The sequence below is a fragment of the Balearica regulorum genome, chromosome 18, assembly GCF_011004875.1.
Source record: "Balearica regulorum gibbericeps isolate bBalReg1 chromosome 18, bBalReg1.pri, whole genome shotgun sequence".
NCBI lineage: Eukaryota > Metazoa > Chordata > Aves > Gruiformes > Gruidae > Balearica > Balearica regulorum.
The window spans coordinates 10,752,714-10,823,720 of NC_046201.1; the positions used below are offsets into that span (position 1 = coordinate 10,752,714).

At 52.7% G+C, this 71,007-nt stretch overlaps 1 protein-coding gene across 1 annotated transcript; it reads right to left on the bottom strand.

Moving 5' to 3' along the window:
* Positions 1 to 298: 298 nt before the first annotated feature.
* Positions 299 to 35,839, bottom strand: LOC142604388 (heparan sulfate glucosamine 3-O-sulfotransferase 3A1-like). Its single transcript, XM_075770611.1, has 2 exons — positions 34,990 to 35,839; positions 299 to 1,208 (listed from the first exon to the last, which is right to left on the bottom strand). Exons 1-2 carry the CDS (start codon positions 35,562 to 35,564, stop codon positions 590 to 592), a joined length of 1,194 nt encoding a protein of 397 aa, XP_075626726.1. The 5' UTR covers positions 35,565 to 35,839; the 3' UTR covers positions 299 to 589.
* Positions 35,840 to 71,007: the final 35,168 nt, after the last annotated feature.

Sequence of the window (71,007 nt, forward strand, 5' to 3'; positions counted from 1 at the left end):
GCTTGATTTAGGGGGGGCAAAAGTCAAACAAAAAATTGGATATATGAAAAAAATTTCACCAAAGATTTCATGCCATAAAACAACTCCCTAAGGTAAGGGTTGGAAAGCCAAATTAGATATCAAGCTCCCTTTGTTTCATTGTCAAAAGTGATGACATCTGGTCTAAAATGGCCTTTCCAAGCCAAAATCCGGCTGACCTTCCAGTAAGGCTCTGAGTTCCCCCAAGCACCCCTGTCATTTCTGGAGGTGGACCTGAGGACATCCAAAAACCTTGCACTTGGTTTTTGTTTGGTTTTTTTTTTACAGAGACAGTGCTAAACCTTGGGCCCACTGAAGGAAGCAGCCAAGCTGCACTTGATGTCGATAGGACCAGGCTGCTGTTCACAGCCTCCTTTTCTGGACAGACACATCACCTTATCTCTGAGAGAAGAAAGAAAACAAAGCAATGCCAAAAGAAAAAAAAAATCAGAACAAATCATGTTTCAGCACAACTATTTTTTTTTTTCTGTATTTTCCCCCTCTCTACTGATACGTAAAAAAAATATATATTATATTATATTTTCCTTTTCTTAAATTATCTTTTTCAGCCTCAGTCCCAGCCGAAGTCCTGCCCCGTCATCTGGTAGAACTTCATGTTGAAGGGCCGGTAGAAGTCCCGCAGTCTCTGCACCACCTCCTGGTCTATGTCGGGGTGGGTCCTGCCTTTTGTCTTCCCCAGGCAGTGGGGTTTGCTGCTGCCTTCCGCCTTCTTCAGGCACGGGAACCCCTTGGTTTTGTTGAAGTAGAAGTGTTTGTCGGTGATGATCCTCTTGAGGCCCAGAAAGTCCTGGACCCTGCCCAGCTCCCCCGCGGGGTCGCTGATCAGCCTCTCCCCGCTGACGAAGAGGATCTGCCCGATGGGGAAGTAGAGGAGCCAGTTCTCCAGGTGCTTGGCGTAGATGCCAATCTGGATGGCGCTCCACGAGGTGTCGATCAGGCCCGTAGTCCTGTTTTTGAAGGTCAGGCTCTCAAAGGTGGGGATATCGGGCTTCTTGGAGAGCGTCTGGGTGTAGTCCGAGATGGCTCTGGTCACCGGGTCCCGCACCACCACGATGAGCTTTGTGCCCTTGGACATGGAGGAGATGCGGGCTGGGGCCTCCTTGGTGACAAAGTAGCTGGGGGTCTTCTCCATGGTGATCTGCCCCTCCAGGGTCCTGGGCATGAGGTCCCTGAGAGAAGGGGAGAGAGGGACACGTTAGTGCCGACTGGCCCTGGCAGGGCGGGGGAGCGGAGCGCAGGCAGAGCTCCGGGGAGGTCCTGGGTACCAGGGGCAGGATGCTCCTGAGCCGCACGCCTCCAGCCCAGCTTGCTTTCCCGTTCCTCCTTGTGCGGACTGTCAGGAGGCCCGTAACGCTCTGGTTCAGCAAAGCACCTGAACACACTCCTGATCTCCCCCTTCCTTTGGCTGCCTGTTTCTCCAGAATTACCCCAAAATCCATTTTGCCTATTCACGGCCTCTAAGGGGCTTCCTGAGGGGGGGATCCCACCTCCCTTCTTGCAACGGGACTGTAAACACAGCACAGCTCTACAGCCCTAATGCCCCAGCCCTTTAAATTCCTCCCTGCCCACACTGGGGTTTCCTGCAGATTGACTTAAATTCCTTGGAATAACAGTGAATTTCTGGAGTAACAACACTCCCTTCCTGCAGGGCATGAGGGATTTTCAAGGGCCGGGATGTAAGACTCTATCTTTTGGTATTTTCAAGGTGGCAGCAAGCTGATGTCACATAAAAATGTGCAGTATCAGCCCCCGCCCCCCCCCAACCTCAGCAATTTCCTTCTTCCATCCAAAGAAATCCTACACGCAGGCTGCTTCGGGACGCTCTCCCAGCCAGGAGCGGGAAGGGGCTTTGGGGGCTCGGGCCAGGGTCCATCCTGCTCCATGGTCCCCTTGAGAGTTCAAAGCCCTCCTGGGCCAGGCCTTGGGTATGATTTGCTAAAGGACAGCAGGACATGGCTGCAGGATAACCTCAGCTCCTCCGTGTTCAAGAAGACAAGCCAGGAAGGTGCAGGAGCCGTACGAGTGGCCGTTTCTCTGCTCCTCTCGGGTGCTCCCAGCTCCCGTCCTTGCTCCCCCTTGCCCAGCACGCCGCATCCCATCCCCTCACATTCGCATCACCCCCGGACCGGAGCCAGCATCTGCAAAACACCAGCGATTCCCACCACCGCCACCACTGGGTTACACAAACCCAGCCCTTCTCCCAGGCTCTCGGCAGAGTTTCCCCCTCCGCAGCTTGGTCTCCTTCCGACGGTCCGGTCCTTCCCGGGGGCAACGGGAGATGGATGGGAGGTGGCTGCGGTGCCGGCGAGGTTCACTGCCGTGCACCAGCAGTTCTCATGGCAACTGTGGCCCCGGGTCCCGAGGAACAGGGACCCGCATCCCCCCACGCCCCGACCCCTCGTCTTTGACCTCGCTGCGGTTGCGACACCCGTGTGCCGTGATGAACTGCTCCCCGCCTGCTTTATTGTGACCGTCTTGCAGCAGCAACATCTGGTTTGCAAACCTGTGCAATATGCCAGCAAAATTAAACTCATCTATCAAAAAAGCAACAATGAAAAGCCAACAACAGCTAAAAACACCAATAACAACCAAACCCCAGGCTGAGTCGTTATGTTACAAATGAGGCAGCGAGGACTGACCCGTCCTAAAGCGATTTTTTTTTTTTTTTTTTTTCTATTTGCAAGCACATTACATAGAGGCTGAGCAAAGTCACGGTCCTAGAGAAGCCAAATCTTTGCTGGTCTCTGCCGAGGGTTTCTGTTTGGGGGGGGTAACTGTAAATTTGGGACATTCAGGCTGGAGAAGAAACAAGCTGAGGGGTAGGAGACAGCTCTCATGCATCCTGAAGGACGTGCAGACATAAAGGCAACCGCTGGTGACACTAAGGATGGAGACGGGTTGAAAACCAGCTCGAGCACGGCCTTTGCCGAGCAGACACATAATTCTACGGTGGGACTGGCCATCACCTGATGCTGCAAAGGCCCAAAGTGTAAATGGTTCACAAACAGACTGGCCAAATTCACGGTGGATTAAATGAGCTGGTGGCAATGAAATGTGAGAGTCCCGGAGCCGCTTCAGCCCCCATCGCCCTCAGCTGGGAGGAGATAACGGGACAAGGAGCCCGACAAACCACCAGCCTTCGACACTCGTCTGCGTCCGCTGCCCGATACCAGCCACCATCTGGCAGAAGGTACGGGGCTGGGCGGCTCGGCAGACGGTTTTTTGCTCAGGGCAGTTTCATGAATCACCTTCCCCCCGCCCCGTCTGCACCAAGTCCCCATTTCTCAGGTGCCGTGCTGTTGCCCTCTGCTTTGGAAACCCTGCACTGACAGAGTCACCTGGAAGCACCTGAGCCCCCAAAAGGGGGAAGGAACCAGGCTGTACCCCCCCTTCCCCGCTGCCGGCTCGGTGCCCCCCGGTCCCTGCCGCTGTAACGCCGCCTCCTGCAACTGCAAGTTGCTGTTGAGCAAGAGCAGGAGCTGCTGAACCGGCAGCGGGGCGAGGGCAGCGGGAAGGCGTGCTGACTTCTGTTTGTCTTTTGATAAGTGTTGAAATCTCCGCTGTGTCTTCCCAAGGAGGAGATTAACCCCTTTCGTGGCGAGGCTGCAACACAAAAGCTTTCTTCAGCGCCCAGGAATGAGCACGCACCTCGGCTGCCAGGGCCGGCGGGCAGGGACACGCCAGGAGCCACGGGGAATGTGCTACCACAGCTTTTGGGAGATTAATTAATTACAAAGGGCATCTTTCATGGACGTAAACAGTTGCCTGGAGGCCTCCCTGGACTAATGACATCTGGGTTTTATTGCAAAAGAGCCACTTGAAAAGACGAGAACCACAAAAATGTTTTTGGCAAAAGCAGCCACCAGCGTGCCCTGCCAGAATAAATGGATTCTGTTATTTTAATTTTAGTAGAGCTTGGGGCTTTATTTAATTACTTAATAGGGGAGGAAGACTTTCCTCCAAGGGAGCATTTCGGCTATGCATGCATATCCATATCTGGCCTTTTCCAGGTCCGTACTTTCTTCCCCGCAGTGATGTCCCAGACGGCCAAAGCCCCCGGAAGCGGCTCCCGGGGCTGCTGCTCGCGGGGGGGCTGTGGCCCCTTCCCCACCCCAGTGGGTTTCGCAGGACTTCCCTTCGGTAATGCAACCGTTTGGATTCATCTTCCCCAGGAGCTGCTGCAGCAAACCCTCCGGCACCCGGGCAGGCTGGCAGAGCTGCGGCTGCCTCGGAGGGCCGGGCTGGGGGTGATGCTGTGCAAGGGCTGAGCACCAGGCGGTCACAGGTCCCAGCAACGCATGCGGTGCTGCTCTGGGATTTCCTGGTGCAGCCTGGTGTGCCAGTCCTTGGCATCGGCACTTCAGTGCTGGGGGTCGCATTAGGACATCCCCGTAACAGGCTCCCAACCCCCAGACGCTCCTGGTGTGGGAACTGATCTTTAGTGTCAGGGTTATCGGGCTTTTGTATCTCTTTATGGACTGTACAGTGGTGCCCTTAAAAAAATCTTGACGTTAAGCTTCCCAGAGCAAGCAGGGTGTTGGCTCGACCCTGGAGGACAGTTCACATATTGATGCCACCTGATCTCGAGTCCCTGTTCTTAGCAAGAGCGCAATTCTGGGGAAGAAAGCATCGCTTTATGTCAAGAAACCAGACTAACATACCAGGCTCCCTCCTTACAGGACTGAGCACCCAAGGGTCGTGTTTCTGGAAATCCAACTTGGAGGAACAGATGCAATAATAGATGGTGGTGGTGGCTGCCATCAGCCCACGCTGGGTACCCACCTCAGCTCCATCAGGGGCCGGGAAATGGGTTAAATTAGCAGCTGGTTTGCCTCAGCTGACCCGTGCTGCTCTCCCACCAACTCAAAGCAGCAAGAGAAGCTGGTGGTTAGTGACAAAACAAGCGTTGGCTGCTCCAGAAATGAGGTTTTGGGACGTGACAGCCGGTTTCATGCAGGAGGAGCAGTCCCATGCTGCTGTTTGCCACAGAAGTGGGAGCAGCTTTTGGTTATTGGATCCAGACAACTCGAGGTGAGTTTGCCGTTTGAAGTCCATTGCCGCTTTGCTCCTGGCTGGACCAAGCCACATCCCGCTCGGGACCTCCTGGGCTCCTTTGCGGCGTGCAAGGCAGAAGCAGCCGTGGATGGACTTGCTGCAAGGCTTTCCCACATAAATCTAATCCAGATCTCTCCCGCAGGGAGGCTGACATCGGCAGATAAGGGCAGCTCTTCACCAGGCCTCACGCCATCGCAACCCAGAGCGATAAATAAAGCCGCTGTGATTACAGCTATCATCAGCCCCACGTGCTCTCTGGCCTCTAGTAAAACCTGCCCCAATCACGTGCTAAGGGCAGGACTCGTCTCCTCTTAACCCCAGAAGCCGAGTGCCTTCTCCCTGGCTGTCCTACTAAGACTTTTTGTTTTAATAACCAGCCTGCCAGAGCGCAGCCATCCAGGCTGCCTGGGCTGAAATGATCATCCAGAGCAAGGTGTGCCAGCCTGACGCCATAGAGAGGACCGATGCTGTCATCCCCCCACCCCGTGCTGCCCTGCACCCAGGCAGCGCCTCAGCTGCGGGGTCTTGCACACCCTTCTCCAGCTGAGTGCATGGCCAGGTCTACCTCGAGCTCGTCTGCAGCAGCAAAGGGAGTTTGTGCACTGCCTGGAACGGCAACTGCAATATAGCTGAGGAGGAGGAGGAGGAGGAGGAGGAGGAGGAGCAGGAGGAGGAGGATGCCCAGAACGGGTTTGGCCCAGCACAGGGGTTTGCAAGTGCTGGAGCAAGGAATGACCCAGGGTGAATGAGCAGCGAAGGAGAAAGATCAGTCCCTGCTCGCCAAACGCCGACATCCTGATCGCAGGAGAGCCGGGCAGTCATGGCTTCGCCCAGCGCCCGAGGGTGGAGCAGAGCGGGTCTGCAGGCACAGCGAAGGTACAGCCTGAAGGGTGCAAACCCACCCCCTGCCGAGTCCTGAGCTGCAGAAAAACCCGTGGCCAGCACTTCTGTGTGGCAGTGGCAGCACGGAGACGTTGCTCGTGTCCCTCCAGCACGCTGCTGGGCTGACTTGGTGCTCTCCCCACCCGACTGCAGCAGCAGAGAGGCAGCGAAGGAGGAGATGCCGCCGCAGAGCCCCCTCCTCCTCCTCCTCTGCGCCGACGTTCACCCTCATCTTTGGCCACGTTCCCGCTGACCTGGCCGCAGCAAGGGCACGCAGGCCGGGAACTATCTGCTGGGTAGAAGATAGGAACGACGCAGAGACGTGAAGCTGGAGTTTCACACAGCCTGTGCACACGGAGCTGGGCTTTCCCCGAGCTGCTGGTGGCTTTGGCTGTCGGGACCTTGCCATCACGCTGCCTGCAAGCCGCAGCGGGGATATGAGACACAGCGGAAGGGCGTTGCTTACCCCTGCGCTGCACCCCAAGAGACCCTCCCCAGACAGCCTGGGCTGGGGGCACCTCGCTCCAGCCCCCAGGTGCTTTTTCCATCTTTGCCATTAGCCCGAGCTGCTGGTCCAAGCGGTGGGATACATGTAAAGAAACGGTGGGGAAGGAAAACCCCCGGGCAGAAATTAGAGCATCCGAGGACCCTGCCCGTTTCCATGGCTCGAGATGAGTTGCCTATGAATGTGATAATTATAAAGAATAATAACAATAATAAACCATAATAATAACTAATAGATAATAATAATTCAAAGAAGAAACCTGCCCTCTGTTACTTTTTGCGCTGCTCAGTTTGGTTTTGCTCCAGATTCAATAGCCAGGGTCTGGCTGGGGTTCGGGACGCCCCAGCCCGCAGCAGCGCTGGGAAAGGAAAGGAAAAAATTGTGGTGGCGAGTGTTGTTTATAAGGAAGTGCCACCGAAGAGGTCATCGCAGGAAAAACCGTATCAGAGAAATGCTGCTCTTGCTGAAAGAGCCCAACAGCTCCGCAGTCAGCTGCAGGACCCTGAATCCCACGGAAGAGCCTTTCCGGCAAGGAAGGGCCATATCTGCTCCCAGAGACGTAAGACGGGGTCACGGGGTGGGGGATCAGACGCTCTCCCACCAGCAAACACCCATCCCAAATCCTGCCTTTGCACCACAAAGCGACCAAAAAATACATTCCTTTCATCTCTGGGAGCCAGCAGTGGCTCGAGGGAAACCCCCTCCATCACCACCCAAAAATCCGAGCAGCACCTGAGACGGGTGCTGGCAGGCTCGTGCCCTTCGGTCCCACTCGATGGCGGTTTCTGCCTCTTACTCGTGTGCTGCCTTCCATATGGGGCGCGATGGCGGATGCTATGGCAGGGCTAGGGGAGCAGAGAGGGAAAATTAACCATCTGAGGGGGCTCATTTCTCCTCACGCTTCTCTGCAGAAATGCTGCCAGAATTTCTGTCTCCAGGATGGGGCGGGAGTGTGGCTGTAACACGGCTGGCAATCCCAGGAGCCTCCTCCAGCCTGAAGCTAACGAACAGGAAGGATGGGGAAACTGAGGCACGGCGAGCACTGTGACTCGATGCGGCCTCACACCCCCGCAGCGGTGCGCATTGCTCCCTGTGCTACTGCAGCCATCAGCAAGTTGTCTTCTGCTCCCACCCCCCATTTCTCCTTTTCTTTCAAATCATTTTAAGTAGTGACTGCAAAGGAAAATTGTAAAAAAAAGCAAAAACCTGCTACCACAAGCGCTCGCCTTGCCCCCGCCCGAGCCGGCGCTCCCAGCGGTGCCGTTCCAGCGTGCACAGGAGGTGAGTGGAAAGAAAAATGCTCTGGCAGGAGCGATAACCTGATGGAACTGGTAGCGGGTATGTCTACGTAAATTAAAAACCCCGCTGCCTATAGAGATGAACGTGTCCCTCCTAGGAGGCCGGTGCCTCAGCCCCGCTGCCCTGGCAGCTCCAGCAAGGCTCTAAATTGGCTTTGATGAGCCGTGAGGGCACGTCGGGGTTAGACGTCAGGTGAAATCAATACGGGGAAAGATGCATCTCAGGAAACTGATAAAAATCAAAAAAAAAAACAACCCCCAAACCCTCCAAGGAAAGCTGTGGGACCGAGGAAGCTGAAAGGAGAGTGGCAAAGGATCAGCGAGGTCGGGGAGGGAAAAAGAAAATGGCCCGTCGCGTTGCTGGGTGTAAAATCAAGTCCAGCTGACATTAATATCGAAAGGAGACCCGTGCCGTGGGTTTAAGGGAGGATGGATTGGGCTGAGGCTGGAGCAAAAGGAGAGGCGGGAGTGGCCCCGGGAGGGGACAATGAGATGGCGGGTCTCTGCCATCCCCACCCATCGGGCTGCTGAGGCACCTTCTCTGGGTAAAGAGAACCCGCGGGGAGATGTAGGTGTTATTGGGGGACCTACAACACAACCGTCATCTCCCAGCACCTGCACCCTCGCGAACCAACTGCGGTACAGTCAGGAGCCCGGGGTTTTCTTCTGGCTCTGCTCCCCTGTCCCCACTGAACCACTGCGAACCGTGCAGGATGAGTGCATCTCCTCTGCTGGGAGAATCCCGGTTCCATTCCCTTGGCCGTGGTCGGAAAGACGTCCGGCAGGACTGCTTCATTTCTACGAGTGGTAAATGGTCCCTGGGTTATTTGGTCCCCCGCGATGTGCTGAGCACCCTCCTGGCACCCTGGCACGTTCCCCGTGCCCAGCTCAGCAAGGTCCCTCCCAGGACAGAGGGCTCTTAGCCCCGACACTCCAGAGGGGTTTACAATCAAAGCGTACACGAAAACGGGGCCTCGTTGCATTGAGCTGCGCTGGGATGAAAGGGCCGTTCCCAGAGCACACGGGGTGCACCGTCACTTTTAGCAAATACCCCAAAAACCAGACCTGGTGGCAGGCAGCCGGTGCTGAGCGTGGGCACCTTCACCTGCGCTGGAGCCCGGGCTGCAGGGACGGTGACTGCTGGGTGCTGTGGGCACAGCCCTGGCCGCAGGCATCCCTGCAGGGGATAAACATGGCACACCGTTAATATGCCACCTTCCTGAATAAAGCGCTCTCGCAGAGGCAGAGCTTCTCCTCCCCCCAAATCTGACTGCTCCATGTTAGCGGCGTCAGGAGCTCCCGAGCTCGTCCGTACGGCGGATGCCAGCGTTTATTTGAGCAAGTCTCAGTATTTATGTATCTCATTACATCTGCAGCCGCTAGCATCTGTTTCCACGCTGTATCTGTCAAGCAGCATCTTATCAGCAGCGCTGCCTTCCCGGCCCTCCCTTCTCTCCCTCCAGTTCAGCTCCCGCTGAAGTCCAGGACATGGCCGACAGCCCGACACGGGACGCAGCCAGCACCGGTGGTGCCAACCTCTGCTTGAGCTGTAGCCCGCAGAGCCACGGGGACCCCGGACACCTGCCCTGTCCCCATCCAAACCCACAGCAGCACCCAAAGCCAGGCGTCCCAGCCCCAAACCCAGCCCGGGCGGCAGGCAGGGTCTGTCCGGGGAGGGGGGGTGCAACAGAGGGAAGAGGCAAGTGGCCGTGCCCATCCGGGCACCCACGCTGTGCCCATCGCATGGGCATCCTGGCAAAGGCATCTGTCAGTCCAACCAACTCTCAGGGGCTGCACGGGGTCCCCGGGGGGTCCTCGGCCGTTTGCCCCCCCGCCGCATGCCAAGTGCCACAGGCAGCTCTGCTCCCTGCCACCGGCGGGTTTAACCGCTTCAGCGTTCAAGAAAAACCACTCCAGCGATCTCACAGCCGCCAGAACGGTGACTTGGACACTGAGCTGTCAGCGCCGTGTCCACGGGAGTAACAGCCGGCGTCACCCTGCCCCGAGCCCACCGCCGGGAAGCCTTCTCCTTCCCGAGGAGCTGGGAAACCCACCCAGGACACCGCACGGGCCGTTGCGGTACCTCCGCAGGTGGATACTCTCTTTCCAGCTCTCGGGGCCGTGACCTTGCTCAGGAAGAGCAGGAACAATCCCTGGGCAAGGGCAGGGCGGCTGCGGCCCCGCGGAGCCAGGGTCAAGGTAACCCGGCAGGAAGCAGCTACGTCCTCCAGATAAGGGGTTCATTCTGCCCCCCGACGAGCGGGCACACACGTAACTTCACGTCAGGCTCCCCGGCCCCGGAGCGATGGGGCTGCGGGGTGTCGCAGGGGCAGGGGGGCATTTCCACGCAAAGAGGGGCTGCACAGGGCGCTTTGCTCGACAGCACCGTCCCCCCGCTGTGCTTTCAGTGCTCAGCTCCTGCCTCGTTGCCCCCCCCCAGATGGGAGATCGCACTGCTCAGAGCTAATTACAACATGCAAGCCTTCTGCCTAATTGCTCTGATTAATTATTGACGGGCAGAGCTGCTGCTTTGAGGGTGGCAGGTAAGCAGGGAGCCCTATGCTCAGGCAGGTGCCCGGTGGCCTCCTGGCTCCTAGCGAAGGCCGTGCCAACGGGAAGAGGTGACGCCGCTGTCCTGGCGTCCCACGAGCGGTCGGGGAGAAGGAATCATGCCGAGAGGCTCCCGAAAATCCGCTGTGCTGGGAAGCACATCTGGGCATCTCCCAGAGACTGCCGGTGTCTAAGTGGTATCGACAAGCAGAAACCCTCTGATGCCATTAGCCGTGCGAGCCATTGATTTTCTTTGCTGGAACAAGAAACTCATCGGAGCTGAGGCAATCACGGTGGCACTGCCGCTTCCTTCGGCCTGACCAGCTGGGGTTTGGAAAAGGGCCGTTTTGTAGTTGTTTTCTTTCCAATGGCTAAAAAGCCAAGTCATCGCGGCGCATTTCTGCAGCCGTCTGGGAGGGTGCTGGGTCCTGCCCGGTGGCGTTGCTGGTAAATCCCAGCCGTCCGCCTACCAGAAGCAGATGAAGAGCTCTAGAGCCCTTGGCCATAGACCACATCTCCATCCTTTGTACGGGAATGGAGACACCACCAGACACCACCTAAGGGAGCCTTCTCTGCTGGGCTTGGGGATGGCTTCATCAGCACCCCCGCTGCTGAGGGCCCCTGCAGTGGGTCGCTTTTGGCCTGGCCAGGAGCCTGCTCTTGATCCCAGCCTTAGAGCTCCTCCCAAGGAGCTCCCAGCGGTGTTAGTGAGTGCGCAGGTTTGGGGTCTGCCATGCACCGGGGAGCACAAACCCTGCCCTTCTCCATCAGACGTGGACCCAGCACTCATCGCCTCCAGCAGCGGCCACAGGAATTCTCTGTTCCCCCATCCTTTCACATCTCAGAGGTCTCTCCAGCACCACGAGAGCTTCACCCCAGCAGCGATGAGGGCTCCAAGCGCAGGGCACGAGCTGTTTGCCAAAGCCCTGCAGCACCAGCTAATTCCAACGAGGGAGCAAATCAGACCCACAGTGATTTAATCATATTTCCAACGTAGCTCCCAAATGAAAAGTGATTCCTCATTTCCCGGATGGATTTGCTCGGGTAAATTCAGGCTTCTGGTGGCTGGTTCTGTTGGCTTTTTGGTGCTGGTTTTTATTGCAACTGTGGTGCCTCTTAATGAAAACGGACACGAGTTCTGCTCTCTTCTAGAGCTGCCTCTATTCTGCAACCTGCTGATTCCCCTCTGTGCCGTATTAGGCCAAGGGAAGATTCTCCAGCTGCGATGATGGGCACCATCCTTTTGCAGCCTTGCACCCTGCCTTTCCCCCTTGCAACCACACAAAGTGCCAATCAGGAGCCCCCAGTCCCCCTCCCACCGTGCACGGGAGTAAAAGTCGCTGCCGGAGGCGGGCGGCAGAGGACAGTCAGGCTGGAAATGAATCCTATGAACTCTCCCAAAGCAGCAGGTTTGCCGAAAAGCGCGTGCCTGTTTGCCCACTGCACGGTTGCACGGTGGGGAAGGAGCTCACAACCTCTTCCCATCACATGGAGGGATGCGGAAGAGTCAGGGACCAGCACAGCCTTCAGCCTGGGCCTCACCCTCCTCAACTGTGACGTTAAAATACCCAGTTTTGGGACCTGCATTGCAATTCTGAATGTGCACTGCGGTTTTTTTTGTTCGCATTTAAAGCTCTGCCTGCACAGGCTGATCTTTATCCCCGGCCAGTACGTGAACAGAGCAGGAGATGGCACGTGCTCTGAAAAGCTTACGGAGTAAAGAGAAAAGATTGAGGGACAACTAAAAAAGGGGCATAAATGACCCAGCACCTGATATAATCAAACCTCAAGCCCGTTCTTCTTCCCTAAGGGCACCCCTGAAGCGTTACATGCGTACATCCCCCCAGACATCCTCCCGGGCGGCCTTGCAGGGACCAGAGCTGCACCTGGACCTGCGGGGAGCCTCGTCGGGGTCCCAGGGCAGAGGGGGTCGTACTGGGGAGAGCACGGAAAAACCTCCGCCCCCAAACCAATAACCATCTCACGTCTCTCTCACTCGAGGATCTTCAAGACCGCACGTTTCAGCCCTGACTAAGCAAATCATCTTAAAGAGGAAGGTTAAAGAACTGTTTATTATTGGAAATGTCTCCCTCTCTAGGACTCATTTTTTGATAAATTAGCTTCAGCTTCATTACTTCATGATATATTTCCCTTGACATTTAATTATACTTACCCCAAACACATTAAGCCAATCAGTCTGAACAGCTTCTTATTAATATGCAAATTTCTCCTTTGAAAAGCCATGAATCTGTGAAAAATCTCTTTAGGCTTCAATTAGGCCCATTTGGGAAGTTGGGAACCCCCTGAAACACCCTCCTGGTCTGAGGCTGGAGGGTAGGGGGGGGTCCAGACCCACAGCACACCCCAGTGCTGGGTTTTGGGATGGGAGAAGGGGATGCTGCCATCCACTAAAGCACCTTCATAGGCCTGGAGCCGTAAAGATGGGAGGTTGAATCCTGCAAACCAACGTGGTGTTGGCAGCTTATCTCCATCCCAGCTCTTCTCCGTGGGAGCTGATGTTTCTCCTCTCCACCAGCCCTGGTGATATGGTGATCCTCCGCTGCGGACCACAAAGCCTTCTCGCTGCAGGGGAGCGTCACGTGGGAGCTGCAGAAGATGCGGTGAAATCTCAGCCCAGTTTTTAGCAAAACAAACAGGAATCCGGTTCCCCCAGCGCCATGGGCAAAAGGGATGTGATTTGCATTAGGCAAATAAATTGAACCACACAATTAACCATCTGCCCTGGAACAGCTTTAGGTTTTGCTTTAAAGCATCACTTCCAGCCTCCCTCTGCACTCGTATCCGTCTGAACACCGCAGGGTTTTCCAGTCGGAAACCAATGGGGAATAAATTCATTGAATCATTCCTATAAGTAACTGGAGAGAAATATCAGCCTAGGTGCTACAGCCCCGGTGGCCTTTGGCCTCCCGGACCCGTTTCCCATGGATTACACCAACGGGCGAACCCCAAAACTGCCTCAAACCCTTCCAGAGGCTCCAGTTCCCACCGAAAGCCTTTACTTGGTAAGAAGAGAAGATTTCCTGGGAACTGCTGAGTGCCACAGCATCTTCTCGAGAAAAAGTTACCCATTTCATCTTATTTCAAAAGATGTTGTAGTTCTAAAAAAAAATACGATTCGGTATAATTTTTTTTATTCCCTACAGTTAGACATTAAGATCGGAAATACATCGCAATCAGTGTACTATATAAATAGTCCAATTTTGGAAAACAGCTCTCATGAGCAATAAAGAAACCCAATTTACTATGCACTATAATAAAAATATCTCTTTTAGTACATAAATCAAACCAAAGTGAACAGATAAAAAAAAAATAAACTCAACCCTCCTGGTTTTTGCCCGAGAGTGCAGGCAGCCGGCCCTGGGGAAGGGCTCGCCTGCCCTATATAAATATATGCAAGAGCAAATCTGTTAAAAACTGTAGCCACCACTTTGTTTTCTAAAGGTCCCAGTTTATCCTTCGGCAGAAGAAGGAGGGCTGGGGAGAGGTCGGCGAGAAACACAATCCTTTCCTGTATAAACAGTATAGCCTGCGCTGATTTTAAGTGCATCATATGGCATATATTTTATGTGTGTATAGAGAGAGAGCGAAAGAGAGATTTTTCAAGCCAGCTAGAGACATAAAGTGATCTTATATCATCTAAAACCAACAATCTTACTGGGACTTCTGGCAGTTTTCCTCGCAGTCGTCCCTGCCACCCCCCCCGCCCCTTCCCCCACGGGCTGCCGGTGTGCGCTGCCGTCTGCCCCCATTATTTTTCACAAAGGCATATAAATCACTGGGGAAACTCTTATTATCTTATTTTCCCTCTGCTTCCCTCTTGTCTGTTTTGAGAAAAATTAATGCATTTGTCTCCAGAAAAATGTGCAGTCTCTATAATTCAGTTTTAAAACAAGCACAACTAGCAAATGGATAGACCTCGGTTAGGAGACTCATTTTTCATGCGAGTAATTGAACCCTTCCCTTCGATTTTTCCTTTGGGTGTTAAAGACAACTGATGCCTTCCTGGAATTTGCTGAGGTCTAAGAAAGGTGGAAAGACAGACGGACAGAAAGAAAAAGCAAAAGAGAGAAAGAAAGAGACAGAGAGAAGGGAAAAGAAAGAAGAAAAAGATGAAAAGAAAAAGGAAAGAAGATAGAGAAAGAAAAAAGGGAAGGAAGGAGAAGGAAAGGAAGAAGAAGAAATGGAGAAAGGGAGGAAAGAAGAAGGGAAGAAGGGAAGTCTGAAGCATAGCTCAAAGCATTGGCTGCCTCTGTAGAGGGAATTTTGGGGAGCCCCCAGCAGAGCATCCCAGCTGGGATTTTTCCAAAAGCCGGCGGTGCTTTGCTCTGGAAGGCTCCTCTGGGGCTGGTGAGGAAAGCCATCCCCACCACGCGCTCCGACAGCCTCTGCCTTAACCTGGCCCTGCGTCCCCCACTCAGCCGCCTGCAAACCTGGGGAGCAGCAGCCCCGTCGTGTCCTGCCAGCACCCCAAGCCCCGCCACGGCGCGGGGGGAAGCACTCTGCGTGGTTAACGCCAGCGGCTTCGTCCTGATGCCTCCTTCTGCACCCGAAACTCAGGGGATCTCCGGTGCTCCCCTCCCGCTGCTGATGGCACCCACCCCTAAACTGGACCGCGAATCAACACCGTTCTCCGGACAAAGTCCCTCAGACAGCAGCGTGTTTTTCTAAACCACAAAAATCACAACCAGGTTTAAAATAATCCCCGTCCCTTGTGCTGCGGGGCTCCTGTGCGGAGCAAGACCCTCCCCCTAGGAGCACTACGTGCGGGAGGAGATCCTGCACAAAACGATGCAGCGCAGCCCCCAGACCCGATCTCCTATCAGCTCCGAGGCCCAATTCACCACTCACGCAGAAGAAGTCAAGAGTAATTCCAGAAAAGCCACAATCAAGTGAGCGCTCAGGCCAGCAAAGTCTATTGTTCCTTTGTCTCGCACTATATTATCTCTGTCCCCCGGGAGCTACATTATTGCCTGCAATATATAATGTGATTTGCTTGTTTTCCATGTCTGCCTCATTTTTCTTGGGCACAAACACACGCGCACCTTCAGCCACTGAGACGCACAGCAATGCATGTGTTCTTCCCATGGAAGACGAGGAGAAGGATGGGAAAGGAGCTAGGATGGGAACCGGAGCAGGAGAGAGGGGCGGTGGGTGAGAAGCTGCAGGTAGTGTGGAGGGGAATGAAACGTTGCCTGGAAATTGGAAGTACACAGAAAACCACTGAATGGCCGTGATTTGGAGAAAAAAAAGGTGTTCCTCCATCCTCCTTCCCTCTGGAGGAGGAGAAATCCCACCAGATTTCAGAGACCAAAAATCAGGACCTAGTGAGTGTGGGAACTAAAGTATCTAAATTAAAGCAGCTGGAGCCGGACGTAGGGCAATAATATTGGAAATGGGCAGCGGATGCAGGAGCTGAGACCCACTGGGGCCACTCGGCCACCGCGGGAGTTTTGCACACCCCTGCGGCCCTGCAGGTTCATGGACCGACGGCCGGGGTTTGTCGGGAGCGAGGAGAAGGGCTTTCCCCTTTCCCTGCAGAGATAAAAGGATCCATCCTCCAAGATATTGGTTTGGAGTCCGCGACAATTCAACAGAGATTATTAGGTTTTGGAACATACTGCGACATGCCCTATACTGCCGGAGATGCTTTGTGTATATTTGTGTGTGTGTGCGTGTGTGCGCACGCACGTCAACGGAGAGCTTCATGAAAGAGCCAGACACCTCAAAGACCCCCCCTCTGCTTTTGAGAACAGAGGCTGTTTCTTAAATTATGCTGAGAAGTGACTTCTTTATATATCACTACACATTTCCTCCTGCTGCAAGGTCAAAAAAATCCCCTATCTGTATTATAAAAAAGAGAGCCTGACCTCAGGCTATGATCTAAAATATATGGAGTCACACGAGTTTACCCTCGCAGTCATTCTTCAGCCCTCCCATGCCAATTCTTTGTCCTTTTGCTAAATGAAACTGTAATGGCTGGGAAAGGGCTCCCTACTTTCATTCCTGGAGCAACGCAGTCAAGTGCAAAGAGGGCAAAAGTCTCCAGAAAATAGAAAGCTTAAAAAGATTCCTTCTAGCCTAATTTGCAAGTTTTGGGCAAGGCAGGGGTTAGCTGAAAAAAACTGTGGTGAGCAATCGCGCCCCGGGCTCCTCCAGCCCCGCCGTCTGTTAAGGGATTTCAGCCGCAGCTCACGAGGTCGGGCATGAAGAGCTCCTTTCTGTGCTCAGCTATTCCACCTCCTCCCGGGGAACGCATCGCCGTCTAACGCGGTACCAAACCGAGCCATCTGACGTCTCTCAGGAAGTTTTAGTCGATAGCAGATCTAAATTTCACGAGTCAGTCGTACAGCAAGTGGAGGAAGGAGAAGACCCCGCGTCCAGCTCGGGTCCGGCTGGTCCGTAGGTGCGTACCACGCTCCACGTCGCTGCGCAGGGGGGGACGCGAGGCTGTTGCTTAGGCATTAGTGTGACATGGAGGTTTCTAAGAGTGAATCCAGCTCGTTAATCTAAAACAAACAAACAAACAAAAAAAAAAAACCCCAAAAAACGAAAGAGAAGTGCTCACCAGAATATGAGTGGATGAAAAAAACCCCCAAACAATTAGTGACTTCAGCTTAATGAGTCAACTTGAGTCATCTGGATCCAGGCCAATAAACCCTCATCTTCCTCACTCAGCACCGAACGGGCATGGGCTGGGGGTTTCAGATCAGCTCCTGAAGATGACCCCCAGCCTCTCGTTCCGCTTAGCAAGCCCAACCCTCCTTCCCCCATCTTCTCTCAGCATCCACGAAGAGGAGACAACCCAGCCTGGGCGTGCTGCCTCTTTCATCACGCTCCCCTGGGAAAACATAGGAAAATGCAGGGAAAAGAGGCTCGGCCCCTGCTGACACTCAGCAGCAGCAGCAGGGATTTCAAACCCACGCCGACACCACGGCCCAGCATGGCACCACAACCGGTGCATCGCCCCGTGGTCGGGGCACGGGGTCCCACCTCACGGGGCAGCAGCACCGCCGGGCCCCTCCGTCTTCCATCCCGACATGGAGAGCCACGGGCGGCTCTGAAAAGTGATTCTATGTGCTGGGAGCCCAGGTCTCCCCAGGAAGCAGCGAGACGTCTGCTCTGAAGTCACTCTGGAAAGCCCAGACAGGACCCCTGGAGATGAAGATTTTGAAGTGTGATCAAAGAGACTGGTGGAGATAGCAAGGAGGATTAATGCTTTTGCAAAAGCACAGAGAAAGCGTCTTAGTTATTCCAGTGGGGCTTTTTTCAAAGGCGCCTAAGGGAGTTAGGCACTTAAATCTCACTTGGATCCTTTATTTAGTTTGCAAATTCTGCGCTGGAGTAGCGCAGAAGTGTGACCCCTGAAGCATTACTTTCCGAGCGTGTCTGCTTGAGTGAAAGGCTGAATTGATTCTGGCTGTGCTGGTGGCCTCCTGCAGCTGCTCCTCCTCCCTGCCGGAGGGAGCCAGCTTGCTGGTGCAAACAGTTGAAGGTACAATGTACTTCAAGAAATAAATAAGGGACCGACGACACAGTGAAGCCTCGTGGGCTGTGTGCTCAAGGGAAATCGCTGATTCCTTCCATAGGGGTTAACGCTGGACATAACGTGCTGGAGGACGCTACTCACGGCAGATCTGGACTGCAAGAGGGAGCTCCAGCTGGGTCAGCACCGTCCCTAGTCCTCTCCGATGGGTTTCACCACAAACTCTAAGAAAGCTGCAGGAATCACTTATTTCATGCATTTGCTTATTTTTCACTGTTCATGTCTCCCTGTACTTTTTTTTCCTCCATCACCAGCCTTTTACAGTTAAAAAATGTAGAAAGAAGACCCAGGGGGTTTTGTTCCCCAGATGGTTGCATGTTCGCGGTGTCTTAATCAGTCCCACCCCACTGCTAATGCTATCGTGGAGGGTTACGGCTCCGGGAAAGCAATATGAGGAAGCCGGAAAAAAAGGCACAAACAATAAACAAAGAACCTGTTCCCATGCAAACGTTCCTCACGACAATAATAATAATAATAATACCACCACCACCACCACCAAAGAGAAGGGCAGATGAGAAACGCACGCCATGGTCTGGCCGTGGTGCACGCTTGCCAAGCCTTCCCTCCAGGTCCCCTGGCTTTCGTTTTGTCTCCCCCTTCACCGCAAACTGGACAGGGACCCCCATCCGCTGAGCCCCCAGCACAACGCCAACGGGTTTGGTATTGTTGGGAAACACGGCACACATGGGACGTGCTATTGTCCCTAATTTGATTAATGAAGCCATCACGCTAACGGGGCATTCCGCACACCCCCAGCACCTTGTTACTAACCCACGCCAGGAACTTCCCATCGGAGCATTAATTCCCCGGTACTTGCCTTTCCCAACCTTGTCAGGTAATTGTTTATGAAAAGATGAATGTATACAATAATACTGGGTGAAGGGAGCTGATGTATGTGGTGTTAATGAATGAAATAATCAGTTTGGTAATAACCGGCATGTGTATTTGTCAAAAGGGAACCAGCAGGACATTAGCATTCTGCAGCCACTGAACCTTTATCTCCTGGGCTTGTGTTTGACAACCGCCCCCAGATAGTCCATGAATAAAATACAGAGTAGTACCCAGACATAATTAAACTGCCACAGTGGATGTACCTAAATGAACTTGATATCTTAATGACACTAGATAGCACGCGAATAATGAAGGCGGCATGAAAGGGATGTGCATAATGAACACAGACATCCCGGCTGTCACTGCGGAGCTGCCCGTAGGGACCGTCCTCGCCAACGGCGGCTCCCGGACCTCCTCGTTAACACGCGGGGCATCGCCTGCGCTCCCACGCCGCGCCGAGGGGACCCGTGCCGTTGAGGCGTTGAGGACGGAGCGTTGCCCCTGTGGCGGCAAGGGCTGGCGTCCTGCAGCGCCGGCCGGGCTGTGGTCACGGAGGACAGGGCTGTCACACCTGCCTGCTGGCACAACTCACCCGCCCTCCTCCTGAAATCCCTCCTTTGCCCCATCTTCCTGCACCTAATCCTCACCGGTTCTGCTGCAGCTGCTCCTCCAGACACCTCTGGCATGCTGCTGTGCAGCGCAGACGTGATTTTAGGAGCACTTAATATGATTAAATTACCAGACATGTTCCTTTTTTATTTTTTTTTCAGCATGGAGGTTGTTTTCCAGGGGAGAAGCCACCCCTTGGGGACAGGCTGCTGAGAGGAGCCTGGCCGCTCGACAGGTAACGTGTCCTGAAATAACTCAGCAGCATGTGCGGAGACACACCACCTCCTCATCCCCATCATCCACGGACGTCAAGCCAGATGCGTCCTCCCCCAGCACCCATGGGTGCTACCCTCCCTCCGGAGGATGCTGGGTGCCCCTGACAGCCATCCCAGCTGTCCCTACAGAGCTGCTCCGGCGTCAGCGGGCGGCTGCTCCCGAAAGGCACCAGGTCTCAGGCTTCCCCTGCGGGGAGGCACCGCGCTGGGTTCACACGCCACACCGCTCGGAAGGTAATTGCCGCTTTTTGCTCTAATGGCTCCAATTTTAGCAGCAAATGAGCGATGTACAGTAAGTATCAGTCTTATTAAAGAAATAATAATGGGAAATTAGAGCACGCACTACAGGGAAGGAACACTCCCCCGGTTACGCAGGATACAGCTGTGCTGGCATTTGACAGTGGCAGAGTCCCTGCCTGCTGCTGATATAACTCCAATATATTTGAATACAATAAGTTCAGCGCGTAGGAAAGCAACCGGCTCAGTACAGCTCGGCTTGCTCCGTACTGACCGAATCGGCTGGCGGCTCAGAAATTGCTGCGAAGCCAGCATAGGAAACGTGAACTGGAATGGCTCCTATCTCCCTCTAAAAGGAGATAAGGAAAAAACGCTTAATGAAAATAAAAACGTACAGGAGGTTTGGGGGAAAAACGTCTTAAAAACCAGCAGACAACACAGCCTGGACCACCGCAGGGAGAGCCAACGCAGAGAGCGAAAGCAAGTCACGGCACAGGGTGAAGCACTGAGATGGGTTAAAACCCACAGAATCCTAGAATTATTTAGGCTGGAAAAGACCTTTGAGACCATCGAGTCCCACAGCGCCTGCTTGGGCCAGAAGAAGGGGAAGGTGGCACTGGTGTGGCCCAGCCTGCCCGGGTGTCCCAGGGAGGTGACGGGAGGGACCCGGCCGCATCTCGCCACCACGGTGTCCTCAGCAACGGCAGTCACCATTAGGAAGGTGCCAGAGAGAAGCAGCCAGAGCTCTGGGTCCCAACCGGGTGAAACCTTCAGCTTACTGCGCTCCGAATCGCTGGCCCTGACTGCCGGTTATTTAACTGTTGCTTTCCTTCCCCGGAAAGACATCCCTGTGGTGCACCCTCATTAGCCAGTAATGGTGATTTCATTAGATTAAATAACTCCGATGATCCCCAGAGACCAGCAGCACTTAAACCATAGAGCCTCGGAGTTGGAATTACTGTTATTTAACATTGATTAGATTACAAAGCAAATCCAATTTTTCCCCTAAACATATGACGGCTGCGATTTGCCTAGCGGGAGATGTTAAGGACGGCATTCCCGGAAATCTGTGCTGATGGGGGAAACCATGCCTGAGTCAGCAATGCCGGGGTGACCCACGGGCTCGTGCCTGAAGGTCCTTCTGCGGAGAGTGTGAACGGGGCGCCGGGGGTCTCCCCATCATCCCTGCCCTCGCTTTGCTCCAAAGCCGGGGGGTCAGGTGGACCTGTATCTGCCCTGCCGGCTGACTGTCCCCTCCAGCAGGAATATCACCAGGAAATAATTGGGCCTCTTTGACCCATGGCCCTGCCGCGGCTGAGGCCGTTAATCACCCGTTAAAGCTCCCTCCCGATTCTTTTTGCCCCGGGAGCCCCCCGGCCCGCAGCTCCCAGCCAGGGATGTGCCCTTGGCTGCGGCTCTGCCCACCTGGGGGTCCTGCAGGGAGGGTGGGCGAGCAGGCACCGGGTCTCCCCCTTCTCATCCCCAGGATCTCCTTGGAATCTGTTTTATGGCTCTGGGGACCGGAGGGCTTGGAATGGGCTGGGAGAGGTTTGTCAGGGCAGGAGCGGGACCATCTCAGGGCTCCACTCCTAATTACTGGGGTGCGGTAAGTGCCCCCTGCCCGAGGACAGAGGAGACTTGGAATGGCTTTCAGTGCATGGTGCAGGTTCCTTCCAAGCCCTTCCCTAGGCTCTGCCGTGCACGTAATGCCTGGCTTAGGAGATCAGCCAGGACGGAGCTTCCTTGGAATGCCTTTGCTGATGCATCTTTGGGAAGCCAAAGGGTCAACCAACTCCTAAATGCTTTCCCCACACTGGGCAGAGCCACCTGCGGATCCAGAGATGCTGGGCAACCCCAGCAGCCGCAGGCAGGCAAGAGCACAGCCCCCTCAGACAGACAGACGACTCCCACGAGAGCAGGCTCAGCTGCTGGTACAAAACTCACTGGTCTGATAAATCCGGGGATTTGTAAGGAAAAGGGAAGGCTCCAGGAAGATCTGGCTCCCGGCAACCAAGGTGACCATGAGAGTGACCATGACCAGAGGCCAGACCCACCAGGGCACCTGCCCTGGGCTGCCATGGGGTATTCAGCAGAAGCTCCCAGGGACGGAGGGGAGGAGAAGGATGCACGCCCCATCCATGCGGAAACACCCAGGGGGCTCCGGTCTGGGTGTCCTCCACCCCACTCATCCCTGGATGATGGGTGATGGCCAGGAAAGCCCAGGAGCGGCCAGGGCTGAGCATGGCTCTGCAGGTCACCCAGGCTTGGGCTCCTTCATCTAGGTGTGGGCTTACACCAGCTTTTACAATGCTGATGGATTTGGCCAATGAAACCAAGCGCTGCTTTCAGGGCTTTCATAAAATGCAGAGTCCCTCATAATTTGAAGCCAGATTTACTCCAGAGGAAACACACCCGAATTCCATCCTCGCCTCTGCGATCACCACCCCGATGCCTTTCCCACCTCCCTTCCCAGGGCTATAATGTGACCCAGCCCAGGCAGCTTCCGACTGAGAGCGGGGCTGGGGCGTTGCTGGGGTGCCAGCGGAGAGAGCAGCAGAACCACATGCTAGGAAGATGTTTAAATTGTCCAAAATAAATAATAATCTAAAAATCCAGTGCTGCAACAGCATATTTCTCATGTACCAAAGACTCCAGAGCTACACCGGGAAACCAGCCGTTTTACATCTGGCCTAGGAAGGCTGGTGGGTCCCGACGGATGAATCACGCCCATGGCTTCTCCTCCTGGCTGCTGCAGGAAACTGCCTGCGCCGCTGATACCCGGGGAGGTGAGCTGCTGCCCCACTGCACCGCCGGGCAGAGGCAGGCGATGATGGGGAAGCACTAATGTCTTTCCCCCCCGCCTCTGTTTTGGGGCAGACTGGAGGGGAGGGCACTGAATGCTGGATTTTACTGTCGTAAAGCCCCTTGAATAACCGGGCTGCAGGGATGAGTGCGTCAGAAACGGGGACACATCCAGGCGTCAGCTGCGACCCGGCAGTTCGCTGTCACTTGGCCAAAAAACTCAACTGCAATTAGGAAGCAGCAAGCAGACGAAGTCTGTAAAACTCTGAGCTGCAACTCCCTTGAAACCCACAGCTCAGGGCTTGGCTCACCGACCCTGCCTCATCGTGCCACGGAGGCAGCGGGTCCCCACGATGTGACAGAGGGCTGCGACCCCCCGCGCAGGCAGGGCAGAGCTCAACCTGTCCCAGTGCCAAACAAAGTGGCTCCGGTGCCTCGGCGGGCTTTGCTGCCGGGGCTGACCCCGACCCGCGGCGCTGGAGCCGGTCAAACTCAATTACATGCTGTGCTCTGCAAGTGGGTCAGGCCGTGAAGCCCTTCCCCCTGTCTCGGCCCCCTCAGAAGCTCCCGGGCTAACTGCTTGTGTGTCCTACTAAATTCTTTCTTTCTGAGGCTTTTCCAGTGAATTTACTGCTGCTGGAAGCGAGGGGGGCAGAGCCAGGAGCGGGCAGGCAGAGCCGCATCACGACTCGTCGCAAACCCAGCTCCGAGAGCTGAGCTCTTCTGTCCTGAGCCCGGGTCCTGTGCTGGGCTGAGTGGGGAAATCACACCCCGAGCACGCAGAAACAACATTTAAACCTGATGTGACTCCGCATCTGACCCTCTGTGCATCCTCTGTATCTCCCTGTGGTCAGAGCAAACATAACCGGAGAGGTCCGGGCTGGAGGGACAGATCCTGATGCTCACCGACTGCAGGAAAGCCACGTCCCAGCCGCCCTAGGAGTACCTTCAGCAATGACCTTAGTATTTCCTTAAGAGCTGAGCAGCATAACCCCATTTCACAGATGGGGAAAACTGAGGCATGGGACAGAACAGGCCCTTGCTCAGCACCACCAGCCAGGCTAGGTGCGTCCCAAAGCCTCCTCGCTGCTCTGGACATGACACAGGAGATATGCGGCACACAGCGTCTGCGCCACGGCAATGCCCACACCACCCTGGGAGCTCAGCTCTCCTGTCACTGCAGGTGCACAACAAATCCCGTCTCCTGCCCTAAGGAGGGTCCAGCCTGAGCCAGCCCCCGCTACGGCTGGGAACAGCGAGGTGGGAAGCAGCCAACTTAGCTCAAACGAGGAGCAGCAGCAGCCAGACAAGAAACTCTTTGCTGTTTGGTGCGAAGCATTTAATGTCTGGGCTTTCGTACCTTCACCTCTTTGCTACAAAATGGAGAGATTGTTCCTGGCAAGTTGGCATTGCTGGTCTCCTTGGAGAGACGAGTGTTGGTAGAAAGTTCCCCTTCCAGCAGCCCCAGCACGCAGCTCTGCGCTCCCACCTCCGCTCCAGCCTGCCTGTGCCTGCTCCCCAGGATGACATTTCCTCCTCTGCCACGCAACCTCCTTCCGCAGGAAGCAGGACCGGGCGTGCAGTGTCCCTGCCGCACCTCTCCTGGGGACATATCGCCTTCCAGCCATCCAAACCCAGGGACAGGCTGGTTTTTTTATGCTCGCTCAGAAACCTCCACCAGCCCTTTAAACCCAGGCAGGTTCGCACAGGGCAGAAGAGCGGGGCTCACACTCTCCATCCACGCAGCAAAACCCTTCGGCAGATGGCAGAAATGAAGAACTGGGGCAGTTGGACCTTAAACCTCTCCAGATGTTTGCAAAGCAAACCCCAGTCCCGGCGGGGCTCCAGCAGCTCAGCGCAATGGGGCCGGGTCGCTGCCAGCCCCTGCCTGCTGCCGGGTCGCTGCCAGCCCCTGCCTGCTGCCGCTGCACGGAGAGAGCGGCCTCGGGTACCTCAGAAGCACATAAATCTGAACAGATGCTTCAGGAAGTTCAGCCTCCAGTGCTTACCCAGCTCTCACCAGCCTGTAAGCGGTAAGAGACCCAAGATGCTAATAATTCCTGTGCCCGCAGCGGGAGCAAACCCCTGGGGCCGCAGCCAAGGCTCGGGGACTCCCGCAGCTGGACTTTGCTTCTGGTGCCTCATGCTTAACACCTCCTGATGCATCTTTCTTTACTAAACACTTCTGGAGCCCTTTTTGAGTCTTTTAGCCAAAAACCTCCTGTGGCAGCCAGTTCCACAAATTAATCTCACACTGTTTGAAAAAAAAAAAAAAAAAAATCCCTATTTCTGCTTCTTTCCAACCTGTTGCTGACACTGTAGATGGAGAAGCAAGAGGGACGGCCACCGCCTTCTCAGCCACCCCGCGCAGGGCCGAGGGTCCCAGCCACATCCCGACCTGCCCCCAGTGCCACTGAGATAACTTCGCCCCGTGCGTCCGCTCCCGGCAGCACCCGCAGCCCGGCTGCCTGAGCTCGTGGGAGACCCCGGCGAGAAAGCAAAATCCTGCGCAAGGCAGGGGCTGGGCAGCACCTGTCACACCGTGCTGGGGCTCCCTCCACACGGTCGCTATGGAATCTTTCTCTCAGCAGCTCCTGGAGCCAGGCTGTGCGGAGAGGCTTTAGCAGAGCTCAGGAGCATCCTTCCTGGGAGGGAAGCTCAACAGCTCACGGCCGTTGGGTAACACAGCGCAGCACTGCGGGGGAGGAGGACATGTAAGATGGACAATGAGCACCCAAGGAGATAAAGATGCAACTGAGTGGACTCGTGGACGCAGCCAACCCCATGACAGCAGGGGAGCTGGAGGAGCGATGGCCCCCAGCCCAGGACCGGGTGGAAAGGATTTTCCCAGCGCGCGGTAAAGCCGTGTCATCTCTAACGCGTCAGTGGAGCGAGAAACGCAGTAAACCCCCCGAGCTGAGGCTGCAGGGAGAGCTGGCTGCTGCCCCCAGTGCAGCCGGGCTGGGGAAGAGCGAGCGCCAGGCACCGGTGCATCTATGTGCACATGTGTCTGTGCTCAGCATCTTCCTCCTCCTCTTCCTCCTCGTGGCCATGCCCTGCTGGGGAAGCTGGTTGGGACAGGGCACACGGGGCAGCCAGGCGTCGGTGGAACCAACGTGCACAAGCTGGTCTCACCAAACCCTGCGCAGGAGGCGGCTGAACCAGCTCCCGACCCCGAACCCCGCTCCTCTCCCCAGCTCCGCGTGCCGCTGCCTGTGCTCTGCTTCCTGCAAGCAGAGAGATTCGGTTCCTGGTTTTACCTTCGTTAGAGATGAAGGAGCTAACGACTATTGTCACACAGGTATGAGGCCGACAAACACCAGGCAAACATTTATAGGCAAATATTCATATTCACACAGCACAGTTCAGCAGCGCAAGGACATTGTACAACAATGCAGGAACGTTGCACAACATTCGCTTTATCCCTTGCCACGACATGCAGCTTTTGCACAGAGAAAAACCCCAAATCATCTTGTGGGCCAGGAGAAAGACGCTTCCCAGCCATCAGAAGCCAACCACCCCAAGCCCCGTGGGTCTGTGCCAGCAGCACGGTGCCCAGCAGGTCTGTGGAGGGGGAACAAAGATGACTGGAGCCAGCTGAAACTGCAGAGTTAATTTGTAGGGGCAGAGACTAGAATTACCTGAGCTGGAAGTTAGCCCGGACGCGGGGATTAGCACCCTCAACCCTTGTAAGAGGAGTCAGGGGAACTTTTTGTGACCTTCAGCACAAGGAACAGGTTGAGGAACAGAGCAGCACCGGGGTGGGGGAATGCGGCTGATGCCGAGGGAAGCTCAGCACGCGCTGAAGACCCATCGCCGATGCCTGTACCAGACAGCCTCCCTTCCCGCCGTGGCTGGAGATGATCAACAGCGGCACGGAGCTAGATGCCAAGAGGTCCCATGTGTTAAACCTTGCTCTGCCAGAGGCTCTGGGTGCTTTTCTGCCCGTTTCCCCACCGGGAGAGCGCAGCGTTCTCTGTTCCACCGAGGCTGCTGATGGCCACGGCACTGACCCAGCGACCAGCTGCCCGAGCCGGGGGGTACAGCCGTGCCAACACCTAACAGCACGGGTTTGGAAAGCGAGAAGCACCATGGCCAAGGCCACTGACCCAGCGTTGGTGTCTCAGAGGAGCGAGATCTCCCCCGCTTCTGGCTTTGGCACATCACCCAGCCTCCTCCTGCCCTCACCAGTTCTACCCGCGCAAGTCACAGCGCGTTAACGGCACAGCATTAATTGCACCCAGGGTAACCCACTGCTCCCCCCGGCCAGGCCTGGGGACCCCCACGGGCCCAGGTCCAGCAGGAGCAGGGGAAAGCCATGCCTTGCTGCGCCGGGTGACCTGGGGTCCTCCCAAACACCTTTTTATTGAGGCTTATGCAAAACTTGGCAAGGCACAACCTGGAGGCCAGCAATGTTTGGGACCAAAGGGATTTAAGGAGCAAATTTCGAGCCAGGGGAAGGACTCTGGAGCCAACAAAGTCCAGACACAAAATGGGGAAAGCGGCATCTCCAGCTGGCATGCTACGAGGGTTCGGAGCACGTCAGCACTGTGGGGTCGCTGATCCTGGAGCGTGGTTTTGGGGGTCTCAGCTGAGCCAGGCCACCTCCTCTGCTCTCTGCCCGCCGCTTCTGGGCCGTTGCATCTCCTGCCTTTCACTCGCTAACCCTGTGCCAGAGCGGTCAGGACACAGAGCTTCCCCCAGGTGGGAAATCCAGATGTTTCCTCACTTGTTCTACTCTGAGCTGGAACGTGCCAACGCTTGGGAAGTTCTCCCCCAAAAGGGCTTCCCAAACAGTCAGACAATTCAAAAGTGTTTAAATAACGACAAAAGATGCTGGTATATGGTACTGAACGTTACAATGCAATACCATGACAGCAGAAATTAAATGTTAATGACAAAACGCAACACTTGAGAGCCCAAAGATGCACACATGAGCATACACACCCCCAGAAACCATCAGATAAACACGGAAGTCAAAACAATTGAATTTGATATTTTCCCATAAAAGGCTTCCCCAGAGAGCACGGGCTGCGGGAGGGAGCCCTTCTCCAATGGGCGATGTCAGAATTAATCAGCCTGGCTTTTTGCAATTTTCAGCAAAAAAAAAGATCCCGCTAGAGAGAAATAGAAGTAAAGAAATAAATAGCCAGCTTCCCATCCCGACATCGCGCTTGAACCTGAACATCTCTCACCAGAGGAAGGTGTGGGAAGGGCGGTTGTGCTCAGACCTATCTGACTGTTCACATCCCAGTTTCCAGCCACCGGCTGCACTCGGGAACTGGAGCTGAGCGGTGCGGCTGGGGCAGCGGAGGCTGCTCCATCTCCCGCTCACAGCCGGGAGCTAGGCAGGATCCTGCTGACGGTGCTGTGCTGGCATCCACGACCTGCACAGCTTTGTGCAAGGAAGGTGTCCGGACGCCTGGAGCTGCCCGGGTGGGATTTTCTTATGCGACGCTTGGGCACGGCTGCTCCACAGTGGGGAAAGCAACCACACGAGGTTTCCAAAGGGAAGTTTCTCCTCTATCTCCCACCAGAGACGTACCCGGCAGCAGCCTCGAGCCTGGGGGAGTTTGAGCAGGGATCTTTATATCTCTGCAACAGATGGTGTTGCAACAGTAAGAGCACATTATGAATCTCCTCACTTCCAGGAAGCAAGAAGGATGGTCTCGCCATGCACGAAGGGAACCGTCAATTTCTTTTGCCGAAAGATTTCCTCCTGCAGAATCACATCATTCCATGAAAGAGCCACCAAGAATAATTCACTTCCTCGAGCATCTCTGTTTTCTCACTGCGGGCACCGTCCTGCTCACGTTCCCCCCGGGGAGTCGCGAGGGCTCAGGAGGACGCAGTTTGGAGGTTAACACGTTTAACTCCAAACCACCAAAAACTGCATTTCCCAGGACGTGGGTTATGCAGGAGACAGGCAGAGACACCGGCCACTGCCACGGTCCCTGGGATGGTCCCTGTCCTACGGACCTTGCATGAACTGACCCACACGGGGCTTTGTAACGGGGTAAGACCTAATCCACTTCCCTGTGATAATACCTGCACATAATGAGAATTTGTAAAGATTTATGGCTACAACAACTGTCCCCGATTCCCCTCACCAGCCTCTGCCATTTCCCTGCGAAAGCAGTTTGGGTTACCTTGATATTCTCGAGGGAAAGAGCATCATTAGCAGCTCAGGAGTTTCAATGCCTCCGTCAGGGAAGGGGCTCACGGGGGGGTTATTCTCAGGTTTTCTGATCACTTGTCGTTTGCTCTGAACTCTTTGGAAAGGCACCAGCTCCCTTCCCCCTCCCCAGACCTAACTGCTCTTTATTACAGACTTCAAAAGGTCGGGATGAAATCCTAGCTCAGCCGCGGTGAGCAGACATACTGGTGGTGCTGGTGAGGCCAGAGCACGGCCCCGGACCCCAGACCCAACGTAATTACTCCCAGAATCACCCCCCCGAAGGCAGCAGAGCCGATGGTGGGAGGACAGGCTAGGCGCATAGGTGGGGATTTGCAAGGTCCGACCTTAAAGGAGGACTAGTGGTTTAAGCAGGGTGAATCTCCTGCTTCTCTAAAGACTGTCACAACTTTTGCCATAAATGGGCTCTCGCCCCAGCCAGCTGGAGCTTTGCGCTGCTTTTCACAAGACCCGGCTCTATGAATTTAACTGACAAAATCTTGGACAGTCGAGGCCATATTTTCAAGATTGCTCAGCACCAGCAGGCAGGGCCAGGGGAGCCCCGGTTCCCAACACCCCCGGCCACGGGGTGGATGAGGAAGGTGCCGATCCCCTGCAGCCTCCCGCGCCCCAGGGACCGGGGCGTGAAGCAGTACTGGAGAGGAGGATGGGGTCTATTGACTTGCTGAACCTCCCCCAGAGGGGACCACAGGATCTGCCAAGAGGAGAGTCCAACAAAATCCAAAGTATTTGTTTTGATGCTCTCCAATGGGAATGGGGTTGATGTCTCCTCATACACCAACTCAGGTGCTCACTCCATCATCAGGAACAGACACAAGCCCTGGATATGAACTTCTCCACTAACAGAAAACAGAAGTGATACGTATAGAGGCAAAATACTTAAAAGAACCACCAAAAATACTAATGCTTTGGCATTTAAGGAGCAAGGGGGAAAGAGCCCGGCCCCAGCTCTCTGCAGTTAGATCTTGCCAGGTGTGTGTGTCTGGGCGGTGCCATCCATGGATGGTGCCATCCCCCAGGAGTGCACACCAGGTGGCACTCCACCTCGCCATGAGAGGACAGCGAGCCACAGCTGTTCCAAGGCTGCAGAACCTCTGCCAGCAGCTCTGGTGGGGTTCACCTGCTTTGGGTGTGATTTAACCCAAAACATAGCCCAGCAAGCTCAGACTCCATATAGCACCTCACGTTTGCGCCGCAGAGAGGTACCACAGAATCACAACCCTGCTGTCCCACCGCTGCAGCACAGGGCAGCGACTTCCCTCCCACTTTACAGATGGGCACACTGAGGCACACAAAGACATCTCCCCAGCAGTGGGGTGCCAACCTTCAAACTATTTCAAATCTTTACCGAAATGCCTTGGAATATCCAAGTCCAGATGATGCACAAAGGCAGCGGCAAAGCACACGAGCACCAGAACCAGTTACTGTCTTTTTATACCAGACTCGATGACCCCAGCCCTGAGCTCATCAGCATTTCAACGAGCTCCTTCTCCCTCTTGCTCTCAACAACCCATAAACACACCTCACCCCCCATCTCCAATGACTCCTTGGCCAGGAGACCCATGCTGCCCAACCAACCAACCCTCTCTCCACCGTCTTTGCGGCTGTCTCAGCCCATCTCCACCTGTTGTTTACAGTGAATTACCTGCGCTTTGGGGCCGAGACCATCTTTTGTTCCCTTTTTATACAGCAGCTGGCACCATGAGCTCCGTACGGGGAGGTATCTGATTACACAGCTAATAAATAAACAAGGACCTTGATCCTCTTCAGCATGTGGTTGTCCAAGGCTGCAATTTCCAGAGAAACTGCTGCAGGCTGTGCTTGATGCTATTAGTAATTCAGATGTGTTTAGGAGACGAGATGTTCCCAGGATGAGAAGCAGGCGCTGCTAAACCAGATCTTCCTACAAGCAGACGTGCACACAGCAGGGAGCAGAAAACCCAAACCAGCTCAAACACGATGTCCAACGGCACAACCCATGTTCTGGGCTGGGCACACGCTGAACACAGTGTGTTTCCTGCAGAGGCTGCAAGGATGGCTGAAGAAAAGTGGGGGAGAAGATCATTTTAAGGCAACTACCGCTACAGCATCTTCCTCCCTTGTTTTGCAACAAGGTTTTTCCTCCCAACGGCCATCTGGTCCTGCTCCACCTTTCATGAATTGTACTCACTCCCCCAAAATCCCCCCCCGGCATCATCCACACGCTCCTGCCCCCCACACCTACGCTCCCATCCTCACTTCCATGCTTACAACGCACTCCCAGACTGCGCTGCTGAGTTACGGTGACCACAAAACCCCCTGGACCTCCAGGCCATCCGCTGCTACAGGGGCAGCCCGACTCCTCCATCCCCAGGGCTCCGATTTCACCAGGATTTGAGGCACAGAGGATGGGAAACGGCACAAGGTGGGATGCAGCTGCTCACAGCTGCTGTAAGCACGGCCCCCCCTAAACAAACCTCCTTTTCCTCCATCCCAGACCTCTTCAGCAACTGAGACGTTCTCTGTTCCCTTTGACTCAGAAACATCAGCAGTTTCCTAGATTAGAAAGAAGGAAAAAAAGAAAAGCCTTGGAGAAAAATCCCAAGAGGACATTAATTAGGAGACAGAACTCCCCAGCTCGGGAAGCATCGGGGAGGAGCGATACTTAAACTCCCAACCTGACGGAGTAACTTTGAATCATCTTTCATCTTCCCTGGATCGGGTGTAATCTAATGACATTAGCTTGGCTTCGCTCTAGTGAGATTGGCATCGGTGCTCCAGAGGCAGGGAGATTAAAACATATGAAATAAATGTTCTTGGGGTGACTGACAGTATAATGACATTCCAACAGGCAGCTCAATCAGCACGAGACTAACAAAGGATCAGAGGGAACCAGCCAGACTCACAGTATCACCCACAAATACAGATATATTTTTTTTTAATCCAGACATTTATTTTTTTTTTTACTTGACTGGCTTAGCCCCTACTCTTGGGAGTTTTCCCCAGGCTGTATACGGCTGTATTCGGGCTGGGGGCTGGCAGTTGAACTCTATTAAAACCCCTGCTCACCTGCTATTGAACTCTGTTAGCTCAATAGCCTTGTTCAGGGCTGGAGCGGAGATTTCTGTGCTGGGAAGTCAATGCGAGCATTGTGGGCTGCCCCCTCCCTCCTTTTGTCCCCATACGAAGAGAAGACTTGTAAACCCAAACCGGAGAAAGCTGCTTTCGGCGCACACACAACTTCCCTTGATATTCAACCCACACACGAGCACACACGGAGGTGTCACACTCACCAAATTAAATCACTCGGATTGTTTTTTTATAAAAATCAGCCTCTCGGTAGGACAGCTGCCTTCTTACCCAGGCACAGCTCGGGCTGTAAGAGGTGAGCGATTATTCCACTTGATTTAACGGACAGCGTTTTTGTGCATTGTGTGGCGCCCCAGGAGGTGACAGGACTTTCACGTGCCAAGCCCGTGCCTCGCGAGCCGCTGCCCTGCGGGTACCACCATCTCCGGGAGCATCATCCTGCTGCTGCAGCCACAGCTCAGCCCCATTTATCCACCCTCACGCCGTACAACAAGCAGCTCTTACGGGAGCTGCTTTTCTGTTTCTAGGATCACCCGGCGTCACCCTCGTGCCCGAGACCCCCCAGCCACCCCACCACGGCGCTGGTGTGGCATCCCTGTGACGGCCCACAACGGCATCGAGCGTCAGCCGCGAAGGCTGGCTGGCTCTTCTCCGTTTGCAAGCCTGCGTCGCTGCAAACAGCCCAGAGGTTTTTGTTCTCTTGGACGGGGCGCTCGCTGCCCACACCGGCTTCCCGCGGGCGCTGAAAGCAAACCCAACTGTTTATACCTTGTAACGATGCTGTTTAGTCTGACTGCTGGGAAACAGAAACGCACGTGAAACCTAAGCCTCTGATGCCAGAGATAAGAAATCAGGACCCCTGGCAAACATCTGGCGATTTCCCCGGCACTGAACCCTCATCAAAGATTACAACAAACCCGTGGAGAGAGACAGATATTTTTTTAAATGAGTATTTATAACTGGCTGGTAACTGGTTACCAGCGACTGACACCACAGCCCTGCCATCACGACGGGACTCTGTGTGTTAGTAAAGATTACTCATACAAGCAAAGCCGGCAAGATTAGGTCTCAAAGGAATAATCCCGTACAAAGAATTCACTGTAGCTCAGCCTCCACGGGGCTAATAAAGAAAAAAATAATGGTGAAATTCAGTGCATCAAATACCAGAACAAACAAACTGCAGCAATTAATGGGAGAGCTCATGTACCAAACGCTAAAACATAACGATTACACAAACAGCCTGCAGGGCAGCACCTCGAATGAGTAAGAGCTGCAAGACCAAGACCAAACCTCTGGAAAATTAAATCCCCTGCACCGAGGACCGTACTATGCCCTAAGTGCCCGTGGCTCCTCCTCTGTCTAGGTCTGCACTCCTCGCTCAGGCACCGTTTCCAGAAGCGGGTCTATCCCACTGCCATCTGCTCCTCAAGGCTTTGAGAGCATCTTTGATAAACGAGCTTTTCTGCATAGCCACCATAAATTTCAGTACATGCCACCCCAAAGCCATGTGTTTATTTTTCAAAGTCAAGACTTGATTAAAGTTCTTGAGGTTTTTCAGATTCGTTTTTAATGTTTCCTTTCTGATACAGGGTCAGCATGTGGAAATTGGATAAGCGCACACTAAAAATATAATTCTGTAGACAGCTCCAGCCCACACAAAAGGAAATCTTTCTTCTCGGAGAACCCACACTCTGCTGCCTGCAAAAACCCGGCGTGTTTCTGACACCGGCGATACACAAGGAAGCTCATCGCTTCCACGTGTTAAGACTTTTACATCAACACTCGGACTGTCAGTACTATCCTACTCCACATTTCAATACTGTCACCGCAAGCTGAGCCAAAATCATCCTTTCCTCTCCGCTAATAGCTGGGCTTAGCACGAAAGTAAAACAAGCTCCGGGGGTACCCGAAATCCTCTCCTTTTTGCTTGTTCATTCAAGAAAGCCACAAACATAGACACACTCTGCGAAAGAGCAGTTTCGCCCCCACCCTGACCAATCCTTTCCATAGGAATCTGCCAGAAGACGCTCCTCCATTAACTTTAAAACACAGGAGGAAAAACGTCTAAACAACGCTAATGAGAATCCTCCCGCTTGGCTTTAACGTTTACTCTCTGGTTTTAAAGGGGATACCTTTTATTTAGTTTAATGAAACACTAATTAATTGAAAGAAGAACCCCATCTACCTTTTTGCTTGTTTGTGCCTGGGTTGCACTCCTGGAACTGACATTTTTGGTTACACGTTACAGGGCTGCTGAAACATTTGCATGGGAAACAGGGTTTTTTCTCCACACCGAATATAGGAAAGCCACTTTCTAGAGCTGTGTCTCTGGGCTGGGGGTTGCGGGAGGTGACAATCTGACGCTTTGCAAGGGGAGGCAGCCGGGGCTGCGGAGCGGCTCGGAGTTAGATGAGCCACAGGTTTTGCAAAGCCACCCCCCAGAAATGGCGGGGAGCAGCAAGATGTTGGGGGGCCTGTGCTCCTCGGGGTGGGGGGGTTAGCTCTGCCTCAGCATCCCCGTGCGGTCCGCAGGACGATAGGGCACCCACCGCTCCTACCGCTGCCCCCCCCCCCCCCCCCCCGGCCCTTGCAGGCAGCACCCTGGGCTGCGGGGAGGCACCCTGGGGGGACCCTGCACCGGGGCAGCAGGGCTGGGGGCTGCGCTGGGCGTCGGGGGGGATTGGGGACTGGGGTGGTGGGGAGCCGGGAGGAGGAGGCGGGGAGAGAGAGGGGCTGGGGGATTTGGGAGAACGGGAGCAGAGAGGATGGGGGGGGGAGAGCGTCTGGGGACTTGGGAAACGGAGACCGGGGCTGGGGGAAGCGGGGCTGGGGGATTTGGGGAGTGAGAAAAGGACCGGCGGGGGGGGTCTGGGGGGGGGGGGGTCCGGGGAGCGGGGACGGGGCGTCGGGGAGCAGCGATGGGGCTTGGGGGGGGGAGAAGGCAGGCTTGGGGGAGCGGGGCTGGGGAGCCGCGGGAGGGTGGCGGAGGGGCTCCGCGGCCAGCGGGGGGCACTGCCGGCTCGGCCATGGCCCCGTCCCCGCCGCGCTGCCGCCTCCCGCCCCGGCCCGTCCCGTACCTGTACCAGGCGAGTCCCCGCTCGTAGTTGCGGTCGAAGAAGTGGGGTTCGGCGCCGACGGCGCGGACGTCGGGGTGCACCCGCAGGAACTCCAGCAGCGCCCGGGTCCCCCCCTTCTTCACGCCGATGATGATGGCCTGCGGCAGCCGCTTGGTGCCCTCGCCCAGCAGCAGCGTCAGGGTGCCGGGCGTGCCCGCCGCGCTGCCCCCGCCGCCGCCCGAGCCGCCGGCCCGGCTCCCGCCGCCCCCGGCCGGCACCTCCTCGCCCGGCGCCGCCTCCTGCCGCCGCCGCCGCTGCTGCTTGAGCCGCTGCAGCAGCCGCTTCCGCCGCGCCGCCGCCGCCTGCCAGGGGGGCAGCTCGGCCGAGCCCCCCAGGTACCCGCCGCCGCCGCCCTCCTCCTCCTCCGAGGCGGCGCCGGCGGCGATGATGGGTCCGGGCAGAGTCTGGCAGCGGTCGGCCAGGCAGTAGAAGACGTAGAGGGACATGAGGAGGGAGCAGAGCATCACCAGGAACTTCTTGAAGATGCTGCGGGGCAGCGGCTCGGCGGCGGGGGCGGCCGCCGCGCTCACGGCCATGCTACCCGGAGGCGGCGGCCGGGCGCCTTGGCCATGCTCCGCGGCCGCCCCCCGGCGCGGCCCCTCCGCGCAGCGCTCAGCGGTGGCGGGGGGCTGCGCGCTGCCGCATCCCCAGCGCGGGGGCCACGCCGCGGCGGCGGCGGCGCTTCAGGGGGGCATCCCCCGCGGGCGGGGTGCGGGGGGGGGGGGGGGGGGGGGGAAGGAGAAGCCACCGCCCCCGCTGCCGCTCCGGGTGCCGGGCGGGGAAGCGGTGCCGGGAGCCCGGCGGCGCTGGGGGCTCGGCGTGGGGCTCCCACGTGCGCCGCCCGCCGCGGCAAACTTCGGCGGAGACACGGCGGGGCGGAGCGGGGCGGGCGAGGCGGCCAATGGCGCGGCGGGGGCGGGGGGCAGAGCCACCCCCAGCCCGGCCCCGGCCCCGGCAGAGCCGCGGGGTGCGGGCGGTGGTGCGGCCCCTGCGGGGCGGCCGCTTCCCAGCCCCGCAGTGTGGAGCGGGGTGCGGGGTGTCCCGGGAGGCTGTCCCACACGGTGCGGGGATACCCCGGGAGGCTGTCCCACACGGTGCGGGGATACCCCGGAGTCTGTCCCGGGAGGTAGAGGGACGCGGGGGTGCCCCGGATGCTGTCCCTCAGGGTGCAAGGATGTCCCACAGGGCAGAAAGGAGATCTCAGTTGCCTGCAGCTTTCTTCTAGATGCTGACTTACTTTCCAGCCACCCTCTGGAGCTGCAGTAGGAAATCCGCCCTGCTGCCCACAGACAGGCTCGTTTGTCAGCCCAACTCCGCAGGACTTTTCCTTAAAGCATGTGCAGTGGGGTGAGATCGTGTTGCCCGTCTGACCACACTCTGTCCAGCTTTCTGTCCATCCACTCAGATTTTTGAACTAATCCATCCCCCCGGTACCTGAGCGCAAATTCTTGTGATTTGTGTCTGCCGATCGTATCTACCCTACGTACACAAATACCTTTACATGGAAGAATAGTCCTCCTTAAAATCAGTGAAACCACTGACATGGGTGTAAAGTATATTTGCAGGATTACAGCCAACAGTTACACTGTACGGAATACAGCACAGAAAGAACTGAAATCAGACTTTACCCCGCTCACTTGAACAAATTACCCCTAGGCTGGCTGCAGAATCTGGCCCGCAGTTGGTAAGAAATATCTACAAACACAACACGATACTGCTCTCAGAATTTGCTCTTCTCCTTTGAGAGTACATAAAATGTGGAAGTAGCTATCAGCTTCATGCCTCGGCTGCCTGATTCTAAGGGCTTCATTATTTCATTGCCTGTGGGAATGTCCTTTTAATTTGAAATGTTTGTCATAGATTATAGAATTTTTAAACAAACTTGCACATGAAACACTTGACTTAGTTCTTCCCCCCCCCCGTTTGGTGTGGACCTAACTGAGGAATTAAACTTCAACTACTTGGAAATAAAGCTGGTGTATCCACAAATTATTCAATGAAAAGGGAGGAAAAAATTGCAATGAATAATAATCAGACATCTGCAAAGCTGGCTGGCTAATAAAAATGTGTTTTCAAACAGTAAACAGGCCAAAATTAATAACAAATGTTATTTGCAATGAATTATTCTATTAGATCTTCTCCCAACTTTATGACATTCTTCCTCTCTAAGCAAAAAACCTTATCTTGACTATATGGATTTCCAAATCCATACCCACCCCAGCTGCAATGCAGCCGGATCACTTTATCTAAAATTAGTGAGTGTAATTCCAACTCGGTATGTTTGGTGACTTCAAGATACTGTAGCGTTTCAGGTATTTCAGTGCTTCAACATGTAAGTAGATGCCTGGTGTGATTTACAAAAGGCTATAAGCAGGTTAGGCCCCTAACACCTCTAGGCAACTGCTTACATCATTAGGAACCTAAATGCCTTTATAAATCTGCGCTGTGATCCGAAGCTCATTGAAGTCAATGAAAAGACTTTGCTGACATCAATGGGCTTTGGAGTGGGCCCTGCAGAAGGAGCGCGATCAATGCAAAGTGGTTTGGCTTCTTTATGCTGGTTATTACGATGCTTTTTTCCTAGATACTTAGAACAACGCTACATTTTCTGTTTGAATAAATGGTGATTTCAAGCAGAGAAAACCAGAAAAGAGAAGTGAAATTGGTGTGAAAGAGTGCAGAGGGATGTGTGTGTGTGTGTGCGCGCGTCTGCTGTGATCGTATCGCAGGACTCACATTTGCTGCTTTTTTCCTGGAAATATTGGTGAGAATCTCAGCTTTCCTTTAAAAAGTCGCTAGTTGCCTAGGGAAAATATGACCAGAGTCTATTTAAAAAGTTTTGGTGTCTAGAAAGCAATAAGCCAAATATATCTGTATTTAAAACAGCCTTATGATATTTAAGGCAATCTTGTGATTTTTTTTCAGAACCTGACTCATTGTTTCTGCCTGCTGGGGCTGAAGGCACCAGGGCTCCAACGGCCAGCAACAGGGCTAGAAAGGGCAACGCAGGGAAATAAAATAGTGAATAGTTTCACCCCTCTGTACCCCATATTGCTGCCGACTCTGCTACTACAGCTGCAAATATGAGATTCCTTAGAGGTTTATTAGCAGACTGGTTTTGTCCTTATTTTTAGACGTGTTTCTCTCGGTACAAAGACTGTTTGGTGAACACTGTACGATAAAGCCAGAAGAATTGGGTGGCTGACGTCATGACATCCAGTTCTGAGAATTTACACCTCTTATCTGTTTCAGCTCTAATGCAAAAATAACGCTTCTCAGGGATAACGTGGGGCTTTTTTAAATGACTTAGAGGCTTGGAGCAAAAGGTGCTTTCCATTTTACTCAGCCTCTTACACAACTGACTTCACATTTTCAGCACAGCCTCTTTCTTTTCCCCTTAAGTTTCTGCCGCGTCGATCAATCTACCTGTTTCAAAGCCTTTCGGTGCACCCCGTCACAGACGCCACCGTCCCTTTCCCCCAGCCTGGCAGCAGCGGGGTGCCTCGGGGTGCCAGGATGCCCTGGGGTCGAGGGGAGCTCCGCGTGCCGTGGGGGGTGCGGGGGTGCGCGATCACCCTCCCCGGTGGGCTGGCAGGGCGGAGGCGCGCGCGGCCGTCCCGGCTCGCAGGGCTGCACATCGTGCCCGTGACTCACGGCTCCCTGGCACCGGCCCCGCTGCTGGCGTGGGCTCAGCCCGGGGATGGTCCTGGCAGGCTCTCCTCCGTGGTCCTGTTTGCACTTGTTCTTTACCTTGCTCAGTTGCTCCTTTCTCCTTTTATCTATTTATTCTTTTATTGCTTGCCCCCCTCCTGCCTCTCCCCCCCAAGGAATGCTCTGCTGCACAAGTCATTTCTGGTGCTACTTTGGAGAGCGAGCGGGGCTCTTCTCCCAGCACGGCTGGTGCCAAAATCCCCCTCCACGGCCAGCAGCAGCCCATTAGCCAGGTTTCCTTTTCCAAACAGGCTGATTCGGGATGCTCTTCCTCCAGAGTCCCTTCATGGGACACCGAGGAAACAGACCTGCTTAGCAGGAGAGCCCTTTGGCAAACGAGTCTGCAAAGGCTTAAACTCAGCAACCCAAATCCTCTGTTGCTTTGGCAAACAGGAGCTGAAGACTTTGCTTCCACCGTCTGGTATTTCCAGGAGCTCCCGTACAATGGGGAAAGTGGAAGGCTTCCAGCTCGGATGCCTCGTGCATGCACAGCCTGCGCCAGCCCCACTGGGACGGCGATATTTTTTCCCCTTTCCCACTGACCCGTAGAGTAGATGGGATCAGGGGTTAAACTGGGAGTATGGTGGAAAAGAGACGAGGGAGCCCGAGGCTAGCACCGCTTAACAAGTGATTATAAGGTCTGAAGGCAAAGGGAACCGCTGCCTGTCAGGAAGCTGCTGCTGAAGAAAACATCCCATTGTACCGGGGAGATGGAGTATGGGACAGAGGGGAGAGAAACAGATTGATAACCGAGGGGCGATGTGACCCCGCATGGGCTCCTACAACAAAAGCCCCTTCATCTAAAATGAATAGGAACAATAGCTAATGGGGACAGGCCAGCAGCAGCCGAGGATTTGAGAGCCCAGAGGAGCGGGAGGAGTCAATGGCAGGTCCTGTTTTACCCAAATCCTCTATTGATCTTGGTAATCTCCTGGGCTTTTCCCCCCTTGAAATCACACAGAAAGTTCAAGGACTTCTTGCCTTTGGATTGTAGGGACACGCATTGTCCTCGAGAGCCGGCGGGACCTGCAGCCAGCGAGGTGTGGCATGGGGAAGACTGGTGGGACATGCCATGGAGCGGGGCCGGGGTGCCAGGGATGAGCCGCTGCTGCCGCCGGGGCAGCCCTGGGATGTCCCCAGCCCCATGCTGGCAGTGGTGGCAGGAGGACCTGGTCTCATCCCGGCACTCGCTGGCTCCCGGGTGGGTTCCGGCTCCACCGAGCTTTTGGGGGCAGAGTATGTGTGGATGTACTGAGCCTGGAGCAGCGAGGTCCCAGCCGAATGCTCCTGTATTACTGAAAAAGGAGCAGTGGTCTTTCTCTTACAGGATCTGCAGAGCCCTCATTAGGCGCAGCATGTGCCGAGGGCGTGCAGGGCAGTGGCGGAGCCACGCGAGCACTGGGAACGGGAACTGCATCCCCACGGAGCATCACTGCGGAGGCTGAGCAGGTAGGGGCAGGTGCTGGAGACGGGCTGGAGAGCTGAGCGGCATCTCCAGTGCTGGGGGTTTTGTTGAAAAGGTATTCTGAAATATTGAGCCATAGACACTAAAAATGTAGGGATGGGATTTTGTCTTTTTTTCTTTTTTTTTGAAGGACAAGAGTATCCACAAGAAATATCATATAAACCAGGAAAAAAGAAAAAAAAAGAAAAAAGAAAAAAGAAGAAAAAGAAAAAAAAAAAAAAAAGAAAAAAAGACTCCCTTTTGAGGGAGTATTTTCAGCCCGCACTTACTTAACCTGACAAAATGGCTTGGCCTGTTGCAGAATATTCAAGAATATTCAATGCCTGCACCCAAAAAGCAAACAGACCTGTGAGCAGAAAGCGGATGAAATCTTAGTCCTGCTTTGGTTGAGGCAGGAGCAATATCCCTCTGTACCTGATGTCTGGCCATGGCAGTCTGTCCACCTCCTATCTGATACCTCCTGCCCAGCAGGGATGGAGAACAGGCCAAATTGATTAGAGAGCTGGCACAAGATGTAAGGACATCTGGGAGGCCTTGGATCTGGAGCATGAATTAATAAGAACCGGTAAGAGGAGGAGACTGAATGGGATTCAAAGCCCGGACAGGAGCTCAGGGCTGCCAGCTGCAGCTGCCCGGCTGCTGCAGGCAGGGTCCTGATTTCTGGTCCTGCCCTTCCCAACGCAGCCATCACGCCCAGGGTGATGCTTCTGCCACAAAGGAGGGGAGAGCTTGGCCTGGAGCGGGGCGCTTCGTCATGCGCAATATAATCTAGGGGGCAAAAGGTCTGACGTTTAAATGATCCCTGTTTGTCCTTCCCTGAGATATACGGGCCTGGAGGGCCTCTGCAGCTCGGTAATGGCTCAGCCTCCCATGAAAACAGCTGCATCAGTGTTTCCCAAAGACTGGAGTGGGCTATGGACCCTCCAGGGCCAGCGGGACCCATCACACCTCTCCCCTGTTTGCTGAAGGCACAGCTCCCAGTTGTGGTTTTGGTGGCCTACCACTGCTTCAGGCTGCTGTGATGGTGGGACAGGCTGGGAGGCAGCGGGGTCAGGCAGGGCAAATTCGGCTGCCTTGGTGCTTCGCTGAGATGCTCAGCTGGGTGCCTGCTCACCCCAGCTCCTTCGGCAGCCCACAAAGTGACCAGAAGCCTTGTTGGTGCACCAAACCCACCTCTGGTGCTCAGCCAGGGGCAGGTCCAGATGAGGAGCAGCCCCATGGACCTCAGCTAGTGGCACTTAGTGCAACCAGCAACCTCAGGGGACTGGCACCGCATCTGCTAGACTCCTCAGCCATCTAAAACATGGGCAACGCACCCCATGGGCAAGCAGCCACCCATCCTGTCTGCAGAAGGGAGGCTGTTTGCACCATGGTAATGGCTGCAGGCCCCCCGGTGCGCCCCAAGAGCAGGCAAGGTCCCCTTTACACCAGGCAGGCTGCTGCTGTGGGGCCATGGTGGGAGTCGTTTGGCCGCACAGGGCTGTAAGCCTGAAGAACAAGTGCATGGAGAGGTCTGAGAGCTACATTGAGGGACCTGGGAGCAACAATGAGGGGTCTGAGAACTGCATTGAGAGGTCTAGGTGCTGAGCCCAGCTCGTATCTTGGCTTTTGTCCAATGAAGAAAGACATTATGTGATTCTGGGTTGGCTTGAATGACATCCACCGCTCCCCAGGTAGCAAGGGGCTGCGGGAAGTGATGGATTTCCACCTGGGAGAGCCAGGGCAGGTGGCAGAGACGGGGATGCGCCGTGCTCAGCACAAATCTGTGCACAGGGGAGCTGCACAACTGGAGCGAGCTGTTACACCCAAGTGCACTTATGCATCAGCAGCTCTCATCCATGAAAAAAAAATCACTCTCGGAGTAACCCAGCATCGGGCACGTCTACACATCCACGCCTACAGCCCACCGCGCAGGGTGTGCTATACGGACACTCCACACGGTGGGTTTATTAGCTGGGCTGGCAAACCGAAATGATGAACACCTCCCCGGCGTTCCCAATGGTCCTCAGCCACTGCAGGCAAATATTTACAAGAGCTCTCCAAGGGAAACCCATAAACTGCTCCCTGGTATAGCTTTCTGAGGATCACTCCAGACAGCTATATTAGCTGGAACACGAAGTAGTTACACTCCTGCTGCTCTTCCAGTGCTTTTGAAACAGATACTTGTCTCTTTTATTACCTTTGTTTGTGTCTCGTTTTATTTGTGCCCTGTGTGCTTCATTGTGCTGGGTTTGATACAGTTGTGACTGGCTACGGGTTGGAACAACAATAAATACCTTCCAGGACTTTTGTGCTTTTTAATATTATTCTCCATTTAAAAAAAAAAAAAAAGCCAAGCCAGACAATGAAAACAATACAGGGAAAATTAATACAGGGAAAATTAAACCCTAAATCTGCATTTACAGTTCTATATTAAACACATAGGGAAGGCTGGCTTCAAACTGTTGATAAAACTTTTTTTACTGTTAAAAATGTGCTTTTGGGGAAAGCAGCGTGTTTCATGGAGAAGGGTTGGCTTTGATGAAGATATACTTGGTAAGGTTTTCCCGGTCAAGGATGGACATGCCAGCTGGACAAAATGACGCCAAGGACCGGACCGGAGACAAGGCTCACCCTACGTGGAGGTGGGAGCTGCCCATGCTCACGTCCTGGGTCACTTCGTCCCCAATGAGAGAGCGTGCAAAGCCTTGGTTCTCTGCAAAGGTGTAAGCAAGCAGCTCTGAAGTTAAGGGCAGTCTTTTAATTGACTTTATTGGCTATCAAGGAATGCTTGGAGAGCATTGAAGGCTCAACCAGGCTCCCAAGGGGCTGGGACAGGGCAGCGTGCTGGACAGAAGAGCCAGAGACCCACTGATGAAGGGCTGGGTGTAGAGCCCATGAGCTTCTCCCTTCATGGCAGGTTTTAAGGGATAACTTGTCCTTTGTACAGCAATGGTACGTGTGGGGGTTGAAAACAGAGGCACCGATTTGATCCTCATGGCGTGCTCTTCCCATGCAATCCCTTTGAAATATTCCCTCCCACTCAGGGGGGGCTGAAACCACAGCTGGAAACAACTGGTCCAGTGACAGGACCTGAGCCCAGAGCCCCACCGTGCTCCCAGGGCGTTTGCAACACCCAGCAAACACCCAGCAGCACCACCAGGCAGAGAGGGGCAACGAAGGACCCCCAGCCAACCAGCCCGGGAGCCGGCAAATCCCCGGGGGCTGCGGAGGGAAGGGCACAGGCTTTGCCCCCCTCCCCGGGGAGACCCCGCGCTGCTGCTCCCGCTCCGTCCCGGCTGAGTGGAGCTGGTGACAGCTCCGCTTATTGGCTTTGCTGGGCTGAAGAGAGCACTTTAAAAGGAAGCAAAGCAGTAACATAGCATTAGTTCCTGCTGGAAGGGGGAACGAGAGACGCACATTCCTGCCTTGTATGGGAAATTTGGCTTGCTTGCATCACCCCAGGAGTTTGGGATAAATGCTGTATTCTTAGCATCCCATCCTCAGACAGCCCGCGCTCCTGCTAGGCAATGCTAAAAACTGCTGCCAGCTCTGAGACGGCTGTGCTTCAGCGGCGGGTGAAGTCACGCCTGGATAACTCGCTGAGGCTCGGACATAGGGCTGGGTGATGGCCAGGCAATGGTGACCGCTGCACCAAACCCACCCGAAAAATCCTGGAGGTGCAGCAGAACCTGCCCTGTTTTTTGTTTGGCAGCGTGTCCACACCCACCTGCCGGTGTGTGCCGGGGTGTTTACGGGGATGCACACCCACACGCCAGCTCACAGATAAGCCCATCTCCCTGCTGGGATGAGGTCTGGATGTGGTCAGAGGGGGGTGCGACTCACAACCCCGAGAGCCAGCCCCACCCTCCCCCCCCACGGACTGCCTGGCCGACGAGCGTGTCCCAGGCACTGGAGGGATTTGGAGGCAATCCCAGGACTGAGCTTTTGACAACTTGATAGCACAACATCCCGGTGTCATTTTAGGCCTAATTTGCATGTACAGCACAGCGTCGAGTGTGTAATTACTGAGCTGCACAGGCAGTCGTCTGCTTGGCTGTTTCCAAACATGATCTTTAGTGCTTCACGAAACATAAGCAGACACCTTTCCCTCGACGCAGCTGCGTGTGAGGTTCGGCTAAGAGAAGTGGTGGGGTTGGGTGGAGGTCAGAGAGGTTCACCTGACCAGCCTCAGTTGGCCATGCCCAGGAAGACATGGTCACCTCCTCTACACGGGAAGAGGGCTGAGACAAGGCCAGGTTAGTCTGAACATGTTGATAGCCAGCAATGACTCTTCTTGGCCTCCATGTCTACCATGCACTAACCAGATCTGCCATTTCTCAGTGCCCCCAGTCCTCAGGCTCCCCGTTCCCACTCTCTCGACTCCATTCCTGGCCTCCATGTTCACCCACAAGCCCTTCCCTCCCTCCTGGGAGCTGTCAGAGGCATCTGCAGCAATATGCTGGGAGGGGTCTGTCACTACTGAAGGCAGGAAAAGCTCAACCTTCAGGTTCCCCTTCATTTTATGGCCTTGTGTCCCAGCTCAGAGGTATCCAGAGAGATAAAGAAGGGAAAAGTCAAGCTCAGGATCCAGTGTGTGTGTGTGCAAAGGGATGCTCTTGTCTGTGCATAAGCATTTGCATTGCACGCACACACAGGAGAGCAGACGGAGGTATGGACATGCATATGGTTGTGGGGCGCATCCGCATGTTTGCAATGTGCAAGCTCCGTGCATCTGCATGTCATGCATATTTGTCACTAAGGGTTGTGTGTCTTCATAGGTTTCTCTGCATGGATGTTCACAGAAAAAGGGCCTCATCATACACATTTTTGAAGACACAGCTATGTCTGGATGGGTGTCCCATGCCGACAGACAGCAGTAACTCTGTAGTTACAGAGGTGCGATGGAAAACGGCAGAGAAGACAGAGCATCGTCGTGCATCTGTGTCACTACCAGATTTCTTCTCCCACCAGCCCCGTTTCCCCATCCCGTGCGCTGAACAAGATTGTGGGGAGGGAGGTGACGGATGCCCCGTGCTCCTTTCAGCCTAGGGTCAGCCGGAGCGTGGGTTATGTTTTCGGCTTGCCTGTTTCTTTGTACTGGTGGATTTTTTTCTTTCCGCCTGCTAATATCAACAAAACCTGCCAGGGCACCTCATCACCGGAGCTCCCTGCAAGCAAACGCGACATACTTGGAGCATGCAGTCAGCTTTTCCAGCCAGTCCACACGGCCGGCGTAAACTGTCTAAGTACCGTCAGAAACCACTTTATAAACTCAGGACGGGGAGGAGATGATTGATGGCTCCACGCTGGACATGACACAGCTTCTACACTTCCCTGTATTTATATTATTTGTGTATTGCCCCTACCTCAAAGCTTGACAGGGCTAGTCCCATTCACTTAGAGATATGAATTTGGCACAGCCTGACATAAACTCCATCGTTTCGGGCCACCAAGGGAGAACCATTGTTATAAACTTTCTCCCCCCGCACCCTGCTTGGCCCCTTTTTTCCCCCTTCCAGTCGCATTATTTCTTTACAAGCCAACAAGAACAGAACCAAATGTTTCACATCTGTTCTCGCCGTCCAGCCATTTGCATGAGAATCGTGGTCAGTGTTTCAATGAGCACAGCTCGCTGGCCGGCAATGGGGATGGAGCTGGCCACCACCGGCCCCTCGTGCTTCTGCCAGATGTCCGGCTCCGCACAAAAGAGACGGACCCGCGGCGTTAACAAATCACCGTCTTTCAGGATCTACTCACTCTAGAGATATGTCGGGTGATTTTTCTTTCTGGATGGTGTTGTGGAGGTGATCCTCACCCTTGGGTCAGCCCTTTTGAACCTTTCATTTAAGGGGTTTGGTGACAGTGGTCTTGTTTTCAAGCATCACCTTCACCAAGGGAAGGTGGCGCATCATCTCGGCTTAAGGCAGGGGTGGCTTTTGTATAATCAATCAGTAATGGTAATTGCAATGGTAGATCATCTCCAGTGATATGGCACCATTGGGAAAGGTCTGTGAAAAATATGCCCGTGTTTTACAGGGAGTTCCCATTTAAAAAAAAAAAAAACAAATGACAAAATCTTCACTAATCTGCTCTTTTTCCGCTTGCCAAAAGCATCTTCCTCCCCGCCTGGTCTCCCCCGGCATTCCCTGCCCTGACCCTTCTCCAGGCCTGTTTGGCTCCTGCCCCTGCCCTGAGCATTAGGGCTGGTGGTGAGACTCAGGGCTGCGATTTTTGGAAGCTGCTTTTTCTCTGGGGCATTATGAGCTGCTGGTTGACTGATGCAGCAGTGGATGAAAGACTTGGTGTTGATGTAACCTGGCAAAACCGCCTTGGAAATTGTAGCAGGGAAGTGTAGTGGTTGAAGCTCCTTCACACCATCTACATGAGCTGCTCTGAGTCTTCCTCCCCATTTAGCCAATGCTCTTACTAACTTTCCAAGCCATGGGGTTCTCCCAGTAAAATTAATATATAATATACATTGCAGTCTGCAGGACCTCTTGGGTTAAAGGCTGTGGTCATGACCTCCAAGCAGCTCTGTACAGTCCTGGTAAGGGCAGCTCAGTCTTGGCATGGGGGATGTTGGGTGGTTTGGTGCTTTCAGCTCTGTTGGGACACTTGCACATCCTAAAGGATTCAAGGTTGGAATCACGCTCCAAAATGAAGATTATCCCAGGAGGTATTTATTTGGTACAGCCCACTGGGTCTCAGGTCTATGGACAGGGCTGTCCTTCCTCGGGATGGTAAGCTGATATCCACGTGCTGGCATCCCAGTCCTGCCTGTGTGGTTCAAGGTCATTCCCGTGAGCCCCATGGCTATCTGGAGAAGGCAGGGTGGCCCCACAGGAGCAGGCATCTGCTGGCATCATGATCCCCAGATGCAACATCCTCCTTTGGGCCTGTCCAAGCATTTACCTGTGTTTTGGAGGATTCCCAACCAAAAAAGTAATACAGATTGTGTGTCAATCCAGTGCCCTTCAGTCCTTAGCTACAAACCACCCACAGCCATGGCAAGGTCCTTGCGAGCAGAAAGGGCTGCTCAGTGTTACTTAGAGGGCTGGGCTAGGGTGCAGGCACACTGGGGGGGGCAGTGAAGCCCCATGAGCAACACTGTGCCCCAAGCCCCCTGCTCAGCTTCAGTCCTGGCAGGGTGGGCTGGACACGGTCGGCCCGTCTGAGAAACTTGCACCGACTTCGCGCCCACCTCGACCTCCAATACATGGTACAGGCTTTGAGAAAGGGCGTTTTAGCAGCACAAAGGGCTGCACTCTGTACACCAAAGGCAGAACAAACAACGGCTGAAGAACTGGCACTGTGCTGTTCCCCCACGCTCTGCAAGTGCTGCTGTGTCAATACCCTCCCCTTGCTTGTGGCAAAGCCCCAGCGGCTGTGGATGCGCTGCCCTGGGGCAATGGCAGGGCATGGGAAAACAGGCAGCCCCAGTACCTGCCAGTCTGGGGGCAGCTGGCAGCAGAGATGGATGCCCTCGGCATGCCCAGGAGCATCTCCACCAGAGAGACAGTGGTGGTCTGGGCATCCATGAGAAGATGGAGTACAGACCCGGCTTCTCTGCCACCATGAAGAGCTGCCCATCCCAGTGCTGCCATGGCTGCATGGACCCACCAGTGCCAGAGCTTGTGCTGCAGGACATGGAGGGTGATGCAAATTTCCCTGCTTGGATGTCATTTCCACAGGGCACAGTGGGTCAGAGCAAATCCCTGGGAGGATACGTGCTCACATACACCCGTGTGAGCGCTCCCACACTTTAATATCACCACGTATGAAGGACAGCATCGGGAAAGCCAAGCAATCCACCTGTGTGTTTGACTATAAGATATGGGACATGCAAGATGGCTATTGGCATTGACACTGCAAGCTTTATAGCGGGGAAGGAGAAAATTTCAGAAGAGACCATAGATTGCTGGCTGTGTAAGCGAGAGGGGACGGGGCAGGGATGTGGGTCACCTCCTCGTCATAGCCGGGGCTTGTTGAGCGCAGAAGGTGCTGGCTGCCCCCACGCTGTTGTGGTCCACCCTGCAGGGTTCAGGTGAGCAGGTTCATGGCACTCATACACCGGCCACGGAGGTGGTGGCATCTCTCCCAAGGTTTCCCCATCCATCACGGGGAGGAAGGTCTCACCGCCATCAGCACTCCCACACTTGGAGCTCACTCTGCTCCGCGGGCTGGGTGTCGCTGGCAGATGTGGGTGCACAGCACGGCTGGGGACAGGGCTTTCTGTCCCAGCCCAAACGCAAAGGGAATGAAAAGAGAGTATGCCGAAGGCTGCAGAGGCGTTTTGGCAGGGGATTGCTGGTGTGTGGCACCTGCGGCCAGCAGCAGGACCTTCCCAGCACATCCCTCAGCTGTGCCCTTCACTCCCCGGCTGGGCCACTGCTGGGATGCATGCTGACCTTTAGGGACAGAGTATTTTTTCAGGCTGCTGCCTGATGGACCGAGGGTCTGGAATGCACCATGGGAATCCCTTTGAAGCTGACAGTTCTCAGTGAGATGCGTTTTCCGCCTTTCATTGGAGAGATGTGTTCAGAAAGGCTCGTCTGCACTGCCGGTGCCTTGGACTGTCCACAGCTCATGTGCAAAACATTGCCAGCTCCCAAGGTTCATGTGCACGCTCAGTTTGGCACAAACGATAGCATCAAGCTCAGAGCATGGGACAGCCAATGTCTGGTCTGTTTTACACCTTTCTGCTTGGAGCGATGCCACAGGACTGAACCTTCTCAGTGTAGCTGCCCTGGGGTGATGCTTGAAAGGATATGGGTAGGTGTATGGCAGCACGAAAGCAAGTGCTTGAGTCATCTAGAAGACCACCATGAAGAAGACAAGAACATGGGCATTTCCACTAGTGTCTTAGAGCTCATGTCCAGAGCTTTTGCTCTTTGGGCTCTGTGGTCCCACCTGGCAATTCAGAATCGGTTTTGTCATGTTGCAGCTTGCACATTTGGAGAGACGAGGCTGTGGGTGATGAGTTTGCAGCTGTCACGGGTCTTCACCTCCCTCTGCACAACTGCTGGAAACACCCTGTGCATTTCAGCTCCCTTGTAAAGAAAACAGCTCCATCCTCCCACCTGCCCCAGTCCTTTCTCTTTTAGATGATCTGCATTTTGGAAATCCTCTTTGTCTTAAAAGAAAAGTAGTAGGAGCAGCTGCAAGAGTCATCTACTCCAATTAAAGCTGATGGTGATGCCTTAGATGGCCTTCTGGTACCTACACTCTTGAGCATCCAGTGAGAGTAGATACAGCAGAGTGGGAAGGTGTTGAATGCCATGATAAGGTTTGTATTTCTGTTTAAAAACATACATAAGGTAGGTTCATTGGAATTTATGCTGGCTGGAAGCAGGAAAGATGACGTGCAGTATATACTTGTGAGCACAAGAGGGAGAGCAAGGAAGGAAGAGAGGGGAAGGACAGGAACGAAGGAAATGGACTTCATATCTGTTTGTAAACTAGGTCGAGATTAATAATGATTTGAAAAGTCTTGGATCTGGGCCCAATTTTACAGGTTTTGCAAAGGTACATAAAGAAAAGACAATTCCTGCCTGGAAGAATGAGCAGTCGATGGCTCCACTCTGGCGGTGATTTACACAGCCTTCACTTTACACACGCCAGGAGCCCAATTTCCACCCGCGTAAACCTAACCACATGAGTGAGGATTTGCAGGCTCTGGGCTCAGCAGGTTAAGTCAAGGCTCTGGTTTAATCCTACTTATGAAAGTCAAGGCAAGTCTTACCCAAGAAAAAAAAAAAATCCTGGCTTGTGAACTGCCTATTTTTATTTCTCTGCTTTATATTTTATCTACTTTGCTCTGCCATTCCCTCTCACTGCTGTATTCAAGCAGACATGAAAATGATTGCTCCAATGGTTTAACTGATCTAAAAAAAAAAGTGATACAAAAGAGAAGAAAAATTGAATGCTGCGGTTGGTATTTTGCAAGACTGGCTCAGCATTTGCTCCCTGAACACAAGATGCTTTAGAGTAACTGAGCAGAAAGTCTTGTAAAAGTCCTCTAGAAAAGAGGGAGCAATGGTGCAAACATCACCGGTGTCTGCCAGAGACATGGGGCTGGTGTTGGGCAGAGACAGGCAGGACCGCCCTTGCAGAAATGCAGTCCCACGGCAGCGTTCACCAGGCAGCGGAGTGCTGGATAGCCTGATGAGAGGTTTTGAGAGCTATTTAACAACACTGAATTGGGACTTGAAGCAGAATTAATTGAGCTCAAATTGCATCCTCCTAGCAATCCGCTAATCTGCTCCAGCAGGAGGATAATGACATCTCAAGAAACCAGCTTCAAAAATTGAAACTTGCCGAGTTTTAATAAACGGGCTGCTTAAAAAGAGGATTAATACTTGCATATAAAATATTGCCATACCAAGACTTATGTTCATATGGGAGTCTTTTGCCTCCAAATGGAAGGGGGATCTCAGGAGAATTTGTGAACTACATGCACTCACACACACACACGCACACGTGCGCACACACACGATTATGCGCCCAAAAGCACACAGAACCAAGCTGCTGTCATGTCCCAAATTACTTTTCTTAAACCGTGTTTATTAGTCCTAGGCAGTTCTTAGCATGCAGGAACTTTAATAAAAGCTCCTTTCAAGCAAAGACCTCAAAATGCTCTGCAAACAGCAACAAATCAAGTGTCATATCATCCCTGGTGACACGGGGACAGCACTGCAGCCTCTGGGAAATAAGTGGTGTGTGGCAAATACATGGCAGAACCAGGAACAGAAGCCAAAAGTCTTTTCGAGTCCTGCACCCTCTCCCAGTAAATTTCATTTCTCCTGTTTTCTGAGATCTCTGTCACTGGGAGACGGTTGAGAAAATGGCATTTTTTTGCTCTGATTGCTGTAGCAGCCCTTTGGGAAAAAGCCCTGTTCACAGCATCCACGTGCAGCACGGCAGGGTTTCAGGGTTGCTGCTCAATCCAACAGCAAACAGCTTGGATTTCTGGAGAATATTCCTCTACCTTCCTCACTCCGTGGCTCCTGTTTGGGTGCAGGTGGCTGAAAACACAGAATGCCTTAATGCCAAGTGACTCCCTTTGCACGTCTGCCCGCACCTCAGAGCAGCGCTTGTCTCTGCAGGCTTCACCTCGTTCCCTGACGTCTCTCTCTTTGCTTAGGTTTCTGTGTTAATCTAATAAGATGGAGAAGAAGCTCTCCACAAAGTCTTATCCATCACCCTCAATTTACATATTATTAGCATGGGTACCCACAGCAAGGCAAATAAATTGTAGCGGGTTGCTCTCTGTTGCTGTCAATAATGTCATTGCCACCGACCCAATTAGAAGCATTTGTCGGTGCTCAGTAATAAGCTCAGAGCCGGCACTGAGGTCTCTGTCTTTCACCGCGTGGCTCACAGGCTGCTATGAAATATTTATGAATGATCTTGGATAACATCTGTTTGCTATTTTGCTGGTGAGGTTCTCAGCAAGCGGCCGGCCTGGGGAGCACACGCCGATCCTGGCAGCGTGGGTATCAGGTGAGCCCTCACTGGTAGGTCATCAGGAAAATAAACTAAACCAGGGTTCAGCCACTCCATCCTGGAGCAGATACCAGCTGCCACGTTGGAGCATGATGCCAGGATGTTCCAGCCACGTGAGGCCGGAGAAGCGTCACCCAGGATGATGTGTTTGAAGCTCAACAGGCAGCACTGGGGATGCTGGGGGTCCAGCCTCAAATTTGTGCCCCGTGTTCCCACGTACAGTGGCCTGGGTGAGGGGAGGAGGTGGTTGGACCCTGCGCCCATGCGAACCGGACCCACTGCTGGGACTGGTACAGCACGGGCTGAGCAAGGAGCAACTGCGGAGGAGATGTTACACTTCCACTGAGCTCAGTCAAATCACCTTGCTGGCCGTGGAGTAAAAGGCTCTGTAGCAAATCACAAAATACCCTGAATCATCCAATGCCCCAAATATGTCATTGTGATTGTCTGAGCTCCATCACTTAGAGAGGGTTCAGCTCACCTCATTTTAAGCACTTCACTGAGACCCCTAATGGGTATTTATTGCTCTGGCCTTCCTCTACGGTCTGCAATGAGCAATTTGCACCTAAATCTATGTCCAAGATGGCAATGACACTCTAGAAATGCCTGCTTCTCTTTGGGGAGCTGTGCTCCCTGCAACTTCCTTAAGATACAAGAAGCCCCCGCAATGCTTAGTGGGATCCTCAGCTCACCACATAGTTTATCAATCAATGCTGTTAGGCATCCTATGACTGTTCAAAGGCTTCCTACCTATTCTCGGGTGGCCTGTCCACCACAAGATGACTAGCAGCTGCCCAGCGTGGGCCAGAGCTGTGCTGTCAAGATCCCCGCCATGGTCCTGCCGTCCCCTCCTTCCCACAAAACCCACAAGTGACCATGTGCTTTAGCCAAGCCACCGGAGCAAGCTCCGACCCTCGGCCGTGTTGCGGGGAGGGGAGGAGGGTGGCGGGGGAGGATCGGTGCTCTGGCCGGAGGGGCTGGGCAGATGCACGCTGTGCCCCAAGAGCCACCACGCTCATGGGACCGAAGGGCTGCTCAGCAGGGAGACTGGCTGGGCACATGGTTGGGTAAAAACCTTGCAAATCCCCCAAATTATAGCCTTCCTGCTGCAAGGAGAAAACAGAGGCTGGGCCAAAGCTGTAATTTGCACAGGAATAGCAGGGTGGTTGTATTTATATCATATCATGAGTCTGAGTGCAGTTCGTTCCCCAGAGCTCTCAGTACCACCAGCACTTTCTGCTGAGACCCCCTCCACACTCCCTGAGCCTCCAGCCCCCTCCAAAAATGTTCTCTGAGGTCATGCTGGGCTGTCAGCAGCAATACTCATTAGGAGGGAGTTAATGACAGAGGTCTTCATCCCCAATCTGACATGCTGGTGACACTTTGAGGGAGGTGTTAGCTTGTCATCAGATAACCCTGTCACCACCATGCCTTGGAGAGATGATTTTCCGCAGGACAAGCCCTGGCAAACTCCGTGATGCTGTAAGCATATGAGGTAGGTGTGGTGCTGGGGCAACAATGTGGGCACCGAGGTGCTGCAGGGACATGCCAAGGGCCACGGGGTGAGTTGGTGTCACAGCCAAGTCTGGGGTCAGTCCTGGGGAACCCCAGGAGGGGACAGACCTGCACACTGCAGTGCACGTGCAATTTCCTCTGGCAATATAAAGCCTAGAGTCCTCTTTCTGTTTATCTGAACCATCATTTGCATCTCAAGTGTGGAAGGAGCAAATGGACAATGCTGGAACTGAGATCAAGTGAAATGACCTATGAATTCGTACCCATCTGGCTATTCCTTGGACTGAATCTCCCCTGGGAGCCAGAAAACCTCTTGGTTAAAGATCTGCCTGAAGCACCTCTCCATGGTCACTTTTCTACCCAGGACTGTGATGTTAAAGATGCTCTTCCTGTCGCTCCTGAAGTCTATTCATCCACATATGAGATTTAGGCTTTGACTGGTCGAGGGACTTGTGTGGGTCCTGTCTGTCTGCATGTGGAGGCTTTACCTGGAAAGTCTTTGGTGATGCCTCGGGGGCTTTTGTGCTTAGCACCCACCACTGCAAGCTCTTTGAGTACCAGTCAAAAAGTCAGGAAAAGCGGAAAAAAAAGAGAAAAAAAAGAGAGAAAAAAAAAAAGAGCAAAGGGGAGAGTCTTTCCAGCAAAGCCGCTCTGGGCATTTTCCAAGCTTGGCAAGAAGGACCCACCACCTCCTCCTACCCCCCAGCCATTCCACAGACCTGTTTTAATTAAAAGCTGCTCAGACACCTTTTCGTGTCTGCTCTCCGGCCATGCACTTCCTCGTGGTGACTTTGCTCATGGTGGAGGGTGACGCTGTTAACACTTCGTTCTACCTGAAGTATATGAGGATGAAAGATAAGTGGAAATAATTTTCCACTGAAGGACATCAGTAAAATGTATGAAAACTGCCTGTCTCTAGACCATCTGGCTGCTGATAATACAATATTAATAACCACAGTCAATTAAGCTGGGCATCCCTTGGGGAGCAGGGTTTCAGTTGGGCAATGTCACAAGAATTGATGTAATCCAAGTTCTGATGCCATCGACAGCAGCTGGCCCAGGAGCCAGGGTGCCTGGGGAGGTGTCCAGGCACACTCCCAGCTCTCCTGGGAGATGCTTTGCAAGGATCCCTGAAAGAAGAAGTGTTTGGGATGATCTGCAGGTGCTTTGGGAGTCCAAGCTGGGGCACCAAAAGCCTCGTGTCTTAAGAAAGCCCAGCGTGGGAAAAACTACTGAGAGGTGATGGTGGGCACTGTGTGAGATGCTGGAGGGGGACTTGGATAAATAAACATGCAGATGGGAAGGGTTTTCCACTCATTGGTGTTACACGAGGGGACACCTGTTGTGGAGACCCCTTGTTGAGAGCATGGACATGCCCAGTGGTGGAGTCACAGCTGCTTCAGAGGAGACACAATTTTCCCTCCTGCCATCACTTGTAAAATCCCTTTCTTTCCTCCAAGCCAAAGCTTTGTCTTGTTTAAGGCTTTTAAGAGGTTGAGGCTTGTGACTTGACAGGGCTTAGCAGGCAGGGGAGAAGCAGCACAAGGAAGAGCTCCTTTCTCGGTAAGGACATTTGTCACCTTCTGTCACCACCCAGTAGTGTCCCACACTCTGATGCAGCTGAGCTTCAGCACACAGCCTGTCCATTCACAGAGCTCCTGCTTTCCATCCTCTTCAGGACTCCAGGAGCCTCTCCTGCTGCAAGACGGATTTTTTTCAGCTCTGGAAGACATTCACCAACAAAAATCCATGGGGAATACTAAGGTGAGAGGCACATCAGGCTAAGGATGGATGAACACTAAGATACTTTACTCACTGGGTCACCCATGATACCCACAAATATCCAGGATATATGTGTGAGCAGGATAATGCCCAGGTTGCCCAGTAAACCAACATCGGTGCAAAAGAAGCTCCCCAAAGAAGTGGTTCTTTGGCTTGTGAGGGGTCACAGTTTGAGATGTCACTTTGGGAAGTACTTCTGCCAGGGAGGATGGTGTTTTCCAGCAGAACATATCTGCAGGATTTTGCACTCAGACTCCAGGACTGAGTCTGTAGTACCAAAAAAATCTCCTTACCACCTCCTAGGCAAACTCCTCATAATTGGAGATACTTGCTACGAATTTGACATGAAAAGCAGAATAATTTAGCATTTTAAGAGAGATATAGCTAGGTATGGCTAGGAATTTTTTTTCTGTTCTTTTTTTTTGACATTTCATGACAAATTTGAATTGGGAACCACTTGGCTGGAAAATTCACACTGTGAGAAAATTTGGGGCTTTCAGATAATACCTTTCCCAGCAGCAAAAGATTCATTGTTATTGACAAACAGTGTCACATGTTAGATTTACTCAAACTTTTGACATCTAAAGTTTTACCAGGTTTGACCCAGTTCCAAAAGTACTGCAAAAAAAAAAAAAAAAAAAAAAAGAAGTCTGAGGGGCACAGGAAACCCTCAAAACTGGAAGGAATGAGGAAAACTCTGAGCAATAGACCAGTGAATGTGCTGGCGTTTTAAAGCAATTCAACGTACAACTTTACTCGTTGCTTCTACCCATGGAGTTTCTTTGGCACGAGGAGAAGTGGTGCTGCAGAGAGGCAGGAGCTGACACAACTGGCACTTATGGGATGGATGACAGCTCTTCCCAATGCGCTTCCCACAGGGCAGCCTCATCCCCTGTTTTGGGAAGGGTCAGGGGCTTCCCGTCTGCGGGGGTTAGACGGCTCGTGTCCAGCCTCGACTTGGTGGCTGACCCCATACAGGTCAGCCTTCTCTTGCCTAATTAGGCTGTAATTACACACTTCCAAACAGACGTGCCTTCATGTGAGTGTGTACAACATCCACTGCAAGGAAGCTCTGGGCACGGCTGGAGCCATGTAATAAAAAACACATTAATAGTCTACAGGAGGAAACAGAAGAGCAAAACCAGTTCCGGTGAGTCTTCATGGACACCAGTTTCTCAGCAATACCTTCCAAGGGAACTGAAACACCTACTGAAGTCAGGCCAAAGAGTCGTTAAAAAGAAAAAAAAATAAATTGCTTACATTGAAAATATATTGTGTGGTTCATTTAACAACGGTTAAAGCAATTTCGAGCCATCAGCAGGATCAGAGCGAGGGATTTGCTCTGTTTGATTAGACAAATAAGCCGTGACATTGGATGTCTCTGCCTGCAGAAGTTCAAACGCTGGGGCTTCTTCTGAGACCCCCTCCCTGCTCTGCCGAGAGCCTGGACACGTCCCATGCGGGGACAAGCGTTTCTTTCCTGACCACCCCAGACAATCTGCTGTCGCTATGCTGGTGCTCTAAAGCGTAAGATTGGATTAGGCTTTTCTTAGCTTGCCTCACTCCAAATGTAGTGTTGCCAATTTGTATGATTTTATGCCAAGCCTTGTGATATTTGGGATTTTTCTTAGAGCGTCAGTTCCTGGAATAAAGTGATTACAGAAAAATCTCATCGCTGCCTTGGTTATAAAAGTACATTCCTGTCCCATGTTGTTACCAGAAGGGTTGAAATGGGGAAGGAAGAGCATGCGACGGGGAGCTAAAGACGACTCTTCCACCACCCAACTTTGGGGATTTGTGTTAAAGCTCCTGCATGTTTTACATGTCACCTGTGATCTCCGAGCATCTGGAACAGTCCTGGTCAAATTTACCTTTGAATTGCAGACAACTTTTCTACCTATCTATCTGATGCATTCAAAGGGGACCCTCATTTCTGGAGCAGTAACAGAAGATCATCAAAATGACCCCGCTGGTCCTGACCAGGCTGAGCTCGTCCGGTGCCCTGTCCCTAGGACAGCGGCACTTCCCCAGGACGCTCTCACAGCCTCAGTGATCTCTGGCTTGGAGACAGTCTGTGCTTTAACCTTAGACCATCTCCTACAGGGACTAACAGTGCAGTGACAGATGGAACGGTGCTCAGCACATCTGGATGACAATCCCACATCTGCTGAAGGCTCTTTGCCATGGCTGTTCCAGGAGGGTAAGGACTGCCTAGAGCTGACCTTGCTCTTTGGCAATGAGGGTGACCTCCACGTAGTTAGGCAGATGCTGAACCATGGGGATAAGTTTTGTTTCTGATGAACTCACTTCAGCACTTCCTTTCAGACATCTGCTCTTTTTCCACATCTCCCTGTAAAATGCAACATTCGCCATCCTTTCAAGACAAGTGTGTTTTTCCTTGATTCAGAATCACTAGAGTTAGTTTTTGGGGCCACTGAGTTAGTGACCTAAAGGATTTTAGCTGATTACTGCAAGCTTGCCTCTCCTGGCCCTGCCACCAGTGTCCCAAGCCATGATGTCACGCAGCAAACAGACAATGGCAACCATGGAATCCCATTTAAAGACGAATCTTGTTATTCTTATACTAATTACAAGGTTATGCATCAGGCTAAAAGGTGTTTAATATGTTGTAATATTTAGGCACACTTGGCTCCCACATTTATTGGGGCTGTTTGTAGCAACATGTAATATGTGCTCACTGTGCAAGTATGTGGCACGCACATAAAACCGGCACAGATGTGCTGAGAAGCACCAGGGAAGCCGGGCTGGCCCATGGCATGGGGAGCAAGTGCTCCTGCCTGCGGTGAGGGCAGCGGGAGAAGGGAAGAGAGAGGAGGAAAAGAGATAAACTCATACCTGCTGGGCTTGCTCCACTCAGCTGCATCTTACTTTTACATAGTGTTTTCTTTTGAGGTCTCGAAATCCCATTGCACAATATTGTAAAAATGTCATAAAATATTTTATTGCATCGTACAACCGAAATGCTGCCATGAGCCTTAACCCCTGAGCTGCCTCCTTCCCGCAGATGCCCAGCACGTCACTGATGAGGAAATGGCTCCCTTTGTTTTGCAGCCAAACTTTGAGGAGGATAGAGGGAGTTTAGGGGGTTGGAGGTGAGAGTTGCCGAGACAGTTAGTCTCTGAGACTGATGTTAGCTAATTTGGGGCCTTCCCATGCCTCTGTCTGGGGACTTCAGATTGATCAGAATTAGAGGTGAGATCCGTCCTGATGCTTTCACTCCTCACCTTCTCCCTCAGTGTCAGTCCCGTGAATACCAATGGAAATGCGGTCGCTGCTCTGCAGGTACCCTGGGTGCGTCCTGCTGTCTCGTTTCACGCTGAAGCCATCCATCGGCCATAAAAGGACTTTTGGAAGCATCTGGAGTCAAATCACAAAGGTACGGAAAGTGAAGGACCAGCCCTTGCAGCGAGGCTGTGGCCATATGTTGGCCCTTAGGAGGCTGATGGTGCTGCTGGATGGCCAAGCGTGGGAAGTCACTTCTCAGCACAGGGCCTCGTTTTCCCAAGGTGTGCATGGAGATAAACAGCTTTATTGACCTGCTGTGTAAAGCTCTTGGAAATCTGTTGGTGAGGAGACTATTGTATCAGTGTTTAAGAGACTGATGGTGGATCTTTGGAGGCCAGTGATGACATGGGAGTGACATTAGACCCTTCCCTTTTACTGGTCCCCCAAATCAAGGAGCAAACTGGACAAGACCAACATGATATTAGAAGGCCCCTGTTCCTCAGAGCAGCCCCAGAAGGAAAACCTGACCCCTTGGAGCACGGTTGTGTAGTCCAGCTCTGCACAACGTTGGCTTTTTCTTCAGTTGCCCTGTGATACACAGCTATGTGTCAAAAAAATGACCACCTGGCTACCCCATCCCTGCCTTGACAGACACTGTCGTTAACTTCGGAAATATTTCACATCAGCTGGAAAATTCCAGCGAGCTGGGGAGGCCAGAGGCCTCTCCTCCTGCAGATGTTGGGTCTGTGCTTGCCAGCAACCAGATCTTGGCCTGAGTTTGTTATAAAGAAAGAGTGAAAATTAGCCAGCTGTTCTCAGTGGAGATTTTCATCCCCTTTTCTCCCCCTTTAATGAAAGGAATAACAACTCCATGAAAGGTTCAGACAGAACTTATTCAGGCCCAGGGGAAATTCACCCTGCTCAGAGGTATAGATACCAATTAATTCTCACTTAAAGCCTATTCTGAGTGGTACTTCATGGGTGTAGAGCTTTCTGCTGGTGTTCATATAAAGGTCAATTTTCAACCTAGTTGTAGCCTTGAAGGGCAAAATCCAAAATATCTCCTCTTTTGGTGTTCCCAAAACACAGTACAAGTGACACCACATATTCTAGCCTTCCTGGGCTGTAAGTAGGCTGTGGCATTGAGTCATGGGCTAGAAGTGCCCTTAGGAGAAGCATTTATCTGCTCTAATGAATCTCAGGGTAACTCTTGATTTGCAGGCTGCATTACCAACCTCACCCTCTCCCAGCTCCAAAGCCAGCCGGTGGTGCCTCATGTCCCACAGACACACTGCCGGGATTTTAATGAGGGGCTATTAACGCAAATTTCCCTTGAGTTTGCGCTAAATCTCCCATCCCAGAGGTCGGCAAGCTGGCTGAGATGTGCCGGGGAGGAATGCGGGGATCTGCTCGTTTGCTTTTCTATCTAAACAAAATGCTTTCCCATAAACACGGAGGAGGAAACCCCACTTGGCCGAGCCCCTTGGAAGAACTGTCTTCACTGGGAATGTTTATATGTTTCCTCTGAAACCTAAACTAAATCAAACTGAGGCTTCGAGCAGAAACTGTCCCACTTGTGACCAGCGCCAGGGCTTTGTGCCGTGCAGCATCAGTGCAGCCGGGGCTGAGCCCTGCACCCAGCACAGGGTGCTGCCTGCCCTGCCAGCCACACCGCAGTCCCTGCCTTGGGAACTGAGCTGGGGTTTCCAGAAATGAAGTTCACCCGTTGCTCCTGCTGCAGCACAGACCTTCCTCGCTCTCGGGACAGCAATAACGGCGGCTGGAGGAGGAAGCCGCTAGCTGCTGCTTGCTCGTGTTTAGTGTTCGCGAGGGGTCATCGCACAGTGTCTTCCTGTTAACACAAGCAGCCAAGACCCCACCCTCTTCTCCATGGGGAACCCAGGACCTTTTGGGAGCTTCAAGGTTTGCCTGGCATGTCCCTGAGTCCTGGCAAACACACCCCAGTGCCCGTGTCCCTGCCTCCTGTCAGCCCTGGGTACACCGTGGACACCTCTCCTTTGGAGAACCAGACAGTCGAACTGTGTTTCCTTCATTTTAAATCACCAGGGGACTGTTGCCTGGGAGCACTCCAAGCTCCATGGACCGGTGTGTTGTGCAGTCTGGGTTTGCCATGGCAGTGCCTCGGTTTCCCTGCTGTGGAGCAGAGATAACTGCACGGACTGCCTGGAGGGAGCACGGCAGCTGGTCTGGCTGGAGAGCACTAGGCAATTTTATTACACCCCAAAACAAAGACCTTTAGGATTATTCGGTGTTGGGACACTGCCATGGGTCACAATTTGTGTTAATGACCTTTCAGCTGCCCAATGGCCACTACAGCCAGCGTGCTGCTGGCACTCTTCACCCTCTCCTGAAATATATTTCTTCTCCCCAGAGCTGCCAGGAAGGGGAAGACGACTGAGGTTTTTCAGCCTCACAGCATGGGAACCCACCAGCCTTTTGCTGCTGGACGGACCAACATGACCAGCGGACAGGACTCAAGTCCCAGCGCACAGACGGCTCTATCAGCAAAGCTGCAGCTCCCATATGGTCCCTTATATTGCAGGGAGTGGTTTGACTGTACAAGTATGAAACATAGCTGGACCAGAATAGCACATTAGGAGAGCTCTGCTAATACTCCCACACTGTTTCTGCTGAGCTGAATGCAGACATAATCCACTGAGCTGGGAGGTTGGGTTCCCGTTAGCATTAAAGGGGATGGGCACCCAGACTTTAATGCCCATCCGTTGCTAAGTCCTTCACAAAAGGGCTGGAAGGTTTTTGCAATAACAGTTTCCTGTATCAGCGCTGAACGTGTTGCCTAGAACAGCACAGAAATCATCACGGATTTTGGTCAGCTCCTCGGTACTGGTTTCTCCTCTTAGCTCAGCCAGAACCCGGTATCTGAAACGCATTTGCCAGTCTCCGGCATTTTAAGAAAATGTAACCCCCCACATTAACAGCTCCACTCTTGCCCCTCTCAAAATTGCTGGGAAACAAGGACAAGAAATCGCTGCCAGGTGAAGGAGCAGTTAGGGCAGCTCCTACACACGCTGCAAAGCAGCAGCTAAACATTGTAATAAATGGTGTAATCACCCGCTCAGCTCGACATCCCCGCAGCTGGGCAGGGAGCTGAGACCCGCTGTGCCGCTTGGACCAGCAGCGGCTGCTGCACGTAGGTGACAGACCCCGCTACAGACACAGCCTGCTCGTACAACTGCAAACACGCATGCAAAGTACGACTGGGTGATACAAAACCGCTCTGATTTCCAGCAGGAACAGGCACAAATCCATAAATAACACCATGGGAAATGAGCACGCAAATCCGCCCCGCATGCCTGCAGTGCTGTTTACAGTCTCAGAAGCGTACTACAGGTGTGTCCGTACTCGCAAAGCAACACAAGCTGTCACTGGGTTGGGATGCCCGATGCACTCACCAATTGCCTGCTGCAGGGTTAATCTGTTTGCAGCCACTGCAGGAAGGCACTGCCAGGTGACACTGCAAGCTCTTTGGAGCAGGGGTTGCCTTTTCAAGATGTATAGGACTTAGGAGGACAAGATCTATTATAGGTGATACGGATGCACTCTTAGATTCATTAGCAGTGTCTAAAAATCATCCCTGCCTGAGCAGTGCGAAGTCAGTGCTGTGATGCAGAAATGAGGACCACAGGACAGCGAGGGACATCTCCCACCGTGAGGTTTGTGCCCTGGGTTGTACAGGGCACGTGTCGTCCAACCCCGCAGCGGTAACAACACAAAACCAGGCAAAACAGCAATGTACAGCATCTGGGCTGTGGTACAGTGTGTCCTGTCACATCCCACACAAACACACACGCACAGTCTCCTGAGATCACATCTGCTTACAAAAGCAAACACCTCAGCAGTCACTAATCAGCCACAAACACTTCTGCATATTGAAAAACACCCAAGGACAGCAGCTTCAAAAGGTGCGCAAGAAGAAAATAAAGCAGCTACAGAAGTGCATAAGCTCCTCCACATCAAACACTGTTGGAGTGAGACATTGTAGTCAGCATCAGTTCCCATCTCCTTTTTTGCAAAGGTTATTTATGAAATCTGGGGGTGAAAGCAGGGTCCGGTACCGGATGTGCAGCACAACCCACACAGGTGAAACCAGGTGGTGGCAGCTAACATGGGCAACAACGAGCAACACAGAAATATACATAAAGTCATGTTTTTTAGGAATTAATCAGAGATTCATGTAGGCACAAAAAAGACGGATCTTCAAGGCTGGCTAAAGCAAAAAGTAACGTAGCTTTTTTGGTCTCTTGTGGTTAACTGTGATGAAATTATGCTGGTTTACACCATTCAGTTCTTTATTTCCTCTCTGGAGGTGCTGCCACATGGAAGCAAAGCTGATCAGCAGGCTTTTCTGAGCCTGTGAATTAAAACCTGCTGATTAAAACGCCACTGCACTTTGCTCTCCGTCTTGGTCTCTGGTCACATCGATGCTGCGCCAAGACAAAACGTGCGCTCGTCTTTCATAAAGAATAGCGTCTCCTCTTCAGCCCAGCACCGTGTTACTGGTGAGTGGTTCCCATCTTCCATCATGCAAAGTGAAATGATTAAAAGAGAATTACTGGAATTCCCTACATCTCCATCAGAGATCAGGCGTGGTCATTTGGAGAATAAGTAATGAACGTCATTTGTTAATGTCACTGTTAAGTGATGGATTTTTTTATGCTTAACACACCAGGCCTATTTTCTCTTCATTTCCACGTTTGTTTTTGAACCTGCTAATTTAATTAAATCTCTACTGTTGAGGAGCTATTAAAGGTGACCAACCATGTTAGATACCTGCTGTGGTGCACCAGATAATTAAAGTGAATGGGAGGGAGCTTGGGGGAGAGAGGAGCGGGTCCTGCGCTGTACCAGGGCAACACCTGGGTTAATGGGGTTATGCCACTGCAGAAGGCACTATAAGATATTTTAACACATTGCACACGATATTCCAGTCCTCTCCTGGTCCCAGGGCAATGCTCTGAAAATGCACACTGGGTGATTTTGGCCTTAAATACATCTCCTTGCAGCTTTTTTGTTTAATATATAAGATCATTAAGTGTCTCACTATATGCTAAGGGCTTTTTATCTTCCCATCCAAAGGAAAAACATTTGGAATGAACCAGAAATGTAAATAATCTCCATGCAAAGGTGGGGAAAAGCGCAGGGAGGGAAGGGGAAGCATCAGACATAGCAGCTGAATGCCCTTTTCCTCTTCCCGTGACCAGGTATCTCAATTACCTACAGCTTCAAGACATGGTGTTAGCAAAAATCGGAAAGGGCTGGGCTCCCAAAACTGGCCTTGGCAGCCTCACACATTTTATTCTTTGTAAAGAGTGAAGTGTTCCCCTTGTAGACAGCATCTATGGCTCCTCATAATCCACACCCATACATTTTGATTTTGCCTTTCAGAAGGAATTTAATCCATGACACGACACAGCGCTACAGGTCGGGGCTTGGGGAGATTTCCCTTCAAAGTCCTGTGAGAGATCGATGGCTGTAAGGTCACATCCATCCCTTCGCCTCCTGCTCCAGGGAGGGCTGTGCCGTGGCCGTGGGATGCTGCTGCTCTGCGTGGGATGCTCTGGGAGTGCTTTGGTCCCCACCTTTCAGCAGAGCACAGACCAGCCTGTCCAACAGCGCTTCCCAAGAGAAGGGATGCTTCTGTCTTCCCATCGAGAAGACCCACGGGCAATTTTAATGCAAGGTCCACCTGATGCTGGGAGGAGCGAGATGGCCGAGGGCACCTCGCCTGGCAATGTCCCATGGGGGAGAGCAGGGACACTCATTCCGGCACATGAAGCCTTCCCAGAGGTGAGTGTTATCCCAGGAGGACATGCACAACTGCCTGGGGTTTTTTTTCCCCCTTGGCAAAATTGCTTCTCTGGGCAATAAGACCTCATCCGAATGAACAGTTAGTAGGGAATGAGATGGGGTTTGTGCTGCTCCGAGACAACATTAAGCAGGTAAAGACTGAAATTATCACACGCTGTCTGATAAAAATACTGTGCTCCAGAGCCCAACACGGAGCTGACGGTCGGCACTTTCTTTCCTCACAGCCTACGTTTGGTTGCTGCTTCATTACTTCTCAGAAGAAGCCGATAAGAGCCGAGCCATGGCTCCTGCTGAGCAGAAAGCCAGACCGTCTCCTGTGACCCTTCTGTGGTGGGTCTGTGCTCATTGCTGAAGCCAACGCAATTTATCCAGCTATAAAAGACTCCTACCTTCCTACGAGGAGCTGTGCTCCAATTTAAAAGCAGAGGAGCTGTAGTGCTGCCGTGCTCATTTGCAGGTGAAGCTGGGAGGTCGAAGGAGGTTTCCCATTGCTGCCAGCTTGACTTATGTGATGTGCTCAGGGAAGCATCCACTCAGCAGCGTCCCTGGTGCTTGGGCAAGAGGTGGGGAAGCCCCAGGGGACGGTGCGAGCTCAGGTGATGCCGTGGGTGGCCACAAGACACCAGCATGACAGGGTCCTCCAGCATGGACCGTGGCCTGGGTACTCCAGCAAGGCTGCAGAATGTCAGCGCCTGTTTTCATAAGGACAAGCGAAGCAGGAGACCCACACGTGTATGGTGGAAAAAGAGAACAGGTCATCCTCCCGCCTTGGCGGAAAGGAGCGCGGCTGTGCTGATGTCAGGGCAATGCCCCCTCTTTGCACCAGTGCTGGGTTTTGCCAAGTCTCCTCAGGAAGTGAAGAGGGATCCAAAATGCAAATGTAAATAGATGCTTTAAAAAGCACTGGAATATATACAAGCTCCAGCAGGAATGCGGGGAGCAGCTGCTGTTTTTCTCCTTGGCCCTCTGCTGAACGTACACATGCACATTTTGTTGGCTGTAAATGTTTAGAGAAAACAGTTACAATTAGACTGTTTGAGGACCACTTTATATCAGCTGGGCACTTGTATGAGAACCATCGCAGTGATGAGCTGCACACGTACAGCCCAGGCTATTAAAGTCTTTATCCTGGAGCATGCTAAGCATAGCTCCTTTGCTCTTATGCGCTGGTATTTCAGCATAGGTTACAAAGAGCAAACACAAAGAAAGCTGTTGAAATGGTTGCTCTTACCTCTAGCAAGAATATCCCCAAGGTACTTATGAATTCAGTGATCATCCCACAGACCTGGTCCAGCATCAGGGGAAAAGTCTGCTGGCCCCACTGGCAGCAGCGTTAGCCCTTATACTGATCTGTGGTTGCTTTTGTCTTACCAGCTTTCACTTAGCAGTTGGAAGAAAGCAGAGGTGGGATGAAAGCAAAATCTGTGGGTCAAAGCAGCCTTGGATGCTGCTGCAAAACCCCCCTTCTCTTCTCTTTCCTTCCCTTACGTCCTTCTCACCCATCCAAGAATTACCAGCCAGCTTAGGATAATGTAGCAATTTAAGCCAGTGACATAGGGAGGAGGGAAGGGAAGTCAATGGGCTGATCTCCATAAAGGTAATGGAGAAAGGCAGGCACATCTTTAGCCCTGCCTTAGACTTCTGTCTCCCTGCATTGACTTGTGTCCCTTGCTTAGACATCTAAGACATCTGAAGCTAGATGAGATCATCCCATCCAATGAGTTCAGAGGTAGTTGACGATGTGAATTCATAGAATCATAGAATCTTTAAGGTTGGAAAAGACCTCTAAGATCATCAAGTCCAACCATCAACCCAACACCACCATGTCTACTCAGGAAACAAAACTTCAGGACAAAAGGAAAAGAAAGGAGAGAAGCAAGGGGAGAGAGGGGAAAAAAAATCACCAGGAGCTGTTGCAGAGCCTGCTGAAAACCTGTGCAGCCTTCCCCATGCCCCTGAGCAGCTCTCTGTCCTCCCATGCAGAGGAGCAGAAGGCACTCCAGCCCTTTTGGCCAAGGCTCTCCTCAAAGAACTTTGCTCATGTCTCACCCTGTCCCAGGCTGGAACTCTCCTCCAGCTGGGACAAAGTCAGGCAAGGCAGAAAACAAACACGTCCTAATTGCAAGTGGCATCTCCTGCTGCGGGTGGTCTCTGGCCACAGAAGCGTGACATTGTCTGGGAGCCCCGCTGCACGGTGGGCAGCGGCGCGGAGGGGCGGCGTGTCCCTGCCCGTGGTTTTCGTCCTGCTGCTGGGTAATAAGGGCTTAATGTGGGAAAGGACGCACTGGGCTGTGCAGCGATCAGCCAGGAGCTGGCTGCAATAGTCATCATTAAAAGGTGCACAACTGGCTCCCGGAGAACAAAACCCCCATCTCTCCCACCAGCCCTCCCAGTACAGTTTTGGTGCTGGGCCAGGGCGTTGCAATTGTTGTTTTGACGGACGCTGATTCAAAACAAGCCCTCAGTAATGAGGCTTGTTCAACTTGCCTGGGACTCCGTTTGTTCTCCTCTCAATTAATGCTTTCAGAGGAAGAATGCAAATTATTTCCCAAATTGGAGGACAAGGAGGGGGTGGGGATGGAGATAGTGTTGAGAGAGGGTGACTGGTTCATCAAAGGGAGGACAAACCTCCAGCACTTTGCATCCAACCCAGCTTTGCCTCTTGGACAGTAAAACAGTTTAATGTCGCCAAGTGAGTTCATAATTAATAACCTTTAACTGTGTGTCATTAATGAGGAAGGTTATGGCAAATTCTAACCTCACCACGCTGCATTATAGCGGTGTTCATCGGTCGTTAACTGCGGGCGCTGAGCGCTGCTCCCTGGGTTGTAGCTCTCTTCCAGCCTCTGCACAGGCAAAGGGGGAGGCAAAGCTGCCTCCGTGGGACAATTAGGTGACATCGCATGGCACCGTGGTGCCCTGGATGTGTCAGCAGAGAGGCTGACTAGTCCTGATACAGAAGTGGGTCATGGGAGAAATTTTTCTGTGGTTAGACAGAGTCTGAAATACACCAGAGTTGGGTTTCCCCTGCTGGTGTTCGGTCTGGAGCAAACTGGCACAAATCTGTGTGTTCCCACCGAGGACTACGGAGACGGGTGCCCACAGGCCACCTCCACCCACCCATGACGCCATACACTTGGTGTCCCCTATGTACCACACCTGGGCCACAGCATACAGCCGTTTCTCACTCCTTCCCTTTTCCTGGGGGTGAAATTTCTACTTGTTGTTTGCCCATAAGTTACATTCACGCTGAGGCAGACCGCACCGTGTGCTGGTCAAACTTATTCGTCATCTGAGAAGACACCTAGAATTGTTTTTTTACCTGTTTTATGGGTGGCTTTGCTCTGATGAAACTCGTCCCCTTCCTCCCAGTCCCCTTCCCCTCCCTCCTGGCTGAGCCAAGACACCCTGGGACAGGAGGCTGGATGCTCCGGCACAGACAGAAGCACTGCTGAGCTTTTACTTTTTTTTTTTTAAAAAAGGGCATTTTGGGGCCAGCAGGGTCTGAGTAGAGAGTCCTATGATTGCAATTTGAATTTGAGCCCTCAATTTTTTCTTTGCCCTGTGCAAATTTTTATTTGCCCTGTGCAGGGCACAAGCAGACAAGCGTGCCGCGGCGTGCCCGGCTGGAATGGCAGCATGAAGACAGACGCCATCGGGAGCCGAGCAGGGCTCAGTCCAGCAAACGGGGCCCAGAAAAGAAAGGGGTATGGAAAGTGTAAGGAGCACTGGTTTGCTTTTGGGGTGGAAGATAAAGGAGTGTAAATGAATTCCAATCTGTTCAGTTCTTAAAACTGATCCTCTGTGAAGGAAAAATAGAGTTCTGGAGTTTTTAAGTTTGTGCTCCGTTCCTCACGTGCTCAGTTCTCTCCTTCAGAAATATTCTCTGCATTCTGTGCTTGATGTTCATTTTCTAATTGGGCAAATGCTTTTAGTTTTGGTTTTGGTTTGGTTTTTTGTTTTTTTTTTTTTTTTCCCAAAAATGAAAGCTCAGTTCTCCTGGTCAATTTAACTTCTTATAAAATATTGAGAATTAAGACCTAATGGAAAAAAAAACTAAAATAAATATTTTACGGCTCTGAAAAGCTCCCAAACTCCAGCATGGAAAGCTGTTAGATACTGCTGTGTTTCTTTTTTTCTTTCTTTTTTTTTTAAAAGAAAAAAAAGAAAGAAAAAAAAAGTTTACTGCTTGGAAAAACTCATAACTAATTTATTTATGCTCCCGGTGCCCAGGGGCAGCAGACTGTGATGAGGGGAGGGGATGGGTGTTGGGCAGTTTTTAGGAGAAAAGCAGAAAGGAAGTATTTTGCCCCCTTAAAAATATCAAATGCTGACCAGTCTTCATAAATGCTTTTGCTACACAAGCCACTTTTTAAAATCTAGATCTTGTGAAAGCCCAGACCTTGTCAATAAGGTGCTTCAAGGGGCTCAGGCTCCTTGTAGGAGAAAGCTGAGTGCTGGGCACAGGCTGGGAGAGCTGCCGCTGCTTGCACAAGACCGGGCATCACTGGAAAATCACTGAGTTACCTGCTGGTGACATCCACCTGTCCCTGCTGGGGTCAGGACCGAAGGTCACAGCCGTTGCCTTGGCTTCCCCAGGGAAATGCCTACATCTAGGTGGTGTGAATCCATCCGTGTGCTTTTGAACATAACGATTTAGGGATGTTTTCCTGCTTGAACTTGTTAGTGCTGCTATTGGTTTTCTACTAGGTTTAAAAAAAATACAGAAAATGCAGCTTTTGTGAAAAATCTGCTTCCTGCACCACTACTTGGCTGACACCAGCCCTGCCTTTCCCTGGTCCTCGTTACAGGCTGGGCAAGGGAGCAGGTCCAAGAGGTGACGGCAGCAGGGAGAGGTCAAGAAAAGTTTAAGAAGTGCTGTAATTAGGATTAGCCCATTTTTCTTTCTATCTAATCAATGAGGTTCTCTACATGGATGCATACGAACCCGTTTCCTAGGAGGGAGACTGTAACCGTACGGGGAATGTGGGTTTTGATGGATCATCCTGCATGAGGGCGGCCTCTTCTTTGGCCCCAATAACATCCCCATGGTTTGGCAGCTGACTGATAGATGGCAGCTAGGAAACCCCAGGAGAGGGAAAGTGAAGGATATTCCTATTATCTGCAGGCATGTTCACTAGACAGGATTCCTTTTTTTTTTTTTTTTAATTATTATTTTGAATGTCTATCCAGAGAGGGTTGGTTATAAAGGGGAAAACTATTCGGCTCATTATCCTTTAATTATTGCAGTGAATGATTGGGGTAAAATGGAGGAAACTGAAAACATGGAGATTATATTCCAGTCCATTAGGCAACCTTAGATTTCCTAAAGCAGTATCTTTAAGGATGGCAGGAATATTTTTTAATTTATTCTCTCATCTGTGGACAGAGAGAACTGTGTCATTATGGAAAGCACTTTTCAAAAGCTAGACATTTTATCCCCCTGTTTTGCTCTTCTTAGCAATAATCTCTCTGTGCCTCCCACCCCTGAGCTGCTGGTTTCTGGTTTAGTTGGGCTTTTAATTTAAAAAAAATAATCAGTCTGGCATTTGAAAGGACCGCCTGCTCCTCTAGTGATCATACCTCACCTCCCCAGAAATGTGAAACGCTAAAAACCAAGCAGGATACAAAGAAAGAAAAAGTTTCACTGTGGTTAGAAAATGTTCAATAAGAAACAATATTATGAGAAAGATAAAAATGTTTTCACTAAAAATGCCCTGGATGAAGAAAACAGATGCTCTACAATCAGGAAGAGGCATGTACCTCCTTCCATAGCCCAATTTTTTTTTCTTGCAAAAATGGGCCAGGATAGCTCTGGGATTGCCCTTTCCCTGCGGATTTGGGTGGGTGGGAGCTGGGCAGCTGCAGAGCCATGTCCCTCACAGCTGGTGGCACCTCACAGCCCTGGCTGGGACCTCGCTGCTGCCAGGGCCAGGACCAGCATCCCCACACCTCCTCCCTGCTGCCCACCTGGGAAACGGCACTTGTGCTAAACTTTAGAATGAGGTTTTCTAAGAAGTTTTCCAGAGAAAGGGAAGAGTTTCAGCCACTCGCTTCACACTGCAGAAACCCCAGTAATGTTGCTGGGTTTTTCTTCTGCTGTGCAAAGGCAACAGCCAGTCTCCTACAACATCTCTTTGCTGTCGCAGAGTCACCTCCTGCTCCTCTCCTCTGGACCAAACACCTTGACCTTCCTCGGCTGCTCTCTGCAGCTGGTCCTTCCTGCACTTTGCATCACTTAGCTGACCTCCAGCCTCTAACTTGTCTCTGTCTTCTTTGACAGTACCAGATTCAAAGGGGGGCACGGTGTTTTAGACGAGACTTCAAATGTGCTAAGAAAGCAAAGAAATTATCTTTATACATCCTTGAATGAGACTTGACTGAGAATTGGCATTATATTACAATATTGGTCCATGTTTAGCTTGCGATCCACTTTTACGCCATGCTGTTCTTCGGTCAATTAATTTTGATGTGGCACTTGCACATTTGTATTCTTCTTAAACGTACCGTTTTACAGTTTTTACTGAATGTTACATTGCTAGATTCCTAATCAGGTACTTGGCTTGTTAAGATTGTTTTTGCTCTGATAAGTTGTTTTCAACCAAGTGTATATCCAAATTACGTCTTTCAGACAGTGATTTCCTCCAGACAGCACTGTCCTAAGTTATGAGAGCATCAATCCAAACACTGTCAAAAGCCTTCGTACTCAAAAGCCATCACTTGTATCACTTGGCTCTTATTCCAAAGGAGGAAATGAAATTAATTAGACATGCCAGCATAAATTTAGGTAAAACTGAGGGGTATTTTTAGCATGGGAGAGTTGCTGTTAGGTTGTTTTGGAGGCTTTTAGCACAGAACACTGCTCTTTAAGTAGGTCTACTCCACTAGACCCCAAGAGTTGGGATAACTCAACAGACTGTTGA

Coding starts and splice junctions, on each gene's coding strand:
- LOC142604388 (XM_075770611.1), bottom strand. CDS start 35,564: ATGGCCGTGAGCGCGGCGGCCGCCCCCGCCGCCGAGCCGCTGCCCCGC. Junction 1,209..34,989: donor CGGGGACTCGCCTGGTACAG/GTACGGGACGGG, acceptor CCCTTCTCTCAG/GGACCTCATGCCCAGGACCC.